The 72,089-nt window shown below is 38.8% G+C and overlaps 2 protein-coding genes and 1 non-coding gene across 5 annotated transcripts in view; 2 read left to right on the top strand and 1 right to left on the bottom strand.

The window, feature by feature from the left end:
• Positions 1-5,268, bottom strand: part of LOC115521208 (tumor necrosis factor-inducible gene 6 protein) — a 17,824-nt gene extending 12,556 nt beyond the window's left edge. The window contains exons 1-2 of the mRNA XM_030326253.2: positions 5,109-5,268; positions 258-395 (exon numbers count right to left, since the gene is read on the bottom strand). Coding sequence (XP_030182113.1) covers positions 258-395; positions 5,109-5,202 — 232 coding nt within the window. The 5' untranslated portion in view covers positions 5,203-5,268. The remainder of the gene's footprint in view (positions 1-257; positions 396-5,108) is intronic.
• A 14,119-nt stretch (positions 5,269-19,387) lies between these two features.
• On the top strand, positions 19,388-19,472 carry TRNAQ-UUG. Its single transcript has one exon. It is a non-coding gene; the product is annotated as a tRNA-Gln (tRNA).
• Positions 19,473-52,656: 33,184 nt separating this feature from the next.
• NMI (N-myc and STAT interactor) lies at positions 52,657-71,706 on the top strand. Of its 3 annotated transcripts, XM_030325259.1 has the most exons (9): positions 52,657-52,691; positions 52,973-53,133; positions 59,071-59,159; positions 59,873-59,968; positions 62,464-62,626; positions 66,729-66,835; positions 66,923-67,109; positions 69,705-69,811; positions 70,562-71,706. In XM_030325259.1, exons 3-9 carry the CDS (start codon positions 59,076-59,078, stop codon positions 70,745-70,747), a joined length of 930 nt encoding a protein of 309 aa, XP_030181119.1. In that variant the 5' UTR covers positions 52,657-52,691; positions 52,973-53,133; positions 59,071-59,075; the 3' UTR covers positions 70,748-71,706. The 3 variants fall into 3 exon arrangements, with proteins under 3 accessions (XP_030181119.1, XP_030181121.1, XP_030181120.1); XM_030325261.1 differs by lacking the exon at positions 52,973-53,133 and having other exon boundaries at positions 52,669-52,691; XM_030325260.1 differs by lacking the exons at positions 52,657-52,691; positions 52,973-53,133 and adding an exon at positions 53,692-53,778.
• Positions 71,707-72,089: the final 383 nt, after the last annotated feature.

The following is a 72,089-nucleotide window of genomic DNA, read 5'->3' as shown; positions in this document are numbered from 1 at the left end:
TGTTTTCCTTTGACTTTTATTATATTAGCTCATAATGGCTTGTGACCCCCAAATAATCTGCTAGTACTAAGAACTTTTCAGTGGCTCTAGGGAGAGAAGGTGGGAGAAGCCAGAGAGCAGAGATGTCACAGGGGCTTAGAGAAACTATTGGAAGTACTGGTGAGAGAAATCTTATGAAGGGATTCCAGAAAAGTGGGATGCCCCTCCCCCTCCCCCCAAAGGTGAAAAAGAAGAAAAATCATTGTCAAATCAGTTACCAATTTTTCTGGCTGCCTCTAGTTGCTTGTAGGTGGCGAGACGGCCACCTTCATATTCACACACTGCCTTGGCTTCTGCGTAGGTGAGCTTGTATTTGCCAGACCTCGCTTCTCTGTGGTACACACCTGCTGCTTGTTCTGTGAATTCACAAAAGGCCATGAATACGCTATGATCCATTCTTGCGGAACAAAGGAAATTTTGTGGTCTCATCTAGAAGATTACATCAGCTATTGTTCCTGCCAAAGAGTTTCCTGGGTCAGTGGCCTTGGGTGGCTAAGTTTTCATTGTTAGAAAGCTTTGGGGAAAAAAGAAAATTCGAGGGGAATTTTAGGGAAATTCGAGGACAGAGGCAGAAACTTGAGGCTAAATTATGTTTCTGAACTGATAGCCTGAAAGAAAGCTGTAATACAACATTGTATTTCCATACTAGCAAAAGGTGACAAAGTTTTGACTTTTTCGGGCTTTGTTTTAAATCAAATAAAAAATCAGGGGCGCCTGGGTGGCTCAGTCGGTTGAGCGGCCGACTTCAGCTCAGGTCATGATCTCGTGGTCCGTGGGTTCGAGCCCCGCGTCGGTCTCTGTGCTGACCGCTCAGAGCCTGGAGCCTATTTCAGATTCTGTGTCTCCCTCTCTCTGACCCTCCCCTGTTCATGTTCTGTCTCTCCCTGTCTCAAAAATAAATAAAACATTAAAAAAATTAAATCAAATAAAAAATCAGAAAGGTAAACCATAAGGGGGAAAGAAGGTAAAAAAAAAAAAAAAAAAAAAAAAAAGGAAAGAAAGAAAGAAAAGAAAATTGATCCATTATGTAGGTTCACAATGATGGAGGAGAATAATCCAAAATATCTATGTGAGGGAAATGACTAATGCAATATAATTGAGACTTTAGTAAACAAATCAAAAACTGAGGAAAGGTTTGAAGGAATCCAAAGCAAATAAATATTGCATTAAGGAAAAAAAATATTCAAACACAGCAGAGAAAAAACTGGGCACACCAAACAACCAGTTGGTACATTCTTTTATCTGGTTTGTCTTTTTTAGTTCACATGTTGTTCCCAACATATTTTAGGGAGTAAGTCATAAATGAATTGTCTTCCAGTAGATCACTGTTTAAATTGTTTTGAGTTTGGAGTGCATTTTGCCATAGAAACAATGTGAAAATATTTCCAGGACAATAGTCATAACATTATCTCTAGTAGTTCTGTGTAGACTATCAGATTATGGTTAAGTCTTTGTACCCTGACCTGTACAATCAGCCACCATTAAGATCATTTCCAATGGGGACGCTGCGTGGCTCAATCCGTTAAGCATCCGATTCTTGATTTAGGCTCAGGTCATGATCTCACCGTTCGTGAGACTGAGCCCAGCACCAGGCTCTGCACTGACAGTGGGAGCCTGTTTGGGATTCTCTCTCTCCCTCTCTCTCTCTGCCCCTCCCCCATGCATGCTTTCTCCCTCTCTCAAAAATAAATAAATACACTTTAAAAAATAAAGGATCATTTCTAATGAAAACACATGTTCCTCAGCATGCAGCAAGACATAAATCCAGTAGTGTTAGAAATGCCATTGATTACTCTCTTCCCCAAGCTGAAGCTGACACTCCCATACTTTAATAGGAATAACGGCTTGGCACTTGCCCTCTTTCCCCTGGACTGCAGGGGAATCCTGCTCTTACATATTATATGGTACAGGGGAATCCTGCTCTTACATATTATGTGGTAAAGTCCCATCACTTAGTCAATTCGATGCTCTTAGGGTAGTGAACACAAGAAATATCAAAGTTATCTTCCTGTTTGAAAGCCACCTGCTGCCCAAGTGTCTGTCCTTCATATGGTAAAGCCTCATAAACTAAACTTTCTCTAGTTTCCAGTTTGGGCATTTTAAGAATATACTGTGAGTTTTGCTAAATGGATCAAGTCCTGTTCCCAAGCAACTTGGACACTAGTGGGCAATGGAAGCACCTTTATTTTGAGGCACAAAAGTACTAGGGCTTTTAGTAGAGAAGGGGGACATTTTGAACTTACTTTTGTATCCTAACAGAGATTATCAAAAATGTCAAAATTGTATCTATTCCCTGAGACTATAGACTATGAGATCTTTATTAGTATGAATTACTTTAATGCCTGCAAATGTTTCTCAAACTAAGATTTCCTTGGTATTTTACTCCCTAATCAAAAGATGATTTGTGTAGGAAAAAAAGTTAATGGACAGAGGTTTTTGAAAAATAATTTTAAGTTTTCCTCCCAGTAATATTTCCTAAATTTTTGGGACTGGAACTCATCTAATAATAAGATAGTAACTTGAATATGCTATCATTTTCAATTCATTAAATAATATTAATATCATACATGTTTCCTGAAAGAGAAACAAACTTCTGTTATTTTGCCTTATGAACAGGTTGAGAACTCTTGTTGTGATATTTGACAATTTTAAGCAGACATTTATTTGAAAGTATTCCTCAATTCAGCATTTTAAACTACTAAGATAGTCCTTTGTACAATGTGTCCTAATTTTATTATTTTTATTTATTTTAATATATGTTTATTCATTTTTGAGAGAGAGAATGTGGGTGCACTAGCAGAGGAGGGGCACAAAGAGAGGGGGACAGAGGATCTGAAGAAGGCTCTATGTTGAGGGCAGTGAGCCTAATGACAAGGGGCTCGAAATCACAAACCATGAGATCGTGACTTGAGCTGAAATCAGATGCTCAACCAACTGAGCCACCCAGGCATCCCGAGTCCTAATTTTAACAGTTTTACTTTTCAGAAGAAATAATAATTTATTAATTTTTATCATCCATAGTCTTTCATTTAAACTGTATATCTATTTAACCAATACATTTTTTTTGTTTGGTTACAAAGGGGCAACAGTAGCATGTTGGCTCTGGTTTCTCCTGTTGGTTCTTCAGTGGACATGGTGTATTACTGCCCAAGCCTCAATTTCCCCATCTATCAAATGGGAATAATGATAGCTATTTTTGGAATAAACAGACCATTAAAACCCACAAACATAACCTCTGGATCCTAGTAGGAGTTCATGATAATGTTATCTGTCCTTCTTCTTTTTCGCATTCAATACAGTGGCTGAAAAGCATTGCTTATTTGTGCAATTTTGATTTTCATAATCTATGTAAACTAGGTGATGTGTCTTATCCTTACTATTAAAAAATTACTATTTAAGGCATATTAATTACTATTTAAGGAACTGGAAGATATCAGAGTTACAAATGAATCTTAGGGATCCCCTACTTTGATCTTCTCGTGTTACTAGTGTGGAACTGAGACCAAGAGTTTAAAATGCCTTGTTCGTGTTAGTTGCTAGCAGATTCCTGCCTTCCTACCCAACTCTCTTCCCTCTCTAAATAGTTTCTAATACCATATTGACCTAACCAACTGTAAACAATTTGTGTTAGGCTGACTGGTCAATAATTTGTCCCAGATTGAAGCAATTTGCAATTACCCCGAGCCTCAGATTTGCAGCATACTATTAACATTTGGGTGTGCTCCTCTCTACCTCTAGGACAGAACTTCTATTGTCTAGGTTCACATTTTTGTAATATACAGCATCGCTTAAAAAAACAACAGCTCCAAATTACTGGATCATTAGAGAATTTGACAGCATTTCAAGATTTTTGCATATGGATTTAATTCTTACTAGCTTTATGGCAGTTTTTTCCATTTCTAACAAAGGTGTGTATATTTCCTAAGTTTGATGATGTGCAAGGAAAATAAACAAAGAGACTTGTTCACTCCTCGAGAAAGTCCCAAACACCATCTTGGCCAAATGGATTGCACTGTTCAGCATTAAACTAGTTCACTGGCTCAAGCTGAAGAAAGAAGGGGCAAGGCTGTGCATTGCAAATTGAGCTTTTTAATGAAATCCGCATGGCTACAGTTATTACCAAAGAGAAACATGCTGAAAGGGAAAATATTCCATGTCCATGTGCTGCTTAGCAAGCCAAAAGACAAGATCTAGGTTAATTTTGCTTTCTCTTTATCTCTCTATTTTATACAAGAATTTGTCAATTTTCTTCTCAAGTAATTCAGAATTTTTTCACTATGAAATACAGTAATGAACATAAAACCATATTAATTTGTGTCATGAGAAAGCATTGTTTAGAGTACTATACAGGGTATTTTGAGTTTTCTCTATCTGGCCTTTTTTTTGCACAGTTAGGCCCATACCTTTCCTTACATTTAACAAAACAAAACAACAAAAGAAACTTTCCTTGTCTGACAAAAGGGGTAGAAAAGTATTTATATGGATAGTTCAAACAAAAGAAATCAGAGTGGTGAGACTACATTCAGAAATACAAGCCTTTTTCTTTTTTCTTTTTGTATTGCAAGCTGGCTTTGCATCCAACTAGTCAAAAGATGTTTGGAAATAGCAAGATATACCTTACAGGTCAGAGTACCTGGGCAAAAGCTTATAAAATTATTGTATATTCCAGTTTACCTGTTATGTTTCTGTTTTGATTACCTGTTGTGAAATCTGAATGCAAATGCATCGAAAAAAAAAACATGGTGTTTTTATTTTGCTAAACTTTCCCTACTATTACCGTCACATCTGCTTTGAAAATGTTAAAATATATTTTCGTATGGAATATAAATACTACCCTCTATTTTTCTACTGAATAGCTCACTTTGTAAAAAGAAAACTATTTTTAATTTAGAAGGCAAGAACACTTTTTTTTTAAAAGAGGCATATGCATTCCAATAGCTGTTTTGCCTCAGCATTTTCTTTGAAAACATCAGCCTTGAACAGAACAAAAAAATTTACTGCTTTGATTCACTTCTGCATGAATTCAAAGTAACATCCCCAATAAGAAGCTCATGAGTGAAGTTTCTTACCAAGCCATATGGAGTTATGAAAAATTCCGTTCTTGAATCCCCATCCGTGAGCCTCTTCCCACAGCAAGACAAATAAGTAAATTAAGATGATCATATCTCAGTTGTAGAGAAGTTATAGCCTGTTTGGGGCTGCTCAGGATGAGTTCTCAGAGCAGAGGCTGAAATGTGACTGAAACATCTGGTTTCCACATCTTTTAAATGGTTTTTTTCAGCTGTGAGGTCAGCAAGTACTCTCCAATGGCGTTTTTTGCTGTAGAGTTACACAATTAACTCAGTGTCTGGAGCAAATCCTCTGACTCATTTGCATTGGCAACCAAAACTAAGGATATAGAATGATGATCTACATTTTAAAATTCATTTACTCAGAAAGCGGTTCATTTTTTCTGCCTGTCACAGATGCTTTTCTATTAGGAAGTTTGTGTAACTTGTTGCAGATTCAGCAGTGATGAAAACAAAACCAAAAAACTTCAGTAGGAATTTTAAGAGAAACCTTGAATGTCTTAATTGCAATAAGTCAATTATGGAGTGTGGGGTTTGGGCTTAAACACTAACCTTGAACTTGACGATAGTAAGTTTAATCTTCTCTAAACATTGCCAAGCTTGTATAGAAAATTTAAAACAAAGGTGAGCATAGTTTGGTGAACCCTAAACTATCTCCAGTGATGTAGGATTTCTTTACCCTTTGTGTTTGTCCTGGGGTGGATCTGTTACCGTCCCTGGCTTATTGTGGTCAGCAGGTAAAGACATCAACTTCCGGAAAAGTAGCTCTGTTTCAGAGCTTTAGGACATTCCAGCAGCTTTGGGGCATCTTATTATAACACAAATTTCCCGAGGCCACAATGCCTTGAAGTTATGGGAGGAAGGTGGGTGGGTAGAGAGTCAAAGTTAATAAAAATACGGCCCTAGCTGCCCCAAACCACTCTGTGAAGATGATCAAAATGATAGGTAATAATTATTAGTAGCAGAGTCACCATGCCTTAAAATAATCCAAGCTTTCCACTCCTTTTGTGTAGAGTCCATGGGTCTAGTAATATCCCCACTGCTCTGATACTAGGAGCATTTCCTGTTGATTGAGAGCCATTTTGGGGCAGCATTTGCCTCTCTTTCTTATACGTCATTCTTTGCTGTTTAGTGTTTCTACTCTTGCTGCCACGTTGCTTTCCCTTTGCTTTCATATTCATTTTTCTCATGCTTTCTTAGGCCCTCCAGTGATACTGGAATCCTTAGAAAATGCCAATTTTCTAGACGCGCCGGGTCTGAAGTGAGCCTAGACTCCCTTAGGCATCTTTGCAACGAACACTGAAGGCATACTTTCATCTCATCTCTCCTTGAAAGAGCAGTTGTAGAGATGTAGGCTGAGGGTACAGAATTTACTGGATGCTCACTGAGTTATGCACAAAGTTATTAGGGTTCGAAATCTCTATTCTGGGCCTGCAGCAAATGAGAAATGACGGAATTGTGTCACAGCTCACTGTCAGGGTTAGAGAGTTTCAGTTTGGTGCAAAAGAGGATATAGTCTAGACCAGGTGGGTGTAACTGTGAAGACCACAGTCATGGGCAGAGAGAACAGGATGAATAACTAGTTGGAAGGAGCAAACCATGATATTGCTCTGAAAAGTAGAATTATATGAGTATTTTAAGTTTGTGGTTTAGGAAGTAAATATAACTTAACTTGTTCAAGGGTACAGCAAAACCATCACAGCCTTCCCCATTCTTTGGTCATATTTCTTTGGCTGTGCCCTTTCTGCATTTCTTCGAAATACCCAATTTCTTCTGGCTCCCATTTATCAAACATTACTCTCAGGAAAGGGTTGGAAGTGAATCTTTACTTAGGTCAAGTAACTAACAACAGATACTCATCTTTGTTTATTTGCATTTTAGTGAAGCTCCAAGTATGGAAAGGTGTGAATGTACACTTCGTTTTAACATAAAAATTTAATGATTGCTTTGAGGGATTAACCCAATCCAGGGTAGAGGATTTCTTTTCCTCTCTCACAACTTGATTGGGTGGGAATCAAGGGGAAGACAACTGGGAGATGAAGAGTAGCAAAGGGAGTATAGCCTATGAACTTACCTTGGTGCCTAAGGTAATGAGTCATCCCCTGCCCAACCCTTAGTGCATACTACCCAGGATGTTTCTGGGGAGCTGAGAGAAGATACACTTAGAAAAGTTCCTTTAAAGAGGTCCAAAGACTACCAGTCAAATTGCTCTACCTCCTTAGATGAATGCCATGCCACACCTCTCTGCCCCCAATCTCTTCATTGGTCCATCAAGGTGTGCAGTGTCTCCTTTTGAGTCTGTCAGTTACTGGCAGAAAATCCAGCAACACTTTTTTTTTTTTTGTAGAGGCAGCCCCTGTTTTGGTTGCTTTTCCAAAATGTTCCAGTACCCATATACCTAAGCAGCTACTAGATACCCTAAAAACATGGTGGAGAGAACTCCACACCTGATTTGGGCTAAGACTGCACTAATCAAGCTTGAGATCTCCTAGGCCAGCACAGTAGTTTAGTGATGTCACTATTATACAAATTAAAAAAAAAAAAGACTCTAAAGTAGAATTTCAAATATCTGTTGGAGGATGAGAAGAGGTGTATTAAAATTTTTCTGATATACTCAGTCTCGGCCGAGAGGAAAAAGTATGGAGAAATGTCAGGTGGATATGTAGAGAGGGGAGAAAAGGAAAGGAGGGAAGAAAAACAAATTCTAAGACATCACATACATATCTGATTATACTTTAAAAAGACTGGATTTGAATAGCAAGGGATTGTAGGAAAATTCTATTCTTTGGCCACAGTATGAAAACTAAAACATAAATTATATCATTTATTGATTATATTTTGCAATCTTGGAAAGAGAAGGAAAAAGCAAGAGGAAAAGAAAAGGGTGGAGTTCAGTGAATTACAAAATATGTCAATAGAAGACATCTTTAAGAACATTTCCAGTAAGACCACGAAATTATATTACAGGAATGCGTCATCCACCCTAAGATCTCCATATGGACTTGTATGGAAATAAAGGCAATAATGGAAATTGAGGTCATTCCCTTCAGCCTGATTTAAAACAATTGGAGAGAAATTCTGATGCATGCCATAGAACAAAGTTAAAGAAATAAAATACGTGACATTCTACTCATTCATTCAATAAATGCTTTCAAATCTTCAGGTGGAATGCTGCCAACTTTTACAGGGCCAGTGAGCAGGTTGGGGCCAATGTAGAACAATGGGAAATATATAGAAAAGTGAAAGATTTAATTGTTTTATATCAAAAAGCTTTTAGGAAGTGAATGTGACACTGAAACTGACGTTGGATTTCCTATAGGTACATGGTGTGATAGTCATTAGTAATGCCCACTAAGTATTTCTGCTTCTCCACCTTCTGGCAGCATGTAGCATTAAATTCTATGGTTTTCTGGTGTTTGGTGGGATCATGTGATTGTTTCTGGCCAATAATATGTGAGCAGAAATTATTTGTTATCTCAGAGTCAAGCATTTGATTGCTGACGCTCCAGAACTCTTTCCCTCTGGCACGGAGAAAAAAATTTGAGATGGTGGCTGCTCTATCACCTGGATTCCTGATTGATTCCTGATGTTATGTAGCATGAACAAAATATAAACTGTTATTGTTTTAAGTCATTGAGATTTTGAGGTTGTTCATTACTGTTAGCATAACTTGATCTTTCCTGATTTATAGGAAGAAGTGATCTCATATGGGTATTAAAGCAAAGGATGACTTCAGAAGGTTGGGGGCCTAAGGACATTCAGATGCAAAAGTTAAGACAAGAAGGAGAAAGAGGAAGAAGAAAAGAACAAGGAGATGGAGGTAATGATTAATGTACTTAATATCTTCCTTCTCTCCCCATCCCACCTCCTTACAAAACACAGTTCCCCAAACCTGCCTCTGATCTGCCTTCTGAAGTTATTTACTGGTACTCCCCCATATGCATTTATTCCAATCAAACTGTTCCCTACACCTCTGGTAAGTCTTGAAGCTCTGCCTCCTTGTCCCTACCTCTTTCTCTCCCCTGACTTTTAGTGAAACAATCACAGAACTCAGTGTTGGAAACTTAGAGATCACCTGGTTTGAATTTTACCTGTGTTGTGAATCCCTGCTGTGCTGCCCTTCTTCTGTTGACCTGAAAACTTTCAGTTAAGCTTTGACTCACTTTTGCTATTGAGGCCTATAGAATAAGCCTTAATTACACCAGCTTTCAGGAAAAAGGACCGTGATCTATAAAGCTGGAACAAAGAAACAAGCACACATATTTGAAAACAACTTTAAAATATGCTCACTTAAAATTTGCTTTTTAAATATTTTTTCAAGTAGGTTCAAAAATATTAAGTTCAGAGTGATCATATCTTGATAAAGGAGGGATATGTTATAAATATATATGAAAGGAAAGTCCAGAAAGATGTACATACTAATGCCAAATATCTGCATAATGAAGTTATGGGTACTTCCTAACTTCTTCTTTTTGTTTTTTGTTTTGTTTTTATACATTTTTTCTCAATACATATGTATTATTTGTGAAATGAATGAAAAAAGTTATGACTCATATACACGTATTCAAAGGCATTAATTTGATTGACAAGACAAGGAGACTGTTAAAGAATACCTACTAAATCATAACTAGAACAGAATATTAAGGTTTTATAAATACCTAAGAAAACTGAGTGGGGCGCCTGGGTGGCGCAGTCGGTTAAGCGTCCGACTTCAGCCAGGTCACGATCTCGCGGTCCGTGAGTTCGAGCCCCGCGTCGGGCTCTGGGCTGATGGCTCGCAGCCTGGAGCCTGTTTCCGATTCTGTGTCTCCCTCTCTCTCTGCCCCTCCCCTGTTCATGCTCTGTCTCTCTCTGTCCCAAAAATAAATAAACGTTGAAAAAAAAAATTAAAAAAAAAAAAAAAAGAAAGAAAACTGAGTATTGTGTATCTTACCAGGCAAATGGGACATAGGACTAATAATCTTTCCAAGGAAAATGAGATTAGTCATAATGTGATCAAAGTCAAAGTCAAACCATAGTTCATAAATTTATGCTGAGGTTGCCTGGCATACATGGTTGCTTTTGGATAACTCTCCAGGGCACTTGCTGTATATGACAAATCTTGACCTTAACCTCCACATAAATATTTAATTCTTCACAAATGTTTACAGAGGATATACTTTATGTTAAGTATTATGCTGTATACTAGGTGGGAATATGAAGATTGATAAAACATGATCTCAAAGAGTTCATAATTTCCTATTTGGAAAATCATCAAGCAGCCTTGATTCTTCATGTGGAAGTTTTTGAGAGGAGTTTAGTTAAAGGCACACTACGCCCATTGTCTTTCCGTGTCCTCTGACAAGATGAAGGGAGAATCAACCAGGAAGATAATTGGTCTTAGCGTCTTCAGTTCTGATAACACTGACAAGGGCAGCTGCTGCCTGCTGCCACCAAGACTGGTGACTGCTCATGAAGTATTAGGTATGATTAGGTGAGTACATCCTTTTTTTAAAAAAAAAAAAAGCTCTGTATCATCAGAAACAGCTTTACTTTTGTAGGAGGAAATAATTTCCTCCTTCTCTGCCTTTGTGTTCTGCTCAGTTGCTGTGGGCAAGATCTTTGTGTCTCCTTCTACTCACCATCCCTTCTTTTAGTACAACAGATGGGGCTGAAGGAAGGAGAGAAATCGAGCATATCTCCCAGATCTTCTTTCCCCACGGTTACCAAGCACCACTAGTGAGAGAAGTCCTATCTTTCTCTCACCAATTTCGTCCAGTCCATTTCCATGTCCTGTGGTCTCTACCTCCAAAACAAAATGGTGGCAGAGATTGTTAGATGATTATCAAACCAGGTTCCTTTTCTATCTGGACACAATCATAGACTACATTTCTCTGCCCCTTCGGCAGTTAGGTGCATGCACTATGTGGCTAGGTTCTAGTTAATAGAGTGTGGGTTAATTTGATGTATATCAGTTTCAGAATAGAGCCATAAAAATCTCCAACAAGTAGTCACTCATTTGCATCTGATGACTAAATGGGAACTTTTGTGGCCCTAGAGGAAAGTATAGTCAAAAGGTGGAAGGAGCCTCATTCTCTGTGGGACCAGATAGAGAGAAGAACACCAGTCCGGAATACCAGCCAAAGTTCTACTGTGTTAAGGCACAGAGATCAGAATTTACTTGTTATCCTAACCAATACACTACCATCAAATTGTGTTAGATCTGCCTCCTTTTTTAAAAATTCTTTTTTATGTTTACTTATTTATTTTGAGATAGAGAGAGCTGGGGAGAGGGGCAGAGGGTGGGGGGAAGAAAAATCCCAAGCAAGCTCTGTGCTGTCAGAGCCCAAGGATGGGACTCAATCTCACAAACTGTGAGATCATAACCTGAGCAGAATCAAGAGTCTGACACTCAACCGACTGAGCCACCCGGACACCCCTACATCTGCTTTCTTCTATCTGTGTGCTTCCACCCTAGTCCATGACCCCATGATCTTTTGCGTGGACTATTGCTGTCCTATTTCCGTCCTTCTGCTCTTGCTCCCTACGAGTCATTCTCTGCAAAGCACCCTGAGTGATCTTTTGAAAGCATACATCAATCAGAACTTGTAACTCCCCTGCTTAAAAACCTATTTCTATGGCACTGAAAATAACATCAGTCTCTTGATGTTGGTTTCTAACCCCATCCTGCTCTGGTTCTTGTTCACATCTGCAACCTCCCCCACTTTGCTGTAACTTGACCAATTCAAGCTCATTCCCACCACAGGGATTTTTCAGTTACTCTTTCCTTTCTCTGGAACGATCTTTCCATTCATCATCTTTCTTGTATTCAAATCTGAACTTAATTACTACACTCTTAACGAGGCCTTTGTTGCTCAATCTAAAGTAGCCTCCTGTCACTATTTTGGGGTAGGATCCTATTTTTTAATGGTCAGGTTTATTGAGATATAATTTACATATGGAAAGTCATTTTTTATAAGGTATACTACTCTATGAATTCTGACAAATGCATACAACTGTGTAACCACCACAATTAATATGTAGAACATTTTCGTCACCCCAAAAATTTCCCTCTATATTATCCTAGTTTAAGTCTCTGCATTAAATTTGTTGCAATCTAATATTCTCTCTTGTTTATGTATTAATTTATAATTTCAGTCATTTGTTTTGTTATTCGTTATGTTCTGCTAGAATATAGGTCCACGAAAGCAGGGGCCTTACCTCCAGGTTTGCCTCTGTATCTACAGTACCAAGAATAGTAGCCGGTATGTCACAGACTCTGAAAAATACTTAAATATTTGTGGAAGGAAGGAAGAAAGGAAGGAAGGGAGGGAGGAAGCAAGAGAGAAGGAAGGACCTCTTAGAGTCTTTATATTTTCATTTGTCTTTGGGATATGTAATACCACCTTCTGAGAGTACTGGTGAGAACCATAGGATGTGTGGACTCTGAAAGCCCTAGCGCCATGCTGGCATCCTGTAGTGTTCAGTATATAGAATTCCTGTTACATTTGAAGTCAGTTCACCAGTCTTCCTTGGCTTGTTTGGCACTTTCCATAGGACTGGTCTTCTTATTTTTCCTTTTTGCTATTTTCTTCAGTGGTGCTGCCCTCCACTGGTGTAGAGCCTCTCAGTCACTACCGTTAAGTCTTCAGGTCAGGGTGGTCACTGACCTCCCTCAGCAGCCTCCATACTAGCAGGAGAGAGAAGCTTCCAGGTTTCTTTTAATTCTTGCCAGTGATTGCACATGTGTCTTTCACAGGACCCGTACTATATACGGAGCAAAATAAGGAATTGTCTGTTGTCTCTGGTCTCTGTGGCTCCAGTAACCCAGCAAACTGAGCAGCTCACCTTGCTCTGAGGTTCTTGGGTTCTTGCAAGGATTTACTCCCCTCTCTAAGCCCCATTTAGTGCTTCACCATAGCCCAGACCTCAAGGGAGTCAGCCCCCTACCAATCCTGACATCCTTTTCTGAGGGACCACTGCCCACAGTGATGCTCATTTACCTTTAGGTTGTGGCTGTCAGATTTCTTATGACATTCAAGTGAAAACATTTTGTCACTACTTTCTAGGTCCCATCTCAAGGGGACTTTTATCTGCATACACTGGAGACCTTTGTTTTAATTCTTAGCCAATTTGTGGTGGGGACAAAGTCCAGAGCACAGACTTTTTGCTGTAAGTAAAACAGAGATATCTTTAAAAATATACAGCATCTTACCAGGATGTTCCCTCTAACATTGTGTGTAAGAAGACCAATTAGAAGCAATCATGATGTCAATAGACAAAGAAATGTTTAAATAACTAGTGGGGTGCCTGTATCATGGAATACTGGGAAGCAGTGCAAAGGATGAGAAGGAAGAACTCCAAGATTCAAAAGGGACATTTTTTTAAATTAGTATTATTCGAGTACTTATATGGTAACGTAGTCAGTGAGTAATTAAAATTAAATTAATATAGAAATGTTAAAAAAACCCCAAAATTTATTAGATCTATTATCTAGTTTGAAACCTGGCAGAGAGCTCAGGAAACCTCTTTCTAACATCCTTACGTAGAGGGTACATCCTTAATGCAGAAACATAGGCCCAGGGACATTAAACTGTCTTGGCTTATCAAGGTCATATTTATCAGAATCTGGACTAAGACCCAAGTCTGTTGATTCTTGTTCACACATCATTAATAAAGTCAATGTGTGGGAAATTTCTTTTTTCCTTTCTTTATACCTGTGTAATACGTAGTCACTGCATAGCCAATACTCTGAGACATTGATGGCCTTAGGATCAAGTGGAGGCTGGCACATATATCATGCTTGAAAAGGAAGATAACATTGCCTATAATGGGGCTGAAACATGGTAACTCATCACAACAAGCTCACTACCAGTTGGATTTTTTTTTTTATTTATTTTTTTATTAAAAAAATTTTTTTTTTTTTAACGTTTATTTATTTTTGGGACACAGAGAGACAGAGCATGAACGGGGGAGGGGCAGAGAGAGAGGGAGACACAGAATCGGAAACAGGCTCCAGGCTCTGAGCCATCAGCCCAGAGCCCGACGCGGGGCTCGAACTCACGGACCGCGAGATCGTGACCTGGCTGAAGTCGGACGCTTAACCGACTGCGCCACCCAGGCGCCCCACCAGTTGGATTTTTTAAACAAAGAATTATCTTTAAACACTGTTAGTATTTGGATGAGAGAATGTTGGTAGGGCCAGAATGTTCCAAGCAAAGAGAAGCATACACATGGAAGTTCAGAAAATGAAACAGCTGAGTCCTCTGGAGAACAGCAAGTTCTTTAGCATAGCCGGGGAAGGGAGCTCAGGAGGATGGGGAAGTGGTCAAGAAGGGCCAGAGGGGAGCACAAGACAAGTCTTTGCAAACCTAAAGAGTTTGAGCATTATTCTGGAAGTAGAGGACAGTTCTTAAGGACCAAGAAACTGTCTACAACATGTTTCTTTCTTTAATTACTTCAACCTGCAAGACTCTTTTCAGGAGACCCCTTGTTCATAAACTTCTATGACTCCCCAGACCAGTCAAGTGCATTTATTTGAGAGATTTAAGGACAACAATCTGTTTTAAAGAAAGGGACCTTTTAATCTAATGGCAAAGTGTGTGTGTATGTTTGTGTGTGTGTGTGTGAGCATGTGTGTGTGTATTACCATATATTTGGTGTATCTTGACATTAGGTGTTATTTGGAGAATAAATAAATTAAATACACACACACACACAGAAACTTATACATATTTTTGTTTATAATGTTTATTTTTTATTTTTTTAATGTTTATTTATTTATTTAAAATTTTTAATGTTTATTTATTTATTTATTTTTTTTTAATTTTTTTTTTCAACGTTTATTTATTTTTGGGACAGAGAGGGACAGAGCATGAACGGGGGAGGGGCAGAAAGAGAGGGAGACACAGAATCAGAAACAGGCTCCAGGCTCTGAGCCATCAGCCCAGAGCCTGACGCGGGGCTCGAACTCACGGACCGCGAGATCGTGACCTGGCTGAAGTCGGACGCTTAACCGACTGCGCCACCCAGGCGCCCCAATGTTTATTTTTGAGAGACAGAGAAAGACAGAGCATGAGTGGGGGACAAGTAGACAGAGAGAGGGAGACACAGAATCTGAAGCAGGCTCCAGGCTCTGAGCTGTCAGCACGCAGCCTGACACGGGGCTCAAACCCACAAGCTGTGAGACCGTGACCTGAGCTGAAGTCAGATGCTTAACCCCCTGAGCCACCCAGGTGCCTCTATAATACTTATTTGAGAGAGAGAGCATGAGCGGAGGAGAGGCAGAGAGAGAGAGAGGGAGAGAGAATCCCAAGTAGGCTCTGTGACATCAGCACAGAGCTCAACGTGGGGCTCAATCTCATGAAATGTGAGATCATGACCTGATCTAAAATCAAGAGCCAGGTGCTTAACCAACTAAGCCACCCAGGTATCCCAGATACATATTTTACAAATAATTGATGGGACACTTGGGTGGCTCAGTCAGTTAAGTGTCTGACACTTCATTTCGGCTCAGGTCACGATCTCATGGTTTGTGAGATCGAGCCCCATGTTGGGCTCTGCGCTGATGGTGTGGAGCTTGCTTGGGATTCTCTCTCCCTCTCTCTCTGCCCCTCCCCTTCTTATTCTCTGTCTCTCTCCCTCCCAAAATAAATATTTAAAATAAAATAAAATAAAATAAAATGAGATAAAATAAAATAAAATAATTGTTTACCCATGCTTCAAAAGCACGTGGGTATCTAATGCATACCATTAAGTTTGAAAGTCCTCATCCATAGAGACAGACTGTAGCCCTTAAATCTCTCTTATATAGAAATTCCACAGCTGCTGCAAAAGAAAAAATTAAAAACCAGTATATTCATAGAAGGACTAAAACCAGGAAAAAATGCTATCATCAAGCAGAAATTTTGAAAAATTCTGAAGAGAAACAGATGTGGTTAGCTAAGTAGAGGAAAATGCATTAGCAGGAAAGTATTTCTATTAAAGGTGGGATTAGTTCCAGGATTGCTCTGAATGCATAGCAATGGCTGTAACAAATAGAAAAGATCCCTCCAGCAATCATTAGTGTGATTGGGGAAGCATCCAGAATTCTCAACTAAGTCAACTCTGTCCTAGCTGGAGGAAGACAGCAGAACTGTTCCTGCCTAGCTAGAGCAGTGAGGGTGGGCACTTGGGCCAGAGGCAGGGCTGCACCCTGGGTGACTTTTTACCCTCAGGAGGAAAGAGGAACTGGTATTTACAGAAGATAAGCTATGTAACATCTCAGTAGGCATTGGATTGTACCCCTTCCCAGCAATAACTAGTACAGACTTGTTTAACAGAGGCAGAATTCTCAGACAAACACACATGGGATCTCAAAGACACAGATGAACTGCAAACCATTTTACCATTAAGGTAAACATCACAACCGTGAAATAGAAACACTGAACTCAACTAACAGAACTGACATCTGAGGAAGCTGAATTTATAGAGATAAGAGTGGATTGTAACCATCAAACAAGAACAAAATATTATGTAAGAGAACCAATGAATGATGACGGTAATGATAAGTATGATCATTGAAATGAAAACTCAATAGATGAGCTGAATAGCAGAATTGACACAATTAAAGACTGAATACAAGCTGGAAAGTTGAAAAGAGAAATTATCTCAGAACCCAATGGAAAAGGACAGAAATGAAAAGTATGAGAAATGTTGAGGCATGATTATTGATCATTTGTATTTCTAGTTCTGGAACTTCTTTGTTTATGCTAGGCTGAACCACTAAAAGCTGGTCAAGTTTTAAGGATTGACAAGAAGGTTGACAGAGACTTGGCTGAGGTTACCTTCCCACAAGGTCAAGGACACAATGTTGCAGACATGCTTCTTTCCAGTGCTCCTCCTGGCTGTGGAAGCATGCCCAAGATTTATAATCTGGGCTACCTGTAAGAATGTGGAATTCTTCAGATTAGGATATCCCAGTTCTTGGGCCTTTTATCCCTTTTTGGCTTGGGGAGATGGAAATAAAGATCAGAAATGTCAGCACTCATGAATTCTCTTATGATCATACAAGGGATTTCAAGTATCACAATGATATATGTTTCAGTATGTTTCAATTAACATTCCTTGGAACCACTCAGAGTTTCAGTGCTAGAGACCTGCATATTGCTTTTCACACAACCTTTGCCGTTTTTCACTGGGTGTTGATATTTGCCATCTTTTTTTTTTCAATGTTTGTTATTTATGTTTGAGAGAGAGAGACAGAGCATGAATGATGGAGGGGCAGAGAGAGAGGGAGGCATAGAATCCAAAGCAGGCTCCAGGCTCTGAGCTGTCAGCGCAGAGCCCAATGTGGGGCTTGAACCCACAAACTGTGAGATCATGACCTGGGCCGAAGTCAGATGCTTTACCGACTGAGCCACCCAGGTGCCCTGATATTTGCCATGTCTAAACATACTACATACATCTATGTTTCCCTTCCCTCCACCAGAAAAAAACCTATTTATTATTCAAAATTCTGCTCCCTCTCTCATCATGAAACTTTCCTTTATCCTACCCAGGTAGAATTACTTTTTCTCAGGGCACCTGGGTGGCTCAGTCAGTTAAGCGTCTGACTCTTGATTTTGGCTCAGGTCATGATCTCATGGGGTTTGTGAGTTCAAGCCCCACATGGCACTCTGTGCTGAAACTGCAGAGCCTGCTTGGGATTCTTTCTCTCCCCTGCTCAAGCCACACTCTCTCTCAAAATAAATAAATAAATAAATAAATAAATAAATAAATAAATAAATTACTAACTAAAAAAACCCAATTTCTTTCTCTTAGACTTTCTTTACAAGAGTTCATCCTTATGATAACAACATTTTCTGAATCAAAAATGAATTCACAACATATCATTGACACATGTTAAGGTTTGTTTGAAAACAACCCTGTTCTGCAAAAGTTCTGCCACAAACATAATTGCTATTCCATCGAATTCATAGGTGTGGCTTGGAAGATAGCACCTTCAACCTGAGAAGCATAACAAACATAATAATGATAATTTGTGAGAGAGATAGTATGGTACTGGGAAGAAAAGAGATTTAAAGTCAGATAAATTAGCTTTGTGGCCCTGAACATGTTGCTTTATCTCACCGAACTTCAGTCCACTTGTCTGTAAAATGTGGGTAAATATGCTCTTTGCAGGATTCCTGGGAGTGCGCTAACATATAAGAATGACTTCCAGTATGAGGAATACAACCCACACCCAGTGATGCTAATTTCCTTGATGCTTTATGGCACATTTTTCAAAGAAGTTATCATCAAGTATTACACTGAAGTATCACAATCCAGATAACATTCTTAATTTTGGAAAATTAGTTAGGGTCCACAACAACTAGCCCCTGAAGATTTTATTTACAGATTAGAGTAAAATGTGAATCCATACTTTAAAAGGTCTTCTCTTTAAGTTGTCATTATCCTTACATCCCCCCCCCTCACCAAAACAGCAGGGAGGAGATGGCAGCAAGATTGCAAATTAATGGCAACTGAATAACTTCAAATTCCTTCTTCCTCCCTTGTTACCACGGTCCTGCTGTCCTACTCTCCCTCCTTCTTCCTTTTCCCTCTTCCTTGGCCTCCCCTTCTTCTCTTCTGCTTGTTCTCTTTCTCTCTGTGTCTGTCTCTCATATATACACACATACAGAGACACAGAAACACACAAGAGACACACACATAGACACACAGACACAGACACACACAAAGAGACACACACAGAGACAGAGACACACACACACACACACACACACACACACACACACACACAGACTGCTTGGGGAAATAAAGAGAAAGAAGCTGTTCTAAGAGACAGTAATGCATTCAGGGACTTTCCAAGTGGACTTTCCTCTCTTTCTTTCCCTTTTCCGTGTTCATCCTTCCTAGCAAGTCAGAAATGTGCATGGCAGGATGTGAGGGGTGGGGGTGTCCTGAAGAGCACTCTAACCACTGGCCGGTCCCCTTCTTTGTCAGAGATTCTCCAAATAAGAAGAGACTGGGTGGATGGAAGAGGAGGCTTTTGAAGGAGGAGAGAGAAAATCACTGTAACCCAGGGAGAGGAGGAGAGGAGGCTCAGAATGCCTGCAGACATTGCTGTTCCTTTTCCTTAGTTAATACCACTTAACTGCCAACTGCTACCTGCTGCATTCACATCTTGCTATTTTTTAAAAAATGCCAAATTCTCATTTCTATCACTCTTCCTGGTGTGCTTGTGGATGAATGGTTATAGAAGTTCATATGTAAAAGTGGCAAACATTACTCCTTTATTAAAATTGAATGTTTCTCGGGGCGCCTGGGTGGCTCAGTCGGTTGAGTGTCTGACTTTGACTCAGGTCATGATCTCATGGTCTGTGGGTTCGAGCCCCACATCGGGCTCTGTGCTGACAGCCCAGAGCCTGGAGCCTGCTTCTGATTCTGTGTCTCCCTCTCTCTCTGCCTCTCCCCCATTCTCACTTTGTCTCACTCTGTCTTTCAAAAATAAATAAATGTAAAAAAAAATTTTTTTAATTGAATGTTTCTCAAAATAGCCAATGTGGTTACTATAAAGGAAATATAATGACCACCTTATACACATCCTTCCACTTCTTGCTACCTTGGCTCTCCTTTTGCATAGGATGAATTCTTCTTTATTCTCGTAATTATTTGTCTCTATGTCAGCCTTGTTGTTTTGTCTTTTGTGTGTGTGTGTGTGTGGCTGGTGGGAGGGAATGCTATAGATGGGCAATTGCTTGACTTCTGTCTACATTATGACTTTAAAAGCAATATTTGCCTAACTAACAAGCAGATGGTTTTCTCTTCTTCTTGTCCATTGGTTTTCAAATGATGAGACTTTGCCTTTAGACACTCTCCATCCACATCAGAAGTTTCACTGTTAATGAAAAAGCCTTGCCTTTTCATGTCTCTTTATGTTTGTGTAGTGGTGTATAATTCAGAAGAAGAGTAACTACAACTGGAATTATTCACATCGTCATGTGAAGTTTTATTACTTCAAAATTGTATCTAGGTACTGTCTCTTTTATGATGGGATCTTGGCTTCTCCTGAACAATTAATCACTTGAGTCATTTCTGCCTCTGTGTTGCAATAGCACATGGGATGACACATCTGCACTATACACAGTATGATATTCTTATACTTACTTATCTGTCTCCTCCATGTAGACTGTGATGGGTATGAATGTTTTAAGAACTTTTAATACGTAATACCAGCTTGTCCTCTAGAAAGGCTTGCACTAACGTATACACCATCTTCAGTATGAGTTTCATTTTACCTCTATTCCAACAAACACTGGATAGCATAATTTTTAAAACCTTTGCTAACTGAGTAGAGCAGAATTGGCATCTCCTTATTATTTAAATTTACATCACATTGATTACTTTTGAGATGAAACATTGAACCATATGTTTTATATAGTAATGGCTATTTGTGTTTTGAACTAATCCTATTTTGAGGTGGATCCAATTTTGTTATTTTATTATGATGTGCCCCACCCACCCCAACCTCCTACCCCGTGCTATTCAGCACTTCTGGGGATTGTGATGCTTATTTCGCAAAACATTGCACTATGGCAATCTGATTAAATTACCTCATGGGAAGATACTATTAATGCCATAACATTTTCCTGGAAAATGGTAGCGCTGAATCAGTTCTTCATAGTTATCTCTGCCCAGTTACACTACTTCTGAATTACACATCACTACCAGTAAGTCCAATAAAAATTTATTCCAGATGACCTATCACTAATAAATCTGGAGAAAATTTGAAAAGTCCCTGGGAGTCAGTGGAAAATTACCTTTTTATGCTAGTAAAATTTTATAATACATTTTGTACATTTGTGTTGAAGAATCTTATCAGGGAAAGAGGAAAGGGATTTAGAAAATGGTTAGGGAGTTTTTCAATGTTTGATTTCATGTGAATTTTAATAGTTCCCTATTAATGACAATAGTGATGATGAAACTAACAACTTAGTATAGCTAAGACGTATTGAGTGTTTAAAAGGTGATGAGCATTATTCTACAGGTTTTACACATTTTAACAGATTTATTCTTTACTACTCACCCTACCCATCTCCACCCTACTCAGTTTCCTGGGAGGCTGAGGTTTACAGACAATATTATTGCAGTCTCTTGCCATCTGGCCTTCAGGGTGTCTGGCAGGTGGGAAGAATGAGAAGGAGATTGGAGGGAGTCAGGAGGAGAGAAGTTGGGGTATATATTTCCTGGCTTCCTTCCTGCCAGTTTGAGGCAGTTGTTGGCATCCTCTACTAAAGGATGCACCCTCGTTCTGTGACTCTCTGCACACGGCTACGCTCTGGATGTTGGTAACTTGTTCCTCCCTTTGTGCCTCTTGTGATAATGGTGCTCTCGCCAAACCTTTACAGCCAGTCCCTTTATTAAACCTCCACCATTATCCTCCTGGAGTTCACCATCTCTTCCCTGCCAGGATCCTGGTTGATACATTTGATTGATAATTTATAGAATTCTTAGTTATAAATAATCCTCCTCAGAATCTTAATGACATCTCTTCATTGCTTCAAGCTTCTAGTGTTATTGAAAACTCTGATAATATTTTGATTCCTGAATTTCTATCTTTCCAACCCCAGAATCTTATTAAATCTTCTCTTTGTCCCTGGTATTGAGAAATTACACAAAGTTGTCTTTCTTTTTATTTTAGAAAATATTTTTGTTGGGTCACCTGGGTGGCTCAGTTAGTTAAGCTCCAACTTAGGCTCAGGTCATGATCTCACAGTTCTCAAGTTTGAGCCCCACATCAGGCTCTGCATTAACAGCATGGAGCTTGCTTGAATCCTCTGTCTCCCTCTCTCTCTGCCCCTCCCCAACTCATGCAAGCAGGCGTGTGCTCACTCTCTCTCTCTCTCTGAAAAATAAACATTAAAAAAATATTAAAGATTATTTTATTTATTTTACTTATTAAAAAAATTTTTTTTAATGTTTATTTCTTTTTGAGACAGAGAGAGACAGAGCGTGAGCATGGGAGGGGCAGAGAGAGAAGGAGACACAGAATCTGAAGCAGGCTCCAGACTGCTGTTAGCACAGAGCCGGATGCAGGGCTGAAACTCATGAACCGCGAGATCATGACCTGAGCCAAAGTCAGATGCTTAACTGACTGAGCCACCCAGGCGCCCCTACTTTATTTATTTTTTTAAGTAAGCTCCACACCCAATGTGGGGCTTGAACTCATGATCCTAATATCAAGAATTGCACACTTTACCGACTGAACCAGCCAGGCACCCATGTGTCTTTCATGAGAAACCTTTTTCACTATGGTGTTGGACAATGTGTTCTAAGAATCTGGAAGTTTATGGTCTGGAAGTTTATGGTCTTGTGTATTGGGAATTTTTCTTTTTCTTTTTCTTTTTTTTTTTTTGTAAGTTTTTTTCATTTTGAAGTGGGGGGGCTGAGTGAGGGAGGGGCAGAGAGAGAGGGAGAGAGAGAGAATCCCAAGCAGGCTCCATGCCACCATCAGTGCAAAGCCAGTGTGGGGCTGTGAGATCATGACTTGAGCCGAAATCAAGAGTCAGATGCTCAGCCGACTGAGCCAGCCAGGTGCCCTTGGGAATTTTTTTTTGATTATTTTGTTGCTGATTTTCTCCTCTGTGTTTCCCAAGTTCTCTCTTTCTAGCATTCATATTACTGTGGATTAGATGTTGGAACTCCTTGTTTTACCCTATAGTTTTCCTGATCTTTTGTCCTTTTCATTTATTGTCTATTTTATTTACTTTCTGAACAATTTACCTCACTTTATCTTTCAGCACTTCTACTGAGTTTTTCCATTTCTACCATCATTTTTTTTTTTTAATTTCCAAGGTCATTTTTTTTTCCCTGGAATAAACCATTTTAAAACTAAGTATTTATATTTCATGGATATAATAACTCCTTTAAACTGTGTGAGGATATTGGTTATGTTGGATTTTGAAGTTTTCTTTTCCCTGCTTGGTGTCTGTTTCTTCCAAGTTCCTTTTGTTATTTGTTTTCATCATTGTTTTTAATATCAATTACCTCCTCAATTTCTGGCAACCCTTGAACATTTGCCCTATTTAAACACTGGAAGTAAAAACATGAATGGAAGCCCTGAGTGCATGTGTGAGTCTTGTAGGTCACAATCTGGCTGAGGTGTATTATTGGGAAATCCATCAAGGTCAGTGTCTTTAGGCCTGTGCTCTTAGATTGGTCCTGTTTTCCAGATAAGGATCTTCTGATGACTTGTCTGGAAGGTATAGCCTGGCTGCCATATCTGGGGGCTGTATGGGGAGAGAAAGCCAGGGCCTCATCATTAATTATGGAAGTATCCACTTAATCCCCTGTCTTTACTACATTGCTTCCACTCTCCATTATAACTGATTTTGTCCTGTCCAGAGATCCTCTGTTCTGCCCCCTTCAAAGAAAACAAACAAACAAACAAACAAACAAACAAACAAAAACACATTCCAGTCTTCTGTAGGGGGAGGGAAAGAGCAGTGTCCAAATTGATCAGGATTAGGGCATGGATCTGGGAGTTATGATGATTCCTCAACATACTTTCAAACAATCCTCTCACATTTTCCCCACATTTACAAGTATATGGTACTATCAATTCCTGAGTTTTTTTCTTTTTTCTCTACAATGTGATTACTACTTCTCAGATTCCCTCACTACTAGGATAGGATTTAGCTCTTTCTTTCTTTCTTTCTTTCTTTCTTTCTTTCTTTCTTTCTTATTTTCTTTCTTTCTAAGTATTTTTATTTATTTTTGGGAGAGAGACAGAGAGACAGAGAGAGAGAGAGAGAGAGAGAGACAGAGCATGAGTGGGGGAGGGGCAAAGAGAGAGGGAGACACAGAATCCGAAGCAGGCTCCAGGTTCTGAGCTGTCAGCACAGAGCCCAACACAGGGCTCGAACTCGCGAACTTGAGATCATGACCTGAGCTGAAGTCAGACGCTTAATGGACTGAGCCACCCAGGCGCCCCTAACTGCCTTATTTTAAAACTGGTAATTTGTATCTCTTTTTTTTTTTTTAATTTTTTTTTTCAACGTTTATTTATTTTTGGGACAGAGAGAGACAGAGCATGAACGGGCGAGGGGCAGAGAGAGAGGGAGACACAGAATCGGAAACAGGCTCCAGGCTCTGAGCCATCAGCCCAGAGCCCGACGCGGGGCTCGAACTCACAGACCGCGAGATCGTGACCTGGCTGAAGTCGGACGCTCAACCGACTGCGCCACCCAGGCGCCCCTAAAACTGGTAATTTGTATCTCTTAATCCCCTTCATCTATTTTGCCAACACCCTCCCCTCCTCACAGCAACTACCGGTTTGTTCCTTGTAGTTATGAGCTGTTTTTGTTTTTGTTTGTTCATTTGTTATGCACTTCTCTATACACTGAAGCACTCCCTTCTCTAACATTTGGCTTCTTATTGATTGCTGATGAAACAAGACCACTTTATAATTGTTGAGATCGCTAAGATATATTATTCTTCGAGGGACATTTTCCTTGTGAAAAATTTTTCTTGTGAAAAATCAGAAGTAACACGAAAACTATGCTATAATACTGCTATTAAAGCACCATTTTAACAAGTTAATAATGAGTCCATAGTTGGGCTAGATAATTTTGCCCTTGGTCATGGCCACCAAGCAAATTGGCATTTTGTTTTAGCATTCTCATTTACCCATTGAGTAATTTTTTAATGCATGTATTTCCAGTGGGAGGAGGTAGCCACCTTGACCTTGACAGATTCAGAAGACATATGACTTTGGACCCTTCTATTGGACATTCTGCCCGGTACTTTGTCATGCAAGGTTGTAGAAACAGATGTAGGCCAGATTTATCATAGAGGCAGAGACCTTGTTGTCTTGTGGAGTGACCGTTGCCGGGTTTCTGTTGCTCAACCTGGTTATACAGTCCTCCCTGAGATTATTCCCATTTCTCAAGCCTGGCCATCTGGCCTCTCATCAATTCAGTCAGCCCTGATGACCTTCTAATAAACTGGTCTTTTGCTTAAGATAGCCAGTGATGTTTCAGTTGCTTGCAAACAAGAGCTCTGACTGATAAACACAGCAAACATAGGAAGGCAATTTGTAAGTGCCACAGGAGGCTGGGCAGCTAGAATGTATAGATACAAATTCAACCAGTCTTCAGAAAATAAATTTAAAATGGTTGACCCATTCGGAATGGATTACCAGTATCCTCTCTCAGTGAAAACAATGGTGGACTTCTTAGAATCTCTGCTGCTTATAGTCTATGAGTAGGTCAATGCTTACTTCTGTTCCTCTGAAATCCCATGTTTGTTTAATCAGAGCCAAAGGGAATGACTCACTAATGAGCACCAGATTTGCCTTTGTCTAAAATGCTAAGGGAGTTGCTCAGTAATATTTGGGAGCAATCCCTGAAAAAAACAGCACAAATCTAAAAGAGACTAATAAATTAGGTGGGAAATTAAATTGATTTTCAGGCTGTCAATATTATATCATTTCTATATAATCAGATAAATATGTAGATTTGATTTCACTTATGGCAGGAGTTATATGATGTTTTTAGCGATCTAACACCCACACAAAACATATCTTAAAATATCATAAGTACTACAGAAGATGTCTGAAACATACTTACTGTAAAATAATTGCAAATAATACAGAAATATGAAGTGAAGGGCACCTGGGTGGCTCAGTGGGTTGAGTGTCCAACTCTTGGTTTTGGCTCAGGTCATAATCCCCCAGGGTCGTGGGATCAAGTGCCACATTGAGCTCTGCGCTGAGCAGAGCCTGCTTAAGATTCTCTCTCCCTCTCCCTCTCCCTCCCCCTCTCCCTCTCCCTCCCCCTCTCCCTCTCCCTCTCCCTCCCCCTCTCCCTCTCCCTCTCCCTCCCCCTCTCCCTCTCCCTCTCCCTCTCCCTCTCCCTCTCCCTCTCACTCTCCCTCTCCTTCTCTCTCTTTCTCCCTTTCTCCCTCTTCCCCACTTGAGCTCTCTCTAAAATTAAAAAAAAAAGTAAATAAGTAATATATATATATATATATAAAGTGAAACCTATAAGGCTTCTTCTCTAAACTTTATCCTCCCCAATCTATCCCCAATGCCATTCCTTCCCCATATATAACCTCTGTTAACAGATGTCTGTGTTCTTCCCAACCTAGCAATGACTTTTTTCCCTACATATCTCTACACACATTTATAGATCTGCATTTCTATATATTTGTAGACATGCTTTTTTCATTTGTCCAATATTAGAGATCTTTTCATGTTGACACATATAGATCTCCTTCATCCTTTTTAGAGACTACATGGTATTATATAATATGGTGTTAAACACAATTAACTTGGTGTGTCCCACATTTATGAACATAGGTTGTTTGGATTTTTCTCTATTTTAAACAATGCTAATGTGGACGTCCTGTGTTATATATTTCTATATGCATTTAAATAATGCATGATAAATGTATTATAAATTATTCCCAGAAGTAGAATTGTTGGTTAATGACTGTGCATGTGTAACATGAATGATCCTGCACCACAAAAAGTTTCCTATGACCTTAATTTGTATTTCTAAGCTTACTAGACCATTTGAGCATCTTTCCTCATGTCTTTGTTGTGAAATTGCCTGTTATACTATCTGTCCACTTTTCTGTTGGGTTGGTTATCTCTTTTTAATTGATTTGCTTGAATAGCATGTTCATAGTAAACTATTTTCATTCTATGCAGTAGAAGTCTATAAACAAATGGGAATCTCACCTCTTTACCCCCCATTTTCTTTAATTGAAGCAATATAAAAGCCTAATGGCTTGTTCAGCTTTTAAAATTACAGTGCCAAGAAGTCAACAATGCCAGCCATATCCATCAATCTAATTTATACTATATATCTCAAAATAATTTAAAAAGACAAATAAATTACTGAACTAATTTAACATTCTCTAGATAGCTCTATTAAATTATATGCATTGAATTAATTTAAAAGAAGCATATTTGTAGACATAGAAAAATTTATTTTAAAATTTATATGGAAAGGCACAGGTCCTAGAGTAGCTAAAATGGTTTTGAAGAAGATGAATAAAGTAGGAGGAATAACTCTACCTGATATGAAGGCCCACTGTAGAGCTATACTGATTAAGACAACATGGCCCTGCCAGAAGGATAGACACAGAGATCAATAGAATAGATAAAGATGCCAAAAATAGACCCACACAAATCCAACTAATTTTTGACAAACATGAAACAGTAATTCAATTAAGGAAAAATGGGAATAGACTTTCATCAAGTGGTGCTGGAGAAATTTGACATCCATAGGCTAAAATCTGAACCAAGGCTTAAACCTCATATCCAATTTAAAAATAACTGAAAATGGGTCATGTACTCAAGGTACAATGTAACACTAAAACTTTTAGAAAGAAATAAAAGAGAAAATCTTTAAAATCTAGGACTAGGCAAAGACTTCAGAATGAAAGACTGGGTCTTAGACTAGGACCCGAAAACACTATTCATAAAAGGAAAAATTAATAAATTGGACATCACCAAAATGAAAAAAAAAAAACTTTGCTCTATGAAAAATTCTGTTTTGGGGCACCTGAGGAGCTCAGTCAGTTGGGCATCTGACTCTTTATTTCAGCTCAGGTCATGATCCCAGGGTCATGGGATCAGGCCCTAAGTCAGGCTCCATGATGAATGTGGAACCTGCTTGGGATTCTCTCTCTCTCTCTCTCTCTCTCTCTCTCTCTCTCTCTCTCTCTCTTTCTCTCCCTGCCCAACCCCTCTCACTTGCTCGTGTGTACTCTCTCTCTCTAAAAAAAGAAAAAAAAAAGATTCTGTTTGTAGGATGAAAAACTGGGAGAAAACTTGAAACCCATAGATCTGACAAAGGACTAATATCTAGAATATATAAAGAACTCTCAAAACTCAACAGTAAAAACCCAAATAATCCAGCTAGAACATGGGGGTAAATACATAAACAGAATGTATAATTCACTGAATAAAGTATACAGTTGGCAAATAAGCACATCAAAAAGATGCTCAGCATCCTTAGCCATTAGAGAATGCAAAATTAAAACCATACAATCACTGTACAACTATCAGAATGGCTAAAATTAAAAATAACGACAACACCAGATGCTGATGAGAATGCGGATAAACTGGAACACTTATACATTACTAGCAGGCATATAAAATGGTACACAGAATGGTAGTTTCTTATAAAACTAAACATTCAAGAGACAATCCTCAATAGGAGAAAATATTTGCAAATCATGTATTTGTTAAGGGTCTAATATCCAAAAAATGTACAGAATTCCTACAAGTCATCAATAAAAAGACAACCCAGTTTAAAAACTGAGAAAAAGATGTGAATAGGCATTTTTCCAAAGAAAATATACAAATGGCCAATAAGCATGTGGAAAGATGCTGAATATTCTTAGTGAACAGGGAAATACAAACCCAAACTACAATGAGATACCGCTTCATATCCACCAGAATGGCTAGAAACAAAAAAACAGGTAATAACACATATTGATAAGGATGTGGAGAAATCAAAACCTCCATACATTGCTGGTAGGAATGTCAAATGGTACAGCCATTTGGAAAACAGTCTGGAAATTTCTCAAAAATTTAAACATGGAGCTACCATATGATCCAGCAGTTCTAGTGTCATATATTCCTAAGATGCCCACACAAAACTTGGACATGAATATTCATAGCAGCGTTATTCAAAAAGCAAAAGGTGGAAGCAACCCAAATGTCTACCAACTGATGAATGTGATATACCAATATAATGGAATATTTTTCAGCCATAAGAAGAAACAAAGTAATGATATATGTTAGAACATGAATGAACCTTGAGAACATCATGCTCAGTGAAAGAAGCCAGGCATAGAAACCACATATTATATGATTAAATTTGTATGAAATGTCCAGAAAAGGCAAATGTAAAAAGACAAATTATGTTACTGGTTGTTTGTTTAGGATTGGAGTGTTGGGAGAATGGGGAGTGATAGCTCAAGGGTTTTGGGTATCTTTTTGAGGTGAAGAAAATGTTTTAAAATTAATTGTAGTAATGGTTACCCAAGTCTGTGAATATATTAAAAACCATTGAATTTAAATAGGTTAATTATATTTGGATAAAACTGTCACAAAAAAATACCTAAACATGCAACTACTCTATAACTCAAAAATTGTACTCTCGGGCATTCATCTTAGAAAAATGGAAGATGTATGTCACTTAAAAACCTGTACACAAATGTTCATAAAAGTTCTATTTTTAACAGCCAAAAACAAAAAATCAACCCTAAGTCCTTCAATGTGTGAATGGTTAAACAAGCTGTGATTCATCCATACCTTAGCGTACTACTCAGGAATAAAAAAGAATATTATTGATACGCACGACAACTTGGATGAATCTCCAGGGGATTACACTGAGTGAATAAAGCTAATCCCCCAAATTCACATACTATGTGATTTCATTTATAAAGTATTCTACCCTTGATCCTAGCCAAAAGGCCGAGAAGCGATTCATTTATAATGTAGTCTATAATGAAACAATTATAGAAACGGAGAACAGATTAGTGGTTGCCAGAGGTCAGGGATGGAGTGGGGGGAAGCAGAGGGAGGTAGGTATGGCTGTCCAAGGGCTGGAAATCTTTCTTGTGAAGGAATGGTCTGTGTCTTGACTGTATCAATGTCAGTATCCTGGTTATGACATTGTACTATAGTTTTGTAAGATGTTACCATTGATGGAAACTGGGTATAGGACACATCCAATCTTCCTGTATTATTTCTTACAATTTGCATATGAATCTATAATTTTATCAAAATTAAAAGTTTAATTAAAGGAAAAAAAACACTAGGCACATTGAGGGAAGTGCTGTTCAATTTTTAGCAGAAAAGTCAATTAATGAAAAATTATTGTATGTATCTTCAAGTCAGCTTCATATTCAGAAAAGTTCCTTCTTGGAAAGGAAACACTCACGTCAACATAATTTTTTTTAAATTTAATTTTAAATATCAGAGTTAAAAAATCAGACAGTTGTATAAGACTTAAAATATAGCGGCTTCTTGTCTGACCTCTCTTAAACATGCTCTATCCCCATCTCCAATTCCTATTTCCCGAGTCAAGATTTTAGATTCCTTCAGTAATTTCTTTAGGTATTAACTCTGTATTTCTATTATAATAGGCTTATATTGCTATTTCTTAGGTTGTCCACGTTCAGTTATTATGGGTTGGCTTTCTACCAAAAAGGGTAAGGATTTAGCTCTGCTATTTCCTTCCTACCCCTTCACACTTCCCTAAATCCATCCTCCCAATATAGTAATATCAGAAATGGAGACAAATATTTGAGTTCTTATTTTCTTATGACTATGTAAATACTCTTATTTGCTGAACCAGGTAATTTGCTATGGTTAAATATCCATTCTTCTTTTTTTAAATGTTTATTTATTCATTTTGAGAGAGAAGAAAGAGAGAGCACACATGAGCAGGGGAGAGGGGCAGAGAGAGGGAGAGAGAATCTTTTTTTTTAATTAAAATTTTTTATTTTAGTTAACTGATTTTAAGAGAGAGAGAGAGAGCGAGCAGGGGAGGGACAGAGAGAGGAGAGAGAGAATTCCAAGCAGGTTCCACACTGTCAGCACAGAGCCCAATGCAGGGCTCAAACTCACAAACCATGAAATCATGACCTGAGCAGAAATCAAGAGTCAGATGCTTAACTGACTGAGCCACTCAGGCACCCCGAGGAAGAGAGAATCTTAAGCAGGCTGCATGCTCAGGACAGAGCCTGACTTGGGGCTCCATCCCATGACTGTGAGATCATGACCTGAGCCGAAATCAAGAGTTAGACAGTTAACTGACTGAGCCACCCAGATGCCCCAGTATCCATTCTTGTAAAGTCTTTGTTTTTCTCTGAAGATAATAGTTGCCTTTTTAAAAATTTGCTTAGTTTTCTCTATTTCTTGCTATTTCAGCTCTAAACTTCCCACAAAATTCTAAAATTGCTTTCACTATAGGTAAGCATATTAACTAAACTATCCAAATTTGCTTGGAGACATCGCTCCCCAAGCCCTCTGCAGAGGAGGGACAGTTAGTTACCTGGCTGTGTATGGGCGGGGCAGTGAGATCTGGTGCTTGAACTGCCTCTATGCCAGCCATCAACCAGTCCTTTTGTTTTCAGTCTCATCTGCTTCCTGCATTCTGAGACAGCTTATGACTCTAATTTCTGGGTTTTGCAGTGTTTGGCAACAATCAGCTTGCTTCTTGGTATCCTCCGCCCACACCCCTACTGCAGAAATTTCATTTCACTTTTCTCTGGTCTGCTAAGTCAGTTGTCCTGTCTGTTGTAGTGACATCCCTTGCCTGCTATGATCGACTGTCCGTTTGCTTGTGGATTTTTTTAGGTTTTCTTGAAAAAAAATTTTTTTTTTTTTACTGTCATTTCAGTGAAGATTTGAGTAATGACGGTGGTAAACAGGTGTTTTACTTTTTCATATTTGTATTTTTGTATTCTAATTTAGTAAATATAAATGATGACTGCTTCCAAATGATCAAGCACCTATATTCTGAGGATGTCAGAAGACATCTGTGGCACAGTCTGCTAATTGTTCGCTTCTAATTCCTGGCCAATGGAACATAAAGAATTGATTAATGCTAATTCTGCTACCTGGACCATAGGTAGCAGAGAAGGATGCACTCTAGAGATGGCAGAGCATCAAGATAGAAAATCCAAATCTTTGACACTGTGGTGCTGTCACATCCTTATGCTTGGAAAGTGATGTTTGAGGGAAACTAACTTTAATGTCTATTTTGTGAAAATTTCTCATACTGCTTTTTGTTTGTTTGGTTTAGTGCCACTGGTTTATGTAAACCAGTACCTTACATAATAAACAACAATATTTTGTTTTTTAATTATTTTTTAAAATTTAAAAAATTTTTATTTTTGAGAGACAGAGAGAGATAGGGAGTGAGCAGGGGAGGGGCAGGGAAAGAGGGAGACACAGAATCTGAAACAGACTCGAACTCATGGACGTGAGATTATGACCTGAGCCAAAGTCAGATGCTTAACCAACTGAACCACCCAGGTGCCCCAACAACAGTATTTTGTTAAGGAAGTCAAGGATATGAGAATAGTCATAAAGAGGAAGGGTGAAAAAGAAAGGAAAAAAAGGAAAGAGAATTTATGAAGAATAACCTTTTCCTTTGAGTCACTTTATATTTCTTTTTTTATGATTTTTAAATTAAATTAAATTTTTAATTTTAATTTTAATTTTTGAAAGGGCGAGCGAGAGCACCAACAGGGGAGAGGGGCAGAGGGAGAGAGAGAGATCTTAAGCAGCATCCACACCCAGCATGGAGCCTGATGTGGGGCTCCATCTCATGACCCTGGGATCATGATCTGAGCTGATATCAAGAGTCAAACACTTAGCCAGTTCAAACACTTAAGCAACTGAGCCACCCAGGTACCCCAAGATTTTTTTTAAGTAATCTCTACACCTAACGTGGGGCTTGAACTCACAGCCCTAATATCAAGAGTCATGCTCTATCAACTGAGCCAGCCAGGTTCCCTGAGAAATTTTATATTTCATAAAAACAAAACACCCTTTATTTAAGATTTAGAGTGGAAAAATTTTTATTCTGCTTTCGGAACCCTTTCAAAAAAGATCTTCTATATATCATATAACTTTGATTTTTTAAAATATGAAAATGTTGGAGAAAAATAACATTATGTGCCACTTGGTAGTTGACTGATCTTGGGTTTATTTTTTGTTACTAGTGAAAAATGGAATGATTTCTTACATTACATTTTAGTCAGACATGATATCATGCAGATTGATTGCATTTTAAAATACAGCTTTTCTCTGGTGATTCAACATCTTTCTCATTTATGGCTTTAGGATGTCTAGGTTCTTGGGTTGGAAGAAGATGATGTTAGACTAGTATGTTGTCTTTAACATTGGCTAAGAGTTCAGAATGTTGGTATTGTATTACTTTCCTTAGCTCGTTATAATTCAGTAAAACTACCTGAGATTCATCTTTGTTTCTATGTGTGTTCATGGTTTATGCTTTTTTTAAAGAATTACTGAGTAGTATTCCATTGTATGAAAATACTAGTTTTTAAATCTATTTTTTCCAGTGGATAATTATGGTAGGCAGCTTCTGTCATGCTTCCCAGTGATCCTCACCACATCTTGCTATTCATACCCTTGAGGAATCCCCTCCCTTTGAGCATGAGTTGGACCTCATGACTTTCTTTTAATGAATAAAATGTGGCAAATATGATGGAATGTTGATTCCAAGGTTTGGATATAGAAGACTTGACTTCCATCTCCTTCTCTTTTGTTCTCTCTCTCTCTCTCTCTGGTTCTTGTTTGCTTGTTCTGATGAGGCAAACTGCCATGTTGTGAGCTACCCTATGGAGAGGTCCACATGGTAAGGAACTGAGGGAGACCTCCAACCAATAGCCAGTGAGGAACTCAAGCCATCATTCCAGCATCCTGTGAGGAACTGAATCTTGCAAACAACCATGGGAGTAAGCTTAGAAATAGAATCTTCCCCAAGGTGAGCCTTGAGATGACTGCAACCCCAATCAACAGCTTCACTGAAGTCTTGTGAGAGAAGAGACTGCTTCTTTTTGCTGAGATTCCTGACTCACAGAAACTATGAGATAATGAATGTTGTTTTAGTCCATTAAGGTTTTGGGTATTTCTTTTTTTAATGCAGCAGCAGATAACTATTGAAATAGACATTTGAGTTGCTTCCAATTTCTTGACTATTACAAAAATAAGACTTCTATGAACATTCTTGTGGTCTTTTTTTGCAACTTGTTTTACTTAAAATATGTTTCCTGAAAATAGCATGTCCATGCCCAGTCTGACAATCTTTACCTTTTAACTGGAATGTTCAGTCCATTTGAACTTAATATAATTATTGCATTGGTTGGATTTAACTCTATCATTTCATCATGCTTTTTTTTTTTTTTTTTTTTTTTTTTTTTTTTTGTTCCACTTGTTGTTTCATGTTTTTTTTCTCTTGAAATTTTTTTGGGCAAGATCAACCACTATTTAAAATTGTATTCTAGGGCTCCTGGGTGGCTCAGTCGGTTAAACATCTGACTCTTAATTTCAGCTCAGGTCACGATCTTGGGGTTTGTGAGTTCAAGCCCTGTGTTGGGATCTGTGATGACAGTGTGGAGACTGCTTGGGATTCTCTCTCTTTTCTCCCTCTGCCCCTCCCCTACTCATGTGCATGTGCACACTCTCTTTCAAAGTAAATAGATTAAAGAAAATATGTTAAAATTTCATTCTATTTCATCTATTAACATTTTTAGCTACATCTTTTTAGTGTTATTTTTTAGCAGTTGCTCTAGTGATTACAATATCCATCTTTATCACTAACTTCAAATAATATTATCCTATTAAACAATGTAAGACTCTACAACTGTGTACTTCTATTTACTCCCCCTGCATTTTGTGCATTTTGTGCTCTTGTCATGTTACTTCTACAATATGCTGCTATACATTTTTGTTATAAATATATTTAAATACCCATAAAGTATATTTAAAGGAAAAAGAATAGTAATGTATGATGGGTTATAGATATGATTTATAGCAAGCATGATAGCAATATATTTAATTTAAAATGATATCTCATATTTATCTAAATATTTACTGTTTCTGGTCCTCTATATTCTATCCTGGAGATCCAGTATTTCATCTGATAACATTTTCCTCAGCTTTTAGCTTGGAAAATTTCTCTTAGCATTTCTTATAGTGCAGATCTGTTGCAAAGAAATTCTCTTAGTCTTTGCCTGAAAATGTCTTCATTTTGACTTCATTTTTGAAAATTGTTTTTTGTATGTTTTGAATTCTGGGTTGAGGGGCTTCTTTCTCCTAGCATTTTAAAGATGTTATCCATTTGTCTTCTGCCCTTTATTGTTTTTGATAAGAAATCATTCATAATTCACATTTTTATTTCCCTGTGTGTATGTCTTTTTTAGTTTGTTTTTAAGATTTTCCTATTTTTAGTTTTCAGCAGTTGGACTGTAAATATTCTTAGGTGTGTTTTCTTTGTGTTTATACTGTTAAGTTTTATTGACCTTCTTGGATCTGTTTTTTTTTTTTTTAAATTAATATTAGAAAACCTTTTTAAAAGGATTTTAAATAAACTTGAGCTTTATTCATGACAAGAGTACCTCCAGTCTCCTGAGAGCAAGTAGTCTAGATATGTGTAAGATGTATTATTGGTTCCACATGTAGATAGGACTTGGTGCCTAAATGGATACAAGAAATACATGGAATAACTTTTGCATTCACAGGTTGGAAAACACAGCTCTGAATGAAGCTGACAGCTTTTCTCCAGGGTTTCTGGAGGTGCTTTTCTTGTCCTTTAATGCAAAATCTGAGCCAAGAATGCAAAGAAAGAAATGCCAAGGAGTGGAAAGCCTGCAGAAAACAATCTTTCCAACCAAGTTAGAGTTTTGTCTCCACAGCCAATCATTGTCAGAGTAATTAGTTTACTGGTTTATTATAGAGGGCTATAACTCAGGAATAGCCAGCTGGAAGAGATGCACAGGGCAAATATGTGGGAAGGTGCATGGAGCTCCCATGCCCTCCCCAGGTAAAGCACTCTCCCTGCACCTCCAAGTGTTCAACTTGGAAGCGTCTTTGAAAATTCTTTTTTTTTTTTTTTAAATTTTTTTTTCAACGTTTATTTATTTTTGGGACAGAGAGAGACAGAGCATGAACGGGGGAGGGGCAGAGAGAGAGGGAGACACAGAATCGGAAATCGGCTCCAGGCTCCGAGCCATCTGCCCAGAGCCCGAAGCGGGGCTCGAACTCACGGACCGCGAGATCGTGACCTGGCTGAAGTCGGACGCTTAACCGACTGCGCCACCCAGGCGCCCCTGAAAATTCTTGACCACTAATTCCTCACATACCTCTTCTGTCTTATTCTTTCCCTCCCTTCCTTATGGGGATTCAATGCCTATATGTTGTTGGGACATACCCTGCACATCTCTAATGTAACACTCAGTGCATCATATCATAAATCTTTTCTTGACTGTATTCCCCACTCTGGAGCAGAGGAAACCCAAGTATTAGGAGGGTAAGGGTTTAGTTACATTAGGGTTTGTTTCCAAAATATCACCTGGTATATAATAGAAATTCAATAAGAAATTTTGAGTAAGTGATTGTATAAATGAGCCTGTGTCATGGACACAAGATTAAGTTCACCAATTCTGGAATGACAACCATCCTCTTTTACACATATAGCAAATTTATTCATCAGTTATTTGCTTCATGCCTATTCCCAACATGGCCTGAATAGGACATAAAAAGTCCATGATTTCATGGGGTTTACATTCTAGTGGCAGTGACAGATAATAAAGCAACAAATACATATTATCAGATAATGATAAATGCGTTTCAGAGCCTCACTGTGGGAAGATATGTTAGGGAAAGACCGGGGAGCTACTAGAAAAGAAGATCAGGAAAGATCTCTCTGACAAGGCAATCTTTAAGCTTAGATCAAAATGATGTGAAGGAGACAGCCTTGCAAAGATCAGTGGCCAAGCTTACCAGACAAATGAGAAGACTGGAATAAAATTTACAGGGCAAGAATGAAGTTGGTCTGTTTTCAGTGACAGAAACAGACTAAGAAGATGGAGCTAATGAGAAGGAAAAGCAGGCCATGGCCAGTACTGTGTAGTTCTGTAAGTCATTTGAGGAGTATGGAGTTTAGTCTACCTGTGGTCAGAAGCTATTGGTTTTTCTTTTCTTTCTTCTATTTTATTTTATTTTTTAATTTTTTTAAGTAGGCTTCACACCCAGTACAGAGTCCATTGCTGGGCTTGAACCCATGACCCTGAGATCAAGACCTGAGCTGAGAGATCAAGAATCGATGCTTAACTGACTGAGCCACGCAGGTGCCCCAGAAGCTATTGGTTTTTAAGCAGGAGATATTAAATCATGATATCGATTTAATTTATGCTTTTAAAAGATCCCTTTGAAGTTTATTCAGAGAATAACTTATGGTGGGTTAAGAGAGAAAGCAGGGAGTCATGTAAGGAGGCTGATACAGTTTTCCAGGAAGAGGAGATGGGATGGGGCATGGACAGTGGTGGTAAAAATGGAGAAGGGGAAGCAGTGTATTGATTTGGGGAATATTTTGAAGGTTTCCTCTTGAACTTGATAAGCAGAATTAAGAGATATGAGCTTTCAAGGATAACTGAGTGAGTCTAAGTCCTTTATTCACCTTTGTTACCAGCTGAGTAAGAGTTTGTCAAGAAAGAAAATGGTGTAGAAGAAGATTCAAAGATCTTGTTTGTAGCAATTGAGTAGAATGCGAAGGTGGAGAAGAGTATGTCCTTGGATGGAAGTTGTCCGTGGAAACACTGAGTATTCCCTTGATGAAGGGAGTGCCCTGCCTACCAGTACTTGATATGCCCAGGGAAGATACTAATACAGACCAGAAGAAGATGCATAGAATCTACACGTGCCAGCAATATCAGAAGTTGAAGATGCCAACATGACAGACAAAGGGACATGGCTAATTAATGATTTTTTTTTTTTAATTTGAGAGAAAGAGCATGAACTGGAGAGAGGGGCAGAGGGAGAGAGAGAGAGGATCTCAAGCAGGCTTCACACTCAGCCTGGAGCCCAATGTGGGGTTCAGTCTCACAACTGAGAGATCATGACCTGAGCCAAAATCAAGAGCTGGACACTTAATTGATTGAGTCACCTAGGCACTCCATTGAAGTATTTTTGAAAATACCTTTTAAGAGAAGCATCAAGTTATCTACCAAATTACTTTTTTAGCCAAATAGGAAAAGCATGAGTGCCTTAAGGGCAAGAGTCATGTCTTCGTCATCTTTGAATTCCTACTTCAGGTTTAGCACTACACTCAACATACAATAAACCCTAAGGTTCAACATGTGTTGAATGAATAGCTCAAGCAGAGAGAAAAATGGCAATAGTCTTGGACTGTACCGAGCCCTTTGTGCTCTGTATCTTCAACATCAAGTTTGTGTATTTGGCTTTTATCCTATTAATGATAATCTCTCTTTCCTTGGAAACATGAGATCAGTATCAATTTCTTCACTCCATTTGCTTGATGAAACTCAATTCCCCAAATTAATTTTAATATTTGTGTTTTTTGTTCTGTTGCAAGTTTTGTATCTGATGACAGTCTCCACCTCAATTCTGTTCATATATGTAAATAAATATACTTTATAAATACTTTCTTCATTTATTGAAGAAATCATAACCCTTAATTGACAAAAATTAGAAAATACAAATAAACAAAGGTAGAAAATAAAGAGATGACTTTACTTGCAAAGGAACTTTATATTTTTGTAGAGACTTTTCTCCTGTACACACACACACACACACACACACACAAACTCACACATGCACGTTTGGGAGGGGACCAAAATGGGATCCCTGCAGACTTAATATTCTGAATTAGATTTAAATACTATTTTAAAATATAATCAATAATTAAGAATAACGTTAACTTTTTTTTAAGAATTTATTTTTTTATTTTAGAGAGATAGAGTGTAAGCAGAGGAGAGGGGCAGAAGGAGAAAGAGAATCCTAAGCAGGTTTCACACTCAGCACAGAGCCTGAGATGGGGCCACATCCCACAACACTGAGATCATGACCTAAGCCAAAATCAAGAGTTGGATGCTTAATAAACTGAGCCACCTAGGAGCCCCTAACTTTTATTTTTTAAACTAATCTTTTTTTTTTAAGTTTATTTATTTATTTTGAGAGAGAGAAAGAGAGAAGGAATCTCAGGCAGGCTCTGCACTGTCAGCACAGAGTCCACCAAGGGGCTGGAACCCACGAACTGTGAGATCATAACCTGAGAGGAAACCAAGAGTCAGATGCTTAACTGACTAAGCCACCCAGGTGTCCCCCTATCTTTTGTTTTAAATTAGAATATGTTTACTTCCTCTTTTCTCTTTTCCTTGAAAATAGCTTGTTGTTTTGTTTTTTTTTAATTATTCTATGGGCCCACCTGGAAAAAATGAGTGAGAAATCAGCTAAGTAAGATGTCAGTCCAACGTATGGAACAATCCTGTAGAGAGGACTCAAGCATCTGACCAGCAGTTGGACTAGATGTCCTCTGAATTCCCCAGCTCTGAGAGTCTGTGACTGAGGGCAGGAGACAGGAATTTGTAAACTGAAGGGACTGAAGGAATTGTGGGAAGTTAGATTGGAAATTCAGACTCAACCCAGTTGCATTTGTGTCTTGGATCCAAGACTGGGTGTGTAAGTGTGCATTGGAGGAAACTTGTGGGAACAGATCTGCATAAAAGAAGAGTGCCAAGGTCAAGAATTTTCTCTTCCTCTTGTCCTTCCTCCTTCCTCTTCTCTCTTTCCTCTTCCTCTTTTCTTCACTTTTATACAGAATGATCAAGTTCTCTCAACTTTCTGAGTCTCCTCTTTCTTGAATTCCCATCTGAAATGACTGGAGCTTACTTCCCAAATAATGAGGGGAAGTTCCATGTGAGATAAATCTGTGTTCTCTTTGCCCGTCAATCTGAAAACACTAAATCTTCAAAAAAACAATGACTGATTTTACCTCCTTCATTCTCGTGTGCAAATCAGACTGAGTAAAATTTTTACTTTTATTTTTAACTGTGGTAAAATACTCATAAGTAGAATTTACCATTAACCATTTTTAAGTATACAGCTTAGTGGTGTTAAGTACATTCTCATTCTTGTGCAACCATCACCACCATCCGTCCTGAGAAACCAGTTCATCTTCCCAAGCTGAAACTCTGTATCCATCAAACAATAAGTCTTCATTCTCCCCAACTCCCAACCCCTGGCAAACATGGTTTTCCTTTCTGTCTCTAAGAATTTGGCTACTCTAGGTACCTCACAAAAGTGGAATCATACAGTATTTGTTCGTTTTTCATCAGTTTATTTCACTTGCCATAATGTCTTCAAGGTTTATTCGTGTTATAGCCTATGCCAGAATTTACTTCCTTTTTAGAGTTAAATAATATTCCAGTGTGTGTGCACGTGTGTGTGTGTGTGTGTGTGTGTGTGTATTTATACTGCATTTTGTTTATTCATTCATCTCACTAGACATTTTTGAATGATAATTCTATAATCCATAGGATCACATCATCCTGCTTTCGGGAACTGGAAGAGTTACCATCACCCCACTTGAAAGTTTCCTAACATTTCCAGGGGCACCTGAATGGCTCAGTCAGTTAAGCATCTGAGTCTTGATTTCGGCTCAGGTCACAATCTCGAGGTTCATGGGATCGAGCCCTGTATCAGGTTCTGTGCTGGCAGCATGGAGCTTGCTTGGGATTCTCCCCCTCTCTCTGCTGCATCTCAGGCTCCCACCCCTGCCCCCCAAAATAAATAAATAAACTTTAAAAAAAACAAAAAGAAAGTTTCCCAACATTTCTAGATTTTACTTGACAGCCTAAAATTCTTTGGGATGTTTTTTAACTCAGACATAATTGCTGTTCTCCCAGGAAGTAAGGCATGTTAGGGCCAGGGCTGTGGTGTAAATAGGAAAACAGTGCGGTCAGGGCCATAAGTTGGTTCATATTTCCTTATTCCACAAATATTCTCAGGTCACTCCTCTGTAGAAGGTACTGCCTTAGTCACTCTGGCAATCACTCTTCCCACAGTGGCCAGATGCCTGTTTGGTGGAGAGAGTGGACATAAGTGTTAAAACAGTAGGCTTAATACTCTTAAGTTCTGCACGGCATAGCCAAGATAGATATTGGAGAGAAGCTGTGCATTTCACTTGCACACAGGTATTGCCATAAATCAAGAACCAGCAGAAGATGGTCAAGTAACTCGTTGCTTTCCCCAAACCCCACTTCGGATAGCCTGGTTCCGAGAGCATACTGTAAATTAGCTGCAGAGGAGGACCAGGGTGATTGCTTCTTCTAATACTCTTTCCTAGTGCTCTGTGAATTCCCTTGAATCTTGCATTACCATCATGGTATTTTCGGTAAGGATCTATCCATATGTTGGGCAGGCACAGCACTATACAAAATGATGTATCAAGACTTAATTTTGTCCTTTCAGACACTTTCACATGTTATCACAGTTGTCAAAGCAGATGAAAAATAGGGCTGCTGCTGAGTCACAGCCTCCTCGGTCGCACACCCTCTCTCCTACATGAGTCCAGAAAACTGATGTAATTTCTCCAAAGACTTTTTGGAAAACAGTGACTTTTTGGTGTTTCCCAGTAATATTACTTTGGTTTATGGCCATAAAAGCATAGGTTGGCTCTAATTTTAATCAGCATTTATGGAACTAGTTTTTCCTTATTAGTTTCTTCTTGGGTTCGTGTCGCTATCCATGTCTAACCTCTTTGTAGCAGTAGTGTGCTCCAAGAAGTTACAGACAATAGAAACCAATCCAAAGTTTAGTAGTATGTAGAAGATTTTATACTTTTTCCCAAGAAGTGAAGGAATTCAGCATGAAATATGAGGAAGTGTAATTTTTCTAGACTTTCATGTGTCTACCATAGCAGGGAACTTCCCTTGTAAATAAGTTCTCTTCTTTCTTCCAGAGAGAATTTTATTACAAAGAAGCTAGTTAACTACCTTAGGGAATTGATGGACGTCCCATCTCTTTGAGTCATGGTGCGTAACTCAGTGGGAGTCAATTCCACACAGGGTTTCAGTGATGATGACCTCACTATTTTATGCCTCATGTCTACACTTTAATTTATGTACCACAGTTGCTTTCCCTAATGAACAAAGTCCTGTCTAAGACGAAGTTGCTCTTGTATTTTCGTATGTCCCTTTTCCCCTCCAGTTAGACATGAATCACACTCTTCATAATTTGGCATGTGTTACTTGTTAATTAGTTCAACCAAAGATGCTCTCACTTTAGATTGTTACTGGAACTTGTTGTTTGACATCTACGAGTATAACTGGTAATAAGTGCACGTTCGCTGAAGCCCTCAGTTGGCAGTAGAACACTTCTGGAGGACACTAGACCACAACTGCCAACTGTGTGGGTTCTGCTGCTCTTCTGCCTCCCAGAGAGAGGGAAGGAGATAAACACTTAGATACTATGGCACAAGGGTTGGAAAAGGAGGAGCTCCCCTCAAGTCTCTCCCTTACTGGAATACCAACATAACATCAAAGTTAAGTCTTTAGTAGTTGGCTGGGGGATAATGGTGTGGCCTAAGCCATTTTTCCTGTGCCAGGATGCTTATTAAAAAGGTTTGGATCCTTCACGAAGCCCTACTACACTCAAGTTTTCCTGGAGGTTTGTCTAGGAATGGCACTGATGGTCTTCATAATTTACAAAGTGGAGAATACTGATAAACGAAGTAAAGCTTTGAAAACTTTGAGTCCTGGTCTTGCTCCTGGTCATCATGAACAGCTTTACTTGGAGTGAAGATCAGATGAAATGTCAGTCTAGCTATAAATTTAGGCAAGCGCTGTCAGATAGGAACATGGAACATTGCTGTACACTTGTATGTACAAGTGCTGTTTCCTTTATGATTAAGTGTAAACTGTCAGATGCAAAAAAAATTCTTTTTTTAATTTTTAAAAAATGTTTTATTTTATTTTTGAGAGAGAGAGACAGAGTGCGAGGAGGGGAAGGGCAGAGAGAGAGGGAGACACAGAATCCAAAGCAGGCTCCAGGCTCTGAGCTGTCAGCACAGAGCCCAATGCAGGGCTCGACCTCATGAATGGTGAAATCATGACTTGAGCCAAAATCAGGTGCTTAACCAGCTGAGCTGCCCAGGCGCCCCCCACACAGTTAAATCTTCAGGTTAGTGTTCCAGTTTCATTTAAAATTCCATTGAAAAATTTTTTTCTTAATGTTTTATTTATTTTTGAGACAGAGAGAGACAGAGCATGAGGAGGGGAGGGGGCAGAGAGAGAGGGAGACACAGAATCTGAAGCAGGCTCCAGGCTCCGAGCTGTCAGCACAGAGCCTGATGAGGGGCTCGAACTCACAGACTGTAAGATCATGACCTGAGCCAAAGTTGGATGCTCAACGGACTGAGCCACCCAGGCACCCCTAAAATTTCATTTAAAACACAGTCCTTAAGCTATGTTCCATGGACTCCCAGGAATCTATGATGGACTTGGGGGATACATCAGATATCTGAAACTGAATGCACAATTTTGTGTGGCTATGTATGTTTCTGGGAAGAGAGACTCTAGCTCTTATCAGAGTCTTGAAGATGTCTGTCACTCTCTCACTCGCTAAGTGGTTTGAAATGACTGCATTATGATGTATGTAGTTCTCAATTATTCAGTCAGCCAGTTTTCATTAATAAATATAGGATAAGTGATGGTCTAACTGTATTTGACATTAAGGAAGAGACAAAGATATTGTACAACTCTTGATTTCCAACTTCTTGGGATGAATTGCACAATAGTCCTTGAAAGATAATTAACAATGCAAAACTATAAATGTGCCTAGTAATTGGAATGGGAAAAATATGCTAAAATAATTTATGGGGGTGGGGGGAAAGGGATCACTGTCCCTTGGTTTGTTGGACAGGAGCTTAAGTTGATCCTGGAGATGAATGAGCAAAGCTCGGCACTGGCATTCAGCCAGTATGATCTGGGTGTTCAGATGCTAAATAATGAAATATTTTAATGCCAGTTGATTTCAGTCTTCTCCCATGCCCACCTCAGTGCCTCCAGTGCCCTGGCTATATCATTCCCTCCATCAGGAATTCCCAACACTTTGCCTCTACCCCCCCACCTTCCTAGGATTCAATAACTGTAGGATTAATGCCTGGCTGAGAAAGAATCCTCTAAGATGCTGCTCTAGTACATTGCCTAGAACCTTTCTCATGGTTCAATGTCCATACTGATCAGTTGTTGAAATTTTGAATATCACCACTGCATTTAAATTGCCATATGTGTTTGTTGGAAGTTCACTTGCACAACTGTGTGACTGAAATAATAGGAAGGAGAGGGAAAACGTCTCATAAAGGGGAAATAATGAGAGGGAGAAGAAACTCAGTTTGCTGATAAGAACATTCTGGAGTTGGATAGCTGAGTAATCAGTTGGACACAGAGAAGGGGAGTAGTGAATACAAAAGTTAAAAAGACAAGCTGCAGCCAGCTTGTTGTGCAAACAGTTTGGGGTGGGGAACATGGAAAAGAGGGTAAGTCTTGTGCTCTGGAGCTTGGCTGTATATATTTGATGTCACTTGCAAGTGCTTTAAGGTGTGGAATGACATGATGAAAGTAACACATTTAGAAAAATAACATGCCAGGGGTGTGCAGGACGAAAGGACCAAAGGAATCATTTGCAGGGTAAATTGCAGTTGTAAATTATCCATCTTCAAAAGTCTTGTGGAAATGAGACAATCAACTGTGAATTTTAATGCAAGAATGTATGAAGGAAAAGAGACACTGGCTGTGGCACACGAATAAAGAATATTTGAAAAAGAGTTTTAAGAAACCTGGGCCATCTCATCACATTGTCCCTTGGTGGAGGGCAATGAGGTTAGTGGCCACCGAAGGGAAGAGCAGGGAAAATTGCATTGTTGCTTGGGGTATCTTCAGGGGAGAAGGATAGAGGCTACATCACAAAAATGCCGCTCAACAATTACCTGTCTTTCTTATGTAACATTCATAAAATGATAAGACAAACATAGTTGAGACACAGAGAGAATGAATGGATCTTAGACTTATTATTTGATTGACTTGGTCTTGCTTATTCCGTCCAATTCTAGGCCAGCAATGAATCAAGTCCTGACTGCCCAGAATCGCTCTCTAACACACATTGCACAATCCTAGGAAACACTGGGAGACATTGTACAGTGAACCTCCACTATGGTTATATGCAATTACCTTGGTGATACCATGAGATCTTACATTTTATTTAAATTATCTAGTTATTTTCTCCTATCCCACAATCACCCCTGAAAATTAGCTCTTCAAATTGGAGCTCAAGACCAGAAGGCAATATTAATAATATTATTTTACTTTGCATTCACTGTTTAAAAATATTTTTATCTATGTTAGTTCATTTAATCCTCACAAAACACCCTATAATTATTAGGTAAACATTATTATCTTCGTTTCGCATTTGAAGAAACCGAGAAACAGAGTCCCAGAGAGTTAAAGGGGAATACAATCAGAGCTCACGTTTTCTGAGCAACTATTACAGGCCAGACCCATTACATATGCCCGAGTTTGCAGAGCTAGTAAGGGTCAGCGCAGATTCAGCCTGGTTCTCTTGGTGATTTTAAGGTGGTGACAAGCCAATCTACCAGCCATTGTTCATCCACCTGAGAAAACTTTGTTTTGAGTATTGGCATCAAAGCTAGAGTTTTTATTCTTCAAATAGTTGAAGAACAGCTGAGGTCAACCTCCCAAAAGGCAGTAATGTTTCCATTCCAATTCATAAAGTCACCAAGCAATAAGATCCGGAGGACACTTTTTTGTTTTATTTTGATTGGGGATGAAACCTGTTTTTATATTATAATTTCTCTGGAGGAGTGTAAGTGCTGAAGGGATGAATTTACCTTTGGTTTTATGTATCCAACCAACATCACCAGAATGCCCCAGTAGATATTATATTATTAAAATGAATGGTGTGTGTGAGAGCATTGTATCTTGTTACACTGTATAGTAGAGAAGACTACTTAGAATAAATTGAAATGAATAATTGATGAAGGGGAAAGAATGTTTCTTTCAAATTTCCCAGATACACTAGTCTTGTTCTTTCTTTCTTTCTTTCTTTTTTTTTTCCTGGCTTCTCCTTACTTCCTCTTTCCATTTTTTGCACCATCTTGACCTGTTCACCCTCATGGTTTATTCCTTCCTTTCCATTTTAGAATAGCTGTGATGGCTTATTAGCTGCAGATAAGGAGCCATTGTTCTCTGAAGGAGGTGGCATGGAAGACAGGAATAGCTGTTGCCCTTTCTACCATGGTCGCCTGGAAATGCCTTGTCTTCCATCCATGGACCCACCCACCAGGATGGCAAACAGGAAGAGGGTCCTATGCTCACTGACTAAGCCAGAACAAGGAGAGCCACACGGTATCCTTACACTGGAATGACACTTTATGGTCACTGCTCTTTTAGCGAACTGGTTAGTCTACAGGCTCACCACTCAAAGTATAGTTCAAGAACCAGCATCATCAGTATCACCTAGCAATGTCTGAAATACAGAACCTCTACCCCAAACCTGTGGAATTAGGATCTGCATGGTTATCAAGATCCCCAAATCCAAATGGACATTAAAGTTTGAGAAATACTGGTCTACAGGACGTCCTTTTGCCCACAAACTTGATTTCTCTTTCTTGTAACTTTGGCACATGCTGCAAGGAAAATAAGCAAAAATCATATACTATACTGAGAGATATCTTAGTGGAAATTATATTCTTACATATAACTAGGTTCACTAATACCAAAAAAAAAAAAACAAACTTAACTTAGAATAAGAAGTTGAGCTCTTTTGCCTGATATGTTTTTAGTACACCAAATGGATCAGTGAACTTCCTTGTTGCAATGATTTGCCACCTTTTGTGGATTACTGTTTAAACCAAGGAAATAATCAGAAACAACTTATTCAAGCAACAACCCAAATTTTGCTTTTTGGTGATTTCTAGAACTCCTCATACAGCCCTTCAGGCAAAAACAAACTAGAAATCCCCAAATCAGAAAACAAAGATAGTAAGCAAAACAAATTTCTTCTAACATTTTTTTAAGCTGTTTTCATTATGTTTAAGCATATCTTAACAGCTGACCTCCCTGAGAGGCTGCATAGATCCATTTGGATCCATTTGGCATGATTGTTTCTCATTGGGGGATTTTGTGATAACACAATCAGAATTTAACATTTCAATTTTCCCAACATTCTAAGGCTATGTTCATTTTATTTTATTAAAAAGTTTTTTTTAAGTTTTATTTATTTATTTTTGAGAGAGAGACAGAGAGAGTGAGTGGGGGAGGGGCAGAGAGAGGGAGAGAGAGAGAATCCCACGCAGGCTCTGTGCTGTCAGCACGGAGCCTGACACGGGGCTCGAACTCACACACCGTGAGATCATGACCTGAGCCGAAACCAAGAGTTGGACTCTTTTTTTTAAAAAAAATTTTTTTTAACGTTTATTTATTTTTGGGACAGAGAGAGACAGAGCATGAACGGGGGAGGGTCAGAGAGAGAGAGGGAGACACAGAATCGGAAGCAGGCTCCTGGCTCTGAGCTGTCAGCACAGAGCCCGACGCGGGGCTCGAACTCACGGACCGCGAGATCGTGACCTGGCTGAAGTCGGACGCTTAACCGACTGAGCTACCCAGGCGCCCCCCAAGAGTTGGACTCTTAACCGACTGAGCCACCCAGGTGCCCCTTTGTTCATTTTAAACACCCTGAGAATCTCAAGATTTTTTTTAAAGTTTATTTATTTACCTTGAGAGAGATAGAGACAGTGTGGGGAGGGGCAGAGAGAGAGAGGGAGACAGAGAATCCCAAGCAGGCTCTGCACTATCAGCACAGAGCGCAATGTGGGGCTCGAACTCACAAAACCACCAGATCATGACCTGAGCCCAAACCAAGAGTCAGATGCTTAACTGATGGAGCCACCCAGGTGCCCCTCAAGATCTTTTTTATTTTTTTCTCTCCTGTGATTTTTTTTTTTTTTGTTTAAGTTCAAGCCTAACAGTTTGGTTTATCCTTCCATCAGTTCAGCCTAAGAGCATTCTGTCAGAAGCAGTATTCAGTTTGTAATGACAAGCAAAGCAAGAAAACATTAGTAACATTCCCAGATTTCCTTAAAATAATTTTCTTAATATACTCTTGAGGTTTACTGCTTGCTATCTTCCAGGCTTGGATATTAAGGATTGACGTTTATTTTTGAGCCTCTAGTTCATGAGCAAAACACTCAATTGTTCCCTCTAACAGCACTGTCAAAGACAATGCTTCATTTTCTGAATACTTTAACAAAACAGAATTTTCTGACTGATCAGTTACATTTACATGATAAATGAGTGGCCCAGGGAAGATTCAAGAAGACAACATCCTTTATTCTTTTATTATTATTATTATTTTCCTTGGATTAACTTTTATTTTTAAATGTTTGATCTATCTCACAATATTTTATTCACATGTACAAACTTGTTCATACACATTAATACAAAAACCCATACAAAGGGGTTATAACATTGGGTCCAGAGCATTTGACTCCTACTCTTGCATCTAACCACCCGTTAGAAATAAGTAGTTGTACGGGGCGCCTGGGTGGCTCAGTCAGTTAAGCATCTGACTTCAGCTCAGGTTGTGATCTCTCAGCTCCTGAGTTCGAGCCCCGTGTCTGGCTCTGTGCTGACAACTCAGAGCCTGGAGCCTGCTTTGGATTCTGTGTCTCCTTCTCTGTCTGCCCCTCCCCAACTCACATCCTATCTGTCTCTCAAAATAAGTAAACGTTAAGAAACTTTAAAAAATAAACGAATAAATAAATACAAGAAATAAGTAGTTGTATAGGGTGTACTAGGTATTGTTACAGGATTAGTAACCCTAGGTGACACAAAAGAAATTTAAAAATGATCTTTGTCTTAAAACTACTTCTCTAGGTAGGAAGACAAAGCAGAAGAAATGTGTAAGTGTGTAAGAAAAAAATGGAAAAAAAAATCTCAGCAATGTTTAAAATAGGGACAGCTACTGTGTATTGAGCTTAGCCCTGGACACTGTGCTGAACCCTTAACATGTAGCGTGTATCTCATTCACAACAGCTCCATTTTACAGATGAGGAAACCAAGGGTGGGATACTTCAGTAACTTCAAATGGGTACTTAAGCCTCCATCTGATACCAAATTGTGCTCTTAGCTGTGTAGTATTGCTTGCTTGGTAGAGAATAGGGGTGGGGTACTTATTTTGCTTTATTTAAAAAAAAATCTGCCACCTGCTATTTTTTCCAGCTTTATTGAGATATAATTGACATATAACATTGTGTAAGTTTTAGGTGTACAACTTATTGATTTGATACACTTATATATTGCAAAATGATTACCGCCACAGTGTTTTAGTCAACACCTTCATCACATCACATGATGACCATTTCTTTTTGGTGGTGAGAACATTTAAGATCCACTTCCTTAACAACATTCCTTTACTTTAATATATTCCAATTGCAAACCTCTTGAAAACTAGAATGATGTTACATAATTCCTTTGTATCCCCCAGGATCTTGCACAATACTGGCATCATTATAAGTGTTCCAATTTCCCCAGGGGGGAACTGAAAACCAGGTCACCAAAATCTTGGCAATAGCAGCATAAGCTTGAGGTACATGGCCTTTTCTAAAAGGAAGAGTATAATGTATAATGGATTTCAGATAGTTTCCTCATTTGCATACCCAGAAAATTCTTGGTGCCTCTCTAGTTGTTTTATGCCCCTGGAAGTTTTCACCTGACCCTTGGTTTCAGCCTACCTCCTGTAACTTTAGGTGTCAACTTTATCTCCAGCTCTTCTGTAGAGAAAACTTATCTCCTAAGATAGAGGGGACTACTCCCTCCTTTGTATTTTGCTCCTTCCCTGTCCCTCACCTCTTCATAGCACACATTATATTGTAGGTAACACTGGTGTGTGTGTTTGTGTGAATTTACAGGAAAGTCTAGAGGAGTTCCTTGCTATCTGATGGGGGAGATAGATATGTAACACAAAGTACATCTCATATCATGGCAGTACAGATTTACCTAAGATGTTCAAGACATCTCATGTATGACACAATATTCATCAAATGTGTTATAGACATGCAATAATTATTATATTAGGAGATGGTATAATTTAGTGTAGGGAAGGAAAAAGTTTTCTTGTGTGTCCTTAGGGTCCCTAACTGGGTCTGAAAATTAAATTGACAGATTAACAGGAGAAAAGCCTACAAATTTATTTAATACAAGTTTTATGCGACATAGGAGACTTCATAAGGAAGTGAAGACCCAAGGAAACAGGCCTGGGTATTTTTATGCTAGGTTTAATGAACACTGGACAGTCATGTAGAAATATGTCAGATGAGAGAGTATGAGGCAATCATGAACTGGGGGAAACTTAGCAAGTCCTGCTTGTTAAGATTCTTCTCTGTGTCCCTTTGTCTTCAGCGATAAGAATTCTCCTTTCCTTCAGGTATTGGGAAGGCACCTCACACAGGAGGGTTCATGACCTGTTTCAGAGGAGAAGAGCGGTGTAGGGGAAAAGGTCACAATGACCTTCTTGCTTCTACTCATTTTTCAAACTCCTTCATTTTAAAATACTCAGTGTCATATTTTGAGGTAGCATGTCCTGAACCCCATCATTAGCAAAGCATCACTCAAATTGTACCATTAGAAACTCTTTAAGATTTTATTTTTTTTTAATTTTTTTTTAACGTTTATTTATTTTTGAGACAGAGAGAGACAGAGCATGAATAGGGGAGGGTCAGAGAGAGGGAGACACAGAATCGGAAACAGGCTCCAGGCTCTGAGCTGAAAGCACAGAGCCCAACGCGGGGCTTGAACTCACGGACCGCGAGATCATGACCTGAGCCGAAGTCGGCCGCCCAACCGACTGAGCCACCCAGGCGCCCCTCTTTGAGATTTTAATAGCTGCTTCATGAAAAAAAAAAAAAAAAAAAAAAAAAAAAAGGATTTAGTGGTCAAATAAGTTTGATAAATTCAAGATTGAATAAAGTTAAACTTTTTAATTTGTAGTTTAATTTCTTCCTGCAATACTTAAAACTCTTAATTTTTTTTTAACATTTACTCATTTTTGAGAGACAGAGTGTGAGTGGAGGAGGGGCAGAGAGAGAGGGAGACACAGAATCTATAGCAGGCTCCTGGCTGCACAGAGCCAGACGTGGGGCTCGAACTCACTGACCGCGAGATCATGACCTGAGCTGAAGTTGGACACTTAACCAACTGAGCCACCCAGGTGTCCCAATACTTCTTAAAACTCTTAATGTGCTGATGTGCATTGTGAATCTCCAAAAGTGAATCCAGTATGCAACATTTTTCAGTCATATTTGGCCATAGAATTCTTTCTTCTCCAGGCACCATAGAACACAGTGTGGAGACACTTGATTTCATGGCTGAGAGTAAAATATGATATCGATGTCATCACATATTAGTTGCTTGATTTTCATCACCTCTTTAAGCCTTAGTGCCCTCATCTGCACATGCAGGTAATACCCGTATCTCATATTATTGGCAAAATAAAAAGGGTTATAAAATGTCCAGGAGTTCTCTGTAGATGTTAGCAGTTATGATTGTTAATAATAATATGTCCACGAGCTGACTATGTTCATCGTTCGAAGTCCCATCACTTTGCAGGGGACTGGATCTGAAGACTGTTACACATGACTCAGCTTTAGTATGCAGGTGGCCCAAAGGCTCCCCTACTACCTGTATCTTTTGCCCTTTAGCAGGATGAGTCAATATTAGATCAGTCTTACTCTGCTTATCATCTTCTTATGAAAAACTAAAATAAGATCAAAGAAGAAATGGTTGAACTCAATAACCTCTAGAGTTCACGCCCTCTAAAATTCTAAGGTGGGAAGGAAATAATTCTCAAGCTGTGACAGATGGAGTTTTTGTACTTTCTAGCTGGGCTGATGAGCACAAAAGTCCTTGTCATGCACTAAAGCAACTTTATTCCCATTGTATTCTTGACATAAATGAATTCGATTTTTGTACATCTGTTATTTTCGACCACTGTGTCGATTGTTATATATGACTGTGTAGTGCTATATAACCTAGAATGTATGCCTGGAAATCGTTTTGATACATCTCCTCCTGGACCTCTATTTATGAGCAAGTGCAGCTGTGGGATGGTTCTTTGTGTAGGATTAAGAAATACGGCAGTTCTTGAAATAAGCCAGATGTTTTTGTTTTCAAAGGAAAAGATCACACTTAGTGAAGCATTTATTTACAAGTTTCACAACAAAACAAAAGATTGTAAGAAAGCTTTCAAGGGACATGGGTCACAGAAACCAAGCAAACACCACAGCTTTTTCCCAACTTCATAGCCTAGAGGACATTGCAAAAGACACACAAAAATTGACCTTGTGCTGGCTGTAAATATTTATAGATTGAGATTATAATGACCAATGACTTATCGTGAGAGTTACTATCTTGAAGAGAGACTTCCACTTTGACCTTATTTGGTTTCTATCTACTTTTCCAACAACATGTCCAGGAATATACACATAAAAAGGGCTATTTTTAAAAATACATCCTGAAATTAGTGCTTATGCAAACTTCAGGAACACTTTGCAGGCAGACTCCTTTCAAACAAAAGCAAAACAGCCACTTTTTAAAAAATTGAAGTATAGTTGACCTACTATATCCTATTAGGTTCAGGTGTACATGACAGTGATTTGATAATTGTATACATTACCAGGAAATGATCCCCGTGATAAGCCTAGTTACCACCTGTCACCATACAAAGTTATTAACGATATTATTTACTATATTTCTTGTGCTGTACGTTATATCCCTGTGACTTATTTATTTTATAATTGGAAGTTTGTACATGTTAATCCCCTTGACCTACTTCACCCAACCCCTCTGTGCTTTGGTACCTGACAGTTTATTTTCTGTATCAAAAGAACCACGTCTTAAAAATCGAAACTGAAAATACTTACAACTTGTGAGTAATTCATCATTGGAGACACCACATTTGGTATTCCAACAGTGGTTAGTTTTTTTTTGTTGTTGTTGTTTCTCTTTGTTTTTGTTTTTCTTCGGGTGAAAAAAGGTGATTTACATTAAGCCTCGGGGGACAGGACCCAGGGGCAGAAAGAGCTGTGGGAACAGTGGTTACTTTTAAAGAAAATCTCCATATGAGCAACAATTTCGTCTGTCTTTTCCTTCTCTTCTCCTTCCCTCCCTTTCCCTTTTAACGTCTTTTCCTTTTTTTTTTTTTTTTTTGCGGGGGGGGGGTGACGGCGAGGGGGGGTGGTTGTTTTTGGTTTTAGCAACCAAGCTGTTGATCCGAACTACGAACTACGAGCATTTGGGAATAAGGCAGCCCTTGCGTGCGACCCCGGGACTTCTGGCGACGCTCCTTCCGCGCTCAGCCCGGTGAAGTTTCCGGAAGGGCGCCCTCGCTGGGAGCCGCGTCCCACCGGAGAGGCGGGTGAGTGGCGCCCTGCCCCCCCCCCCCCCCCATCCCCATCCCTGCTCCTAGAGAGGCCCTGGATGGGGAGGGAGGCGGGTTCCGCGGGTCCCGGGGCGGCAAGGGGGGAGGCGGCCGGCAGCGAGCCGAGGGGTCGCTACGGTGACACAGCCGCCAGGGTGCGTGCAGGGCGGGGGTGAAGCGGGCCCCGGCTGTCTCACCACCATCCCCTCCCCCGCTCTGGCCTCTGACCCCGTCCTCTTGGTTTGCTTAATTTGGGAAATTGAAACTTAAAATGGTTGGTGTTTCCTCAGTGTTCCTGTGAGAGTCTCTCGATGTAGTTCTTAGGGGAACTTGATTCCTTAAGATTTACTCTCCTTGTCAGGTGCAGGGTTTGGCAGTTGTGCCTCACTTTTTGGAATATGCAAGGATTTTCTTGAAAGAGATCCAAAGGAAAGCACGCTGTTTTTCTGTCTCTAGAACATGCATGAGTTTGTTTTGTTTTGTTTTAAACTATATATGTGTACCGCCATTGTATTAAAAACGACTTCCTTTCTTCCTTCCCCTCATTTCCTGTCATTTGCTGCGGGGCAGGCGTATGGAAGGATTCCATTCTATCAGGCCTGGCACAAAGTGATATGAGTATATTAGGAAAATAGGTGGTAGGTGAGTGGTGATGATTTGCATTGGATTTTTCATTCGCTGTCGTAAGAATTACCATAGACTTAGTGGCTTAAAAATCGCAAATTTATTATCTTGAAAGTCTGTAGGTTGTTGTGCTAAGTGAAATGTCATACGGAGAAAGACAGATACCATATGTTTTCACTCTTATGTGGATCCTGAGAAACTTAACAGAAGACCATGGGGGAGGGGGAAAAAAAGAGGGAAGGAGGGAGCCAAACCATAAGAAACTCTTAAAAACTGAGAATAAACTGAGGGTTGATGGGGGGGTGGGGCGGCGGGGAAAGTGGGTGATGGGCATTGAAGAGGGCACCTGTTGGTATGAGCACTGGGTGTTGTATGGAAACCAATTTGACAATAAATTTCATATATATTTAAAAAAAATAAAGTCTACAGGTTAGAAGGCGAACCTGGATCCCATTGGGCTAAAATCAAGGTGTCTGCAGAGTTGCTTTTCTTTCTGGAGGCTTCTGGGGTGAACCTGTTTTCTTTTTTTTTCCCCCAGTTTCTGTATGCTGCCCTCCTTCCTTGGCTTAGTGATGTTCTTTCTCCATCTTTAAAGGCAGCATCACTGCATCTCTCTGAACATTATTCTGTAGTCACATCTCACTCTGACTCTGCTCTTTGGCTTTCCTCTTTTACTTTTAAGGGCCTTCATGATTATATTGGCCCCATGGATAATCCAGAATGATTTTCATATTTTAAAGTCGTCTGATTAGTGACCTTGATTCAATCTACAACCTTAATTGTAATCTGACATATTCATAGATTCTGGGGATTAGGCATGGGCAACTTTGAGAGGGTCATTATTTTGCCTACTATCTGATGGTATAAAAGGAAGCCTATTACTGTACATCCCACTAAGCAAAAAGGGGAAGTATCCAGACACTAAATATACCAAAAAAAGTTCTGGGAGTATTATGTAGTAGACCATTTATATGAGTTAAATATATTGAGAGTCTTTATTACAAACTCTTAAAAATATTGATTTTAAAAAAAGCAATCAAACAAATAATGTTGCCATTTCTGCTTTCCGGAAATGTAATAAGAGAACTTCACATGTATGGAATGTCCTGAGCAGAACAAATACTAGTTAAGATACCACAGTTGTCAGTGTGTATTCTTATATTGTGCTCTGAATGGATGCAAGGAGGAGTGGACATGGTCCTTGGCCTCAAGGTCATAAACATCTAGTCATGGAAAATGACACAGGCATACAAATAATTAAAGCTCTCCAAAAGAGATAAAAGAGGGAGAAGTAATGTCCTTTAGGGGAATCAGAAAAGGCTTTAAAAACTTGGGGGAAATTTGGGATGGACCTTGAAGAACAGTAGAATTTCATTAAGGTTGAGAGGAGAGGAAGTATATGACATATTGAGGGACAGGAGGGAAAGGAGGGACCTTCAAGTGTTCAGTATGGTTAGGGTGCTTAGTGTAGAAGTTGTCTGAATAAGACTAGAAAGTAAGTTTTGGTTAGATTGTGTAAGACCTCAGATGACTGTTGAGTCTCATTAAAAGGATTCTGTAGTTGCTGCAATAGGGAGCTACTAATATATTTTGAAACCATCTCATACTTACAGAAAAGTTGCAAGTACAAAACAAACAACTTTCCTTTTTCCTGAATTATTTGAGAATAAGATTTTAACTTCAAGACCCATTGCTCTGGAATTCTTGAATATATATTTCCTACACAAAACATATTCTCTACCTAAAATTCAGTCATCAAAATCAAATTAATATTGATACATTACTGCCATCAAATCCTTGGATCCCATTCACATTTTGACAGTTGTACTAATAATATCCTGTGTAGCAAAAAGGCCCAATTCAGAGTCATGTACTGCATTTAGTTGTGATGTCCCTTTAGTCTCCTTCTGTCTGGAAGAGTTTCTCAGTCTTTCACTGGCTTTCATGAGCTTAACACTTTTGGAGAGAACAGGCCAGTTTATCTAATGTTTCCTCATACTGAGATTCAGATTACGTATCTTTGGCAGGAATATCATAGAAGTCATGCTGTGTTCTAAGTGCACCCTATCAGATGGCAGATGATTTTGGCTTACTTCATTATTTACTTTGTTTATTTTATTATGGTGGCATCTGCCCGGCTTCTTCAATGTAAAGCTACTTTTTACCCTTTGAAATTAATATGTTGTATGGAAGTATTTTTTAATTTTTTTAACCTTTATTATTGACAGGGGGGGGGAGGGGCAGAGAGAGAGGGAGACAGAATCTTAAGCAGGCTCCAGGCTCTGAGCTGTCAGCACAGAGCCCGATGCGGGGCCTGAACTCACAAACCGTGAGATCATGAGCTGAAGTCGGACACTTAACCGACTGAGACACCCAGGTGCCCCGGTTGTGTGGAAGTATTTTGAAACTAACTGGATGGTCTTTTTCTTACCAAAATTTCAATTTATGTATGTATGTGTGTATGTATGTATGTTGGTATGGACTCACAGATTTTTAATTTACTCAGTGGACATTTTTTTAGGCTTAATTCATAATGATACTCAGTGTCATTATTTATTTTTATGCTTTATTTAGTCCCAGATTTGGCCAGTGAGAACCTCCTCAAGCTGGGTTTCATGTCTTTTCGACATGCCCTCATCATTCTTTGAGCACTTCTTTGCTTTCTGGCAACATTAGGTGCTTATTTTGTATTTTTCCTGTCCCAGTCCTGGTATCAACCATTTCTCTGAAAATCCTTGGTTCCTTGTAGTGGAGGATGGTATCAGAAACCAAATTCTGGGGGCTAGGTGTACTCATTGCTATTGTCTTTTCTTCCAGGCCCTCTCAGCAGACAGAGCTAGGTGTATATATACAGATAGATATGTACAGCATGTATGTATCTTTCTGTCATTCTGCCTATGGATATCATGAGATTACACTGATATCTCCATTTCTAATCCATAGCATTCATTCTAGTTTTCTTTCTATATTTATAATTACCTTCCCTGGCAATGAAAAACCTGGCTCCTTTTATCTTCTGTATATTTACTTACTTGAAAAACCCCCTTTATGTATGTTTAACCATTGGAAGCTCCAGGCTTATCTTGTATATTTCTTGTCCCATAGGTAGAATCAGCCATTGTTGCAAGGAGCCCTGGTTCTGTTTATTGGAGAATAGATTAGAAACCAAGATCCAGGTGCTACGTGATTCCCTCTGTTTTTGGAAACTGCTAGTGTTCACACTATTTTTTTTGCCAGTCTTCTATTTTATTTAATTAATTAATTTTAATTTTTTTAATTTTTAATTTTTTAAAAAAATTTTAACATTTATTTATTATTGAGAGACAGAGAGAGACAGAGCGTGAGCAGGGGAGGGACAGAGAGAGAGGGAGACACAGAATCTGAAGCAGGATCCAGGCTCTGAGCTGTCAGCACAGAGCCCGATGTGGGCTGGAACTCACAAACTGCAAGATCATGACCTGAACCAAAGTCAGATGCTTAACCGACTGAGCCACCCAGGTGCCCCTAACTAATTAATTTTAAAATGTTTATTTATTTATGTTGAGAGAGAGGGAGCAGGAGCAGGGGAGGGGCAAAGAGAGAGGGAAAGAGAATCTGTGGCAGGCTCCCTGTTAGGGCAGAGCCCGATGTGAGGCTCAAACTCACGAACCATGAGATTATGATTTGAGCTGATACCAAGAGTTAGATGACCAACTGACTGGGCCACCTAGGCCCCCCAGTCTTCTGTTTTATTTTTAAGGAGGGATAAATATTTTTCCTGTTTCTTCTACAGGAGTAGTGAGAATTTAGCTCTTGAAATTTTAGAGGATTATATTATATCACAAACTGGTTTTTAATATGTTTTTAAAGCAATAAAAATAGTTGTTATATTATTCCTTGTCTCAATTTTGATCTGGGACTTACATCTGGTAAATTCATATGCAGGCAAATGTTTACTTTTTTTGTGCCATGGATTCCTTGCCAGTCTGATAAAGCCTATAGGCCTTTAAAATTTTTTTTTTAATGTATAAAATAATATATAGACAATTACAAAGGAAACCAATTATATTGAAATATGATTATCAAAATATTTAAAAAAGCAAATTTTTGATATAGTAATATACATCAATATATTACAGCATATCACAATACCTAGTAATGAGTTTAGTAGCTGCCATCATTTTGAAACAAGGTTAAACACAAACATATTTCAGGACTTCTGCAACAGTTACAATATTTTATGAAAATATTTGTGTCCTCTTGGTGACTTTTGTCCAGGTGCTGCAAATACTGTGTGGCTTGTTGCCTTATGTTCATATCTGAAGAGAGATGTTTCAGTGAGAGGTTGTTAGAAGTAAAGATGTAATTTTTGGGGCACCTGGGTGGCTAAGTCAGTTAAGTGACCAACTTTAGCTCAGGTCACGGTCTCACGGTTCGTGAGTTTGAGTCCCGTATCGGGCTCTGTGCTAAGAGCTCAGACCCTGGAGTCTGCTTCAGATTCTGTGTCTCCCTCTGTCTCTGCCCCTCCCCTGCTCGTGCTCTGTCTCTCTCTGTCTCTCAAAAAATAAATAAATGTTAAGAAAAAAAAAAGAAGTAAAGATGTAATTTTTTTCCTATTCAGGTGTCTGGACAGGGGAGGATTTGTGAAAATTCTGATAAGAATTTCCGTACATGCAGAGGAAGGGTGTTTGGGGCCTTTCTACTCCATTTACATTTGGGGAGTACAATAGGAAGAATTAGATAAATCAAAATCTTTGAAAAGACCAAAATAGTAATCTTTTAATATGGGGCACCATGTTATGATTAAGATGTGAACCTCAAAGGAATATTAATACCTGTTATTTTCTTTCCTTTTTAAAAAAATTTTAGACTTGTGTTTTTTTCTTTTAAGTTTATTTATTTGTTTTTTAGAGAGAGAGAGAGAGATTGAGCACACACATGAGCAGGGGAGGAGCAGAGAGAGAGGGAGAGAGAGCTGTGAGTGTAGAGCCTGATGCAGAGCTCGGCCTACTACCATGAAATCATGACCTGAGCCAAAAATCAAGATTCAGATGCTTAACTGACTGAGCCACCCAGGCACCCCTGTTATTTTCTATCATTGTGTTGAAAAGCAAAGGATTTCTAGACCCCTTTTATGTCTGTATAGGTATGAAAGTTATTTGAAATATAGGCATTGTTCAAATATAAGCCACATGATAATAAAAACTTTGATGATAGGGAAAAAATATAACAAAAATACATTTCTTCTTTTGTAAAAGGATAAAAGTTATTTCTTCTTGAATTTGTGTATATGTATGATTTTTAAAATATTTACTTTTTTGTAATAATTAGGAATCATGGCAGACAGTGGAAATAACAAAAGCCAAGTTCACGAGGAGCTTTGGTTAGAGGAAGAATTTATGAAAGATGAACAAAGAGAGGTAAAAATTACTGGGTACTATTAAAAATTAATTTATATCTATTAGTTTTGCAGTGAGGCATGTTTTGTATGTTTTTGTCCAACATTACTTTGAATTTTTTTCAAAAATTTTATTTCCATTATTCAAACCTTACAAAAAGAATCGTATTTCTGTTCTTTCTCTTACAAGGCTTACAACATTAGCTGTTTTCTTTCACTCCCTTCCTCCTTTTTTTGATTTGCACCCAGAAGTTAAGAGCTTTCTTAACAATTATCTGATGAGACCCATGAGGGGATGGGGGTTCAGGTAGCTTAAGCCACTTACCCAGGGCCATATGTCTGGCATGTCAAGGCAGCTGTACTGTGGGAATCATAGCAAAAATTTTTTAAATTGCCTTTGAGTAACATATGTCCACAATTACAGTGCAATTTAAAAGTCATATTGTTGTCACAAATAGCCAGGCAAGGAGTTACACTGAAATGAGATTCAGGTCTGGGTCTCAATCCTTGCCCCACTATAAAAATGTCTGTGACCTTGGTCTAGTGTGAAAGGTAGTTTCCTTGTTTGCATGATGGAGATAATACTACTTGTCAGTGGTAGGAGAATTATTAGGTGATAACGATGATGTCTTTCTTTGCCTTTATCAAGATGATAGAAATTTAGCTTCTTTAATTTGTTTAGAAAAATGAAGTCAGGAGCTGTTTAATTTTTTGGTGCTGTTTGATATTTTTTAGAGATTAATTGATAAAATTGCAAAGGAGAATACTCAGTTAAAGGAGGAGATCCAAAGGCTTGAGGCCGAGTTACAAGAGTCCACCATAAACTCCCAGGTACCTCTTTATTTTGTATATCACATTCTTAACGGACACCATTTTTCAAAAAAAAACAATTTAGTTACACAGAATTCACTTTTAAAACACTGTAAACATTGATGGCACCATTGTTTGTAATAGCCCCAAACTGAAAACAACTCAACTGTCTCTCCCCACTAGACTGAATTATTAATTTGGGGTGTATTCACACAATGGAATACCATACAGCAATGAGAATGAACAGGTCACAGCTATATGCAGCCACATGGATGGATTTCATAAACACAATGTTGAAGCAAAAAACATAAAAGAGGATATACCAAGTGCTTCCATTTATTTTTATTTTTATTAATTAAAACATTTTTTTAACATTTATTCATTTGTGAGAGACAGAGACAGAGCACGAGTGGGGGAGGGGCAGAGAGAGAGGGAGACACAGAATCCAAAGCAGGCTCCAGACTCTGAGCTGTCAGCACAGAGCCTGATGTGGGTCTCAAATGCATGAACTGCGAGATCATGACCTTAGCTGAAGTCAGGTGCTTAACCCACTAAGCCACTCAGGTGCCCCATATGCTTCCATTTAAATAATGCATAACAGCAGGATGTTAAAAGTTAGCATCCTGGTTGCCCTTGGCAGCAGGTAGGAACTGGAAGAGAACCCAAGAGGGCTTCTTGGGTGTTGGTCATGTTCTGTTTATTGATCTGGGTGCTGGTCACATGTGTGTGATCGTTTTTGTAAAATTTCATCTGATTGTACGTTTCTGATAATACATTTTTTTATATTTATGTGTATGTTTTTAAATTTTTATTTATGTATATGGTAATGCAAAACAAAACAAAATGGTCATTATCGATCACTTTGGGATCAAATTCTTCGTCTTCTCACTAAGTGCCTTTATTGTTCTCTTCATCCAAGTAACTTAAATGGATTTCACAGTTTAAAAAAATTGGACATATATCTTCACCATTTAAATCCTCTCCTAAATTTTCCTGTATTTGAATTAGACATAACTTTCACTCCTTTTTCTCCATGACAACTCATACTGTTCCTTTAAACAGTTAAAATGCTTAAAGCATTGTCATATTTTGTTTCTGAAATGGGGGATAGGATATTGAATATCAGGAAGTGGAGTTCCCCATGTTTATGGGACTTATGGGACACTGTTACAATTGTCGTTACTTCTCAGACTGGAGATGAAATCAGCCAGTCCTGTCACTCAAAGGATCTTGGGAACCCAGCCAGCTCAGCTGATACAGTTTACAGAGGACTGAAACTATGGTCCAGAGAGCATACATGAGTTGCTCCTGGCCAAGTGTGCCCAAGACCAGAATCAGGCACTTTCATTCCAGAAAGCTGTCGACTTTTCAGGGTATATTGGGTATTTCCACATTATTGGGAAACACTCCGCCTATTATCAGACACTGCCAATTGTTTTGAAACTGGACTTATGGAAATTAGAGATTCTACTGAAGTTACATGTGAAGATATAGAACAAATGTGAAATTAGGTCAAATAACTCATTGAATATTTCTAACCCCTTTGCAATAACACACAAATTTTCTTTCAGCATGTAAAATAATCATGGGAAATAGAAATGCAAACAACAGATTCATTTGTGCATTTATGTGTAGTTGTATATGTCTGTTAATCCCAATGATTTTAAACAGATAAGTATAACCACTTAACTTTACCCTTCAGATTATGAATCTTGTTGATAGTGTCCCTTCACATTTTTATAAATCTAAGTTTGGTAATGGTTAAAAAGTTGATGGGCACTGTCCGACTTTGCTCAGGTCATGATCTCACGGTCCGTGGGTTTGAGCCCCGCGTCCGGCTCTGTGCTGACAGCTCAGAGTCTGGAGCCTGCTTCGGATTCTGTGTCTCCCTCTCTCTCTGCCCCTCTCCCACTCAAGCTCTGTCTCTCTCAAAAATAAATAAACGTTAAAAAAAATTTTTTTTTAAAAGTTGATGGGCAGGTGTTGGGGAAGGGGGAATTTAAATTTGACAATTATTAAATCATATAATTTGGGAGGCTTTCTTTTTGGATGAAATTTTCTGGGTTTGCTATTAAAATAAACTTAGTATATATGCAACTCTAATTTATAACACTTTGCAATGAGAATAAACATATTGTCTTATGATTCCCTTGTAGGATACCCTATTATTGGTATAGTTGTTTAAAAGGTACTTATCTACAGGAATGATGTAGACTTTAGAATCGAACACCATCCAATAGTGGCTAGTTTAAACATTGATTAGATAAAATGAGAGATTATATACTTATAATTTCATCTGGGAAATAATATTAAAGGATCAGCATCTGATTACTTTACTGAGTACTTACCTGGGAAGAAGTAATTACTAAAGATATTCACTAAGACCACACTTAGCATTCTGTGGGGTTCTGAAATCAGTGGAGAATGAATTATTGGATGATCAAATCACATTATCACAGGAAAGGCTTAAGTTATTTCTTGTCTTGATTTTAATCAAACATTTCTGTTTAAATTAGATTAAAGAGGATATTCCTGAAACAGAGATGAAATTCACATCTTTAGAGAATCCTGAGAATGACAGCCAGTTTTTAAATGTCTCCTGTTCATTTCAAGTGAGCTCGCAAGTTCTTTATGAGCTACAGAAAGGACAAGCACTTATCACCTTTGAAAAAGAAGAAGGTATGAGTAATGTTCAAAAATTCGATCATGTTACTTTTGGAAAGCACAGGCACTTTCAAAGAGCTTTCATAGATATTTGGCTATTGCTTTATAATTTTAATATTTGTCATTTCATATCATCTCATAGTAACACCTTGGGGCAGGTAGGATTGTCCCCATTTTTTGATGAGAAAACTCAGACATTAAGAGCGTTGAGTGGGGTGCCTGGGTGGCTCAGTCGGTTGGGCGTTCGACTTCAGCTCAGGTCATGATGTCGCGGTTTGTGAGTTCGAGCCCCACGTCAGGCTCTTTGCTGACAGCTCAGAGCCTGGAGCCTGCTTGAGATTCTGTGTCTCCTTCTCTCTCTGCCCATCCCCCGCTTGTGCTCTGTCTCTCTCTGTCTCTCAAAAATAAATAAATAAATGTTAAAAAAAATTAAAAAAAAAGAGCGTTGAGTATGATCATTTGTTCAGAACATGACTCTGGGACTCAAGGTGTTGTGATGTCCAACACTAGTGTTTTTACTCCATCTGCTACCTCCAAATACTACTAGTAATACTTTATTTTTGAGAGAGAGAGAGAGAGAGAGGGAGAGAGAATTCCAAGTAGGCTCTATGCTCAGTGAGGAGCCTGATGCAGGGCTCAATCCCACGACCCTGGGATTATGACCTGACTCAGGGTAGGAGCTGAAATCAAGGATAGGACACCCATCCAACTAAACCCCCAGAAGCTGCCCCCCCCCTTTTTTTTTAAATTTTTTTTTAACCTTTTTTTTTAATTTTTATTTTTGAGACAGAGAGAGACAGAGCATGAACGGGGGAGGGGCAGAGAGAGAGGGAGACACAGAATCAGAAGCAGGCTCCAGGCTCCGAGCCATCAGCCCAGACCCCGACGCGGGGCTCGAACCCACGGACCGCGAGATCGTGACCTGAGCTGAAGTCGGACGCTTAACCGACTGAGCCACCCAGGCGCCCCAACTCCCCCCCTTTTTAACTAGTAATAATGTTTTAAGGTAGTAGAGCTCTACATGGTTCTCAGAGTTCTTAAAGACATCTCATTTTATACTTACTTGACTCTGTGAAAGCAATATGATAGGAGAATTACTCTTTGCATCTTATAACCAAGAAAACAGATTCTCAGGTGTTTAAGTGACTTACCTAAGGGCACATGACCAGTGAATGGAAAGAGTCCAAGAGTCTGAGGTTTAGGAATGGGACCTGATGTTTGCTAAGTCTGCCATGGTGTAGGACTCTATTCTCCTTAGTGAGGAGAATCTGGCTTTGTATGCCAGATTTTCCCATTTCTAGAAGTGTGATTTTAGTTGGGTTCTTCCTAAATCTCAGATTTTTATGGCAGTGGTAGTACCTATCTCATGGGATTTGCGTTGAGTATTAAATGAGAAATGTTGGTAAAATACTTAGCATGGTATCTGACACATAATAATAAACATAATAAACACTTCATAAATGTTAGCTGTCATTATTGCTACTTGTTGGGAATTTTCCAGATAAGGAAAGATAAAGAACTCACTCAAGGTTCATACTGTTAAACATTGCAAAGCTGAGAGCCAAACCCTGAGGACCCACGTCCATTCTCCTAGACCAGCAGTCCTCGGAGCAGGCCACTATGCTGGGCCTTCGTTCTTGTATTTGTCACATTATGGGGTGGGGCCAGATGGTCTTAAGCCCTTCCGGTGCTCAGGTTCTGAGAATCTATGGTTATAACTCGTGTCTCCGTACACCTGGTCCATCACCATAGTCTGCAAATATATGTTAAAAGGAAAGACATTCTAGCAGGTTAGCATAGGCACATGCTGTTCGTTCACCATGGGTCCACCCTGGGTCTGCTTCTACAGATGAGGGTGCCAAGAGCCCTGTGTTGGCAGTCGGCAATGGTGATGGGGATATAATCAAAAGACGGAAGCGAGGATTTGGGAGGCAGGGATTCTGTGCAGGAATTACCTGGGAATGCTGGGAATAGGGTTCTCTTCAGAAACAGTTGCATCGCTGTTTCCACTCTTGGCCCAGCTCTGAGGTCTTGCTCCCCTGGGACAACTTTGGGCTCATACACAATTAAACAGAAGTTGGCTTTTGATAGTCAGAGTCACAAAAGCTGAAACGCAAGTGGTCCCTTTCAGCTGCGTCAGATCACCAGATGTTGGAGTTTGGGTGGGGGGGTGGGGTGTGGAAGGGAAAGAACATCATCTAACTGTTACTTCATTGACATTTTCTGTTATTGTTGCCTGTTGCCACTAACAAGAACGTAAGTTGTAATTCAAGTTATCCAGTCATACCTCAGTACAATGAGTGTGAATTCCCACAAGACAACGCCCTGCCTTTTAGCCTGTTTCCCTCTTCCTTCATCTGTGGTGTGTATGCTGTTCAGTTGTCATAAACACATGTGAGATTTATAGGACTGGGAGTGGGCATCTCTTATCTTTGTGACAAATTAGGTTAAGCAGCTCTGTATTAACAGTCGAGGTGTTACAAACTCTCATATCACATAATTAAAAATAAATACACACCCATATGCATTTTAAACCGAACTATAGTTGCTGTCTGGAGTTTTAATTTTTGGCATAATTATATTACTGAGCCTCTCCCATTTGCACAAATAAATTAGATTTGATAGTTTTGTGATTGGTATAAGCTATCATCTTTTTAATGAGTGATCTCCAGGGCGTTTTAGCAAAAGTAAAATTCCTCATTAAATATGGCAAAAAAAAAAAAAAAGATTTGCACTTTGATATTCAAGCCCGTGTGGTCTTTCTTTAATATGGAAACCTTAAGAAAGACAAAAATGAGAATTTATTTCTTTGGTTTTTGACATATTAAAGAGAAGTGACAAATGATAAATAAGATTGTCAGAATGACACTGACACAAAAGTTTTTCCAGCTTACTTAACGTGGAAGAAGTTTCTGGCTGTGCCTTAATGCACTAAGGGAATTCTCTGGTCATTCTGTGAACCGTGGAGAGGAAGGGTGTGTGGCTGTGCTGAAATAATATATGAATTTCTAAAGAATCACCAGGCTTATCTCTTAAGAGCTGAATCTAGAACTTGATGAGAATTTCTTTTTTTTTTAATTTTAATTTTTTTTAATGCTTTTATTTATTTTTGAGACAGAGAGAGACAGAGCATGAGCAGGGGAGGGGCAGAGAGAGAGGGAGACACAGAATCTGAAACAGGCTCCAGGCTCCGAGCTGTCAGCACAGAGCCTGACGCGGGGCTCGAGCTCACGGACTGTAAGATCATGACCTGAGCTGAAGTCGGAAGCCCAACCGACCGAGCCACCCAGGCGCCCCGATGAGAATTTCTACACTATCATTTGTTTCCGGTTTTACTGAGAAATAATTGATACATATCACTATGTAAGTTTAAGGTGTACAGCATGATGCATTGATCTACATGTACTGTGAAATGATGACCACAGTAGGTGCAGCCAACATCCATCTTCTCATTTATGTGCAATGAAAAGAATTCCTATAGCTACAACAAAAAAAAAAAAAAAAAAAAAGGAAAAAGGATTTTTTTTTGCTTGTCATGAGAACACTTAGGCTCTACTCTCTTAACCCCTTTCCTGTATACTGCACAGCAGTGTTCGCTGTAGTCACCATGTTGTACATGGCATCCCTGGTACTCCTTCATCTTATAACTGGAAGTTTTGTCATTTTTGCTGATGTATTTTGATATTTTAACATTAATATATTTGTTTGTCGCTTTGGTGGCAAGACCGTTATCACTTAGAAGCCCTAAGAAAATTAAAAAAAATTAAATCCTTTATTTTATTTTATTTTAATTTTAAAAAAATGTCTTATTTATTGTCAAGAGAAAGAGAGACAGAGCATGAGCGGGGGAGGGGCAAAGAGAGAGGGAGACACAGAATCCGAAACAGGCTCCAGCCTCCGAGCTGTCAGCACTGAGCCTGATGCCGGGCTCAAACTCGTGAACTGCGAGATCATGACCTGAGCCAAAGTCGAACATTCAACTGACTGAGCCACCCAGTCGCCCCTAGATCCTTTAGAATTCAAGAAAATTTTAAATATTTAGGATAATTTGTTCTTAACCAGAAGTGAAAAAATTTATTGAAATATTGGAAATTAATACTCCCAAATTATTTTTCAGTTGCCCAAAATGTCATCAGAATGGGGAAACATCACGTGCAGATAGAGGATGTAGATGTGGAGGTTATGGCCAAGCCAGTTCCATTAAATTCGGGAGTCAGATTCCAGGTAACACGTTGATTAAAGCTTTTTAGAATTCTGTTAGATGTGAGCACTTTTCTCATCCATATTTCTGAATATGAAATGATTTCCCAGGTTCATGTAGAAGTGTCTAAGGTGAAGATCAATGTTACTGAAATTCCTGATGAATTGCCTGAAGATCAGATGAGAGACAAGCTAGAACTGAGCTTTTCTAAGTCCCGAAACGGAGGTGGAGAAGTGCTATGCGTGCAGTATGATAAGCAGTCCCGGAGTGCTGTGATTACATTTTTGGAAACTGGAGGTATTCACACATGTAGGAAGTTAAAAAATACTCTACCATTTATATTTATGTTTGCCATTTCTTAAAAAAAATTTTTTTTAAACGTTTATTCATTTTTTGAGAGATGGAGAGAGACAGAGCATGAGTGGGGGAGGGGTAGAGAGAGGGATGAAGACACAGAATCTGAGGCAGGCTCCAGGCTCTGAGCTATCAGCGCAGAGCCCGATGTGGGGCTCAATCCCACAGACCGCAAGATCATGACCTGAACCCAAGGTGGACACGTAACCGACTGAGCCACCCAGGCGCCTCTATGTTCTGCCATTTCTGAAAGTATTCCTTTGCTACTTCTTCTGTTTGGAATTTATTAAGTAGAATAATAATAGATTTTTAAAAACCTTTTAAAATGGTGGAGTCCTGAGAATGATTTCTGTGAATGCTACTGAGAATAATATTTCAAGCACATCAACTTTGTGCATTCTCAGCACATGCCAGGCAAAGAGCCAGGTGTTCTATACATGTGTCTCCTCTTATCCATAGCACAATTCTGAAGACAGGTGTCGTACCCATTTTATTGATGTGGAAACTGAGTCCTAGGGAGGGTAAATAATGAACCCCAAATTATAGTGAGTATGTGGCAGAGAAATTTAGAAATACATATGTATAAACTATCACTTCCTATCCCACCTATTAAGATGGACAACGGTCTCTTAGTTGGAGGGAGTAGATTCCAGGGAAGGCAAGGCATGAATGGAAAGAACAGTGAGACATCTGTTCCCTTTTTAGGTAGAAATGGAGTTTTTACCAAATCATCTGAGGGGGCTTTACATTCTTATGATTAAAAATATACAATTTGGGATGCCTGGGCGGCTCAGTTGGTTAAGCATCTGACTTTGGCTCAGGTCATGACCTCACATTCGTGGGTTCGAGCTCTGCATGTGGCTCTGTGCTGACGCCATGGAGCCTGGAACCTGCTTCAGATTCTGTGTCTCCCTCTCTCTCTGCCCCTCTCCCATGCACGCGGTCTCTCTCTCTCTCAAAAACTAAACATTAAAAAAAAATACACAATTCTACAGCAGCTGCTTTTGTTAATAAGTTCAAGTGATTCTCAATGTAAAAATATCTTGCTCTAGTTAATCCAGTTCTTAGGGTTTCTCCTGGGTTGGCATATGTAAAAGAAAGCCAGGTATACAATTTAAAAAAAACATTGATTGATTGCTTATTTCATAACAAAGTAATACATGCTTTTTAAAGAAACTTGATAATGAAGAGCAGGGGCTCCTGTCTCGCTCAGTTGGTGGAATGTGCAACTCTTGATCTTGGGGTTGTGGGATCGAGCCCCCTGTTGAGTGTAGAGATTTACTTAAAAAAATAAAATTAAAAAAAAAAATAGCATTAACTTAGTAAAACTGGAGACATTTCCTTAAACTTGCCTTTCCCCTAATATTTAGTTAGTTATGGTTACTTGAGTGGCTTTCTAGATCTTTCTGGAAATCCTGGATCATATGGTGATTCTATGTTTAATGTTTTGAGATGACATACTATTTTCCACAGTGGCTCTACCATTTTATATTCTTACCAGCACTGTACCAGGGTTTTAATTTCTCCACATCCTTGCCAGCAGGGGCCTGGCCTCTTAACCACTGCACCATATTGCCCATCCAACATGGACTGGTGAGAGGCGAAAAAGCATACATAGTGATACGATATTCTTAAGTACTGTTTCTGTTAAACTTGATGCAATCTGAAACATTATTTTTTTCCCCTCCAGGAGAAAAATGCTGCTCAAAATAAATCTGATTATTCTTTGTGCTGGAGAAAACTGATGAATTTTTGTTATTTGCCTTCAGTTTCTAGATAACGATCAAATCCCTCCCCTCCCTTGGTTAACATCATTATATCAGCTTACTGAAAAATATCATGTATTAGTTATAGGACAACTAAGTAATTTTATATAAAATTTTATGTATTGTAGTAATATAGTAATTATATATGTGTGTATACATGTATATTGTAAAATGTATATATACAGGATTCTTTTTTTTTAAGTTTCTTCTATTTTGAGAGAGAGAGAGTGAGTGTGTACAAGCAGGTGAGGGACAGAGAGGGAAAGAGAGAAAATCCCCCACAGGGCTCAAACTCATGAACTGTGAGATCATGATCTGAGCCTAAATCAAGTGTTGGATGCTTAACCTAGGGGAGCCACCTAGGTGCCCCTATATACAGTAATCATAGTTTTCAATTATACTTCTTGAGAAACTGGAAGACTCACAGTCTTGTTAGGATGGGTGGGCTACTTTTTGCATATGGTTATTGCATTTTATGGAGCTCAAAGTAGATCTGTCTGAGGACATCACAAACTTCTGCATTGACTGATTGCAGTGGATAGTTCAAGACAGAAGATCTATTTAAATCCCATTATTGTTTGGTCTTATATTTTCCAAAATTATGTACTGCAAAGTCTTTAAAGTGGACTGTTGAATTTTTTGTAGAATTTTTAAAAATGTAATCACTAAATTCACTATTTACTGTGATGTTTCATTTGAAGAAAGTTTTAACTTTGGTTAAAAATGTTTATGATATTAAAAAGAAAATAATTTTTTTAAAATTTACTTCTAGTTGCTGACAAGATTTTGAAAAAGAAAGAATATCCGCTTTGTATAAATCAAAACTGCTATAGAGTTATTGTTTCTCCATACATAGAAACAGACTTGAAAAATTTTCAGGTAAAGTCATCTCTTTCCTTCATTTTGAGAACTTATTGCTTAACCCCACCTCACCAGAAATAAAGAAGTTGTGTCTGTTACTGTTTGAGACTTATTAGTGAGCAATATCAAAATAGTTTCTTCAGATCTGCTTGGTGCAAAATAAGTGTGTCTTTTTTAAAAAATATTTTAGTGTGAAATTATACCTTATTTAATTTATTACACTCTTTTTACAAACTGAAAGTACTCAGGTAATGACATAATATTTTTGTATATGGAGACATAGCTACATATCTTTCATGTGTCTACTGTCATTGGGCATTAAAAATGATTCTTCCTGCTCATTTTCTCTGAACTCATTATCCATACCCCAACCTCCTTTTTTCTGTTCCTACTTAGGTACTAAATGGCACCACAGTCTTACATAGTCCACCAACCTGAAAGCTACAGCTCATGCTTAATTCCTCATTTTGCTTCACCTCCAACATTCATTTGGTCATTCAGTCTTGTTACTTCCACCTCTGACTACTTCTGTCACTATGGTCCTTCTGTCCATAGGGATGCCCTTCTTTCCTCCATTTGTCATAATGCTGCCTGAGTTATCTTTCTGAAACTCAGATCCGACTTGGATATTCTGTTGCTTGAAAAGTCTTTCTGAGGCTCCTTGTCTCTTCTAAGATAAGGTCTGAAGTATTAAGCAGAGCTTATAAAGTTTTGCAATTCAAATGTCTTAGAAAAGTTTCTATTTATCTTTTGTATTTTTCTTCTTAGGCATTTTCAGGAATATCTAGGAGGACAGTGCTTCTCACTGGAATGGAAGATCTTCAGATGATGGATGAAGAAATTTTAGAGGATTTAGTTAACATTTACTTTCAACGGGAGACGAATGGAGGTGGAGAAGTAGAAGTGGTCAAATGTTCTCTAGGTCAGGCTTGCATAGCATACTTTGAGGAATAGAGGCATGGAATTAGATGAATATTAGAGCTTCTGAGCCCAAAGCACTGTCCATGTGTGACAAAAATGAATATCCCTTTCCTTTAAAAAATTTCCTTCCTAAAAAAAATTTCCTTTAAAAAATTCCTTTCCTTGAATTCTTAAGTGTCCATTTATTCTTAGATACAAAAATATATTTCCATGTTTTTGAATTCTTGTTTCAAACTCTGCTGCATGCTTACAAGTGCAGTAAATGTACTGTATTAAAAAGTTTTGTTTGTTCATAAGTGATGTGGACAGGTGCCATGTCCATTGAAATCAATCATAAGTGATGCCATTGTCCCCCTGCTATGTTGGCTCATTCTGTCGTGGGCATGTGGGCCAATTCTCTTTTGGCCCCAGGTCCACCAACATGCAGACTTCACTCAACATTTCCCAAAGAACTGTTATATTCAGCTGTTTGTGATTTCTGTAGACTTTGAATTTCAAGGAACTTCAAGGGTGATCATTTCCCTCTTTCCCATTGTATAGCATTTTACTCCAGAGCCCCAAAGATATTTTTCAGAGCTGAGTGTGGTCTTTTTATTTAACATTTTCTTCTCCCAGAGTGTCAAGGGTCTCCTGATTCTTTCCAAGACACCTTCGTCAAATAGAACTTGTAAAGGCCATAATTGTCTTCCCTTTACACTTGTAAGGGGAAGAATAAGCTTAAGGGAATGACATCCTTAGAATAAAGGGAGAGGTAAATGCAAAGCTAGGGACTCCTCACTTATCATGCTGGATGCCGGGGAGTGCCTGAAGATGAAAGCACGTGCCTTTGAGTTTGAGAGAGACCCAGTTCCTTAGCATCCCATTGTTTTTAAGTTGTAGAAACGAAACAGTAAAATGCAAGGTTTCTATTCAGAGAAGGTAAAATTCTTTTTGGTAAAGAACATGTGAACAGCTTTTATCCTAATATGGTATGTTTCATAAGGAGCCAATGGCAGAAGTAAGTTTATATTAAAATGCTGGCAGAAATAAAAAGCTTTAGAAAAAGATTCTATGCCTAAACTTAACTCATGCTGCCTGCCATCTAAAATAAAGGAAAGGGGCACCTGGGTGGCTGAGCCGGTTAAGCATCTGACTCCTGATTTCAGCTCAGGTCATCATCTCATGGTTTGTGAGTTTGAGCCCTGAATCGGGCTCCGTGCTGACAGTGTGGAGCCTGCTTGGGATGCTGTCTCTCTCTTTCTGCCCCTCCTCTGGTCGCAGTCTCTCTCCTTCTCTCTCAAAATAAATGAACTTAAAAGAAGATCTCGTTGCTTTCACATTTCTCTTTAGAATGAGAGATGGTGCCTAAAAACTGGAAATTTATAATAAATCTTCA

The sequence above is a fragment of the Lynx canadensis genome, chromosome C1, assembly GCF_007474595.2.
Source record: "Lynx canadensis isolate LIC74 chromosome C1, mLynCan4.pri.v2, whole genome shotgun sequence".
Taxonomy (NCBI): domain Eukaryota; kingdom Metazoa; phylum Chordata; class Mammalia; order Carnivora; family Felidae; genus Lynx; species Lynx canadensis.
Note: the sequence above shows the minus strand (reverse complement) of the source record. Positions and strands in the feature narration are given on the sequence as shown.

Excerpts from the sequence above, each read along its gene's own strand:
- NMI (XM_030325259.1), top strand. The coding sequence starts at position 59,076 with ATGGCAGACAGTGGAAATAACAAAAGCCAAGTTCACGAGGAGCTTTGG. Across the intron at positions 66,836-66,922 it reads ATTCGGGAGTCAGATTCCAG|GTTCATGTAGAAGTGTCTAA; the intron begins GTAACACGTTGA and ends ATGATTTCCCAG. Across the intron at positions 69,812-70,561 it reads CAGACTTGAAAAATTTTCAG|GCATTTTCAGGAATATCTAG; the intron begins GTAAAGTCATCT and ends TTTTCTTCTTAG.